This window comes from Aphelocoma coerulescens, chromosome 2, assembly GCF_041296385.1.
Source record: "Aphelocoma coerulescens isolate FSJ_1873_10779 chromosome 2, UR_Acoe_1.0, whole genome shotgun sequence".
Classification (NCBI taxonomy): Eukaryota; Metazoa; Chordata; class Aves; order Passeriformes; family Corvidae; genus Aphelocoma; species Aphelocoma coerulescens.
In genome coordinates this window covers 14,393,753-14,465,841 of record NC_091015.1, presented here as the reverse complement: position 1 = coordinate 14,465,841, position 72,089 = coordinate 14,393,753, and the positions used below count along the sequence as shown (strand labels likewise).

General features: G+C 38.9%; 1 protein-coding gene across 6 annotated transcripts; it reads right to left on the bottom strand.

Annotated features, from left to right (window-relative positions):
* Positions 1 to 28,663: 28,663 nt before the first annotated feature.
* ITGB1 (integrin subunit beta 1) lies at positions 28,664 to 71,869 on the bottom strand. 6 transcript variants are annotated; one of them, XM_069006500.1, is made up of 19 exons: positions 67,017 to 67,061; positions 66,039 to 66,115; positions 65,037 to 65,595; positions 52,186 to 52,255; positions 51,841 to 51,926; positions 50,154 to 50,376; positions 47,988 to 48,158; positions 47,436 to 47,674; positions 46,073 to 46,228; positions 44,963 to 45,058; positions 44,047 to 44,136; positions 43,252 to 43,392; positions 42,934 to 43,136; positions 41,709 to 41,947; positions 40,028 to 40,250; positions 39,003 to 39,235; positions 36,685 to 36,851; positions 35,861 to 35,941; positions 28,664 to 29,925 (listed from the first exon to the last, which is right to left on the bottom strand). In XM_069006500.1, exons 3-18 carry the CDS (start codon positions 65,076 to 65,078, stop codon positions 35,867 to 35,869), a joined length of 2,454 nt encoding a protein of 817 aa, XP_068862601.1. In that variant the 5' UTR covers positions 65,079 to 65,595; positions 66,039 to 66,115; positions 67,017 to 67,061; the 3' UTR covers positions 28,664 to 29,925; positions 35,861 to 35,866. The 6 variants fall into 6 exon arrangements, with proteins under 6 accessions (XP_068862601.1, XP_068862602.1, XP_068862603.1 ...); XM_069006501.1 differs by lacking the exons at positions 66,039 to 66,115; positions 67,017 to 67,061 and having other exon boundaries at positions 65,037 to 65,152; positions 65,347 to 65,893; XM_069006502.1 differs by lacking the exons at positions 65,037 to 65,595; positions 66,039 to 66,115; positions 67,017 to 67,061 and adding an exon at positions 71,677 to 71,869.
* Between the last annotated feature and the right edge of the window lie 220 nt (positions 71,870 to 72,089).

Here is a 72,089-nt window from a genome sequence, read left to right as displayed (position 1 = left end):
TACAGTGTCCAGTTCTGGTCACCACAGTTGAAGAAACACATGGACAGACTGGAGAAGGTTCAAAGGAGGGTCACAAATGTGATCAAAGAGCTGGAGGGACTGTCCTTTGAGGAAAGAGGACTTTGATTTTTTCTCCCTGGAGAAGAGAAGGCTCAGGGGCACCTCATCACAGTATTCCAGTATTTAAAGAGTGGCTACAAAGAGGATGGATGTTCTCACTTCACAAGAAACCACATGGAGAAGACAAGGGGCTACAGGAAGAAGTTGAACCAGGAGAGGTTTCATTGTGATAGAAAAAAGAAATTTTTACTGTGAGATCAGACATTCACTGGAACAACATCTCCAGGTGGTAGAGTCCCCATCACTTTTCAAGATGTAGAGTCCCTGTCACTGGAGGTTTTCAAGATGTGATTGGACAGGATGCTAGATAATCTGACCGAGGTTCCCTTTCCCATGGAAGGTTGGACCAGATGATCTTCTGATGACTCTTCCGACCTGGGTTAGTCTGTGATTTTATGGCATGCCCCACTGCTGTACTTTATACTAGGGACTCCTTTCCTTCCTGGCTTTGGTTATTGCCATAAACCACACTTATCTTGCTCTTCAAACTAGTTCATCCACTGGTTTTTAATCCTGAATTACTTTTACTGTGATCCTGTTCCTGACTCGACCCTAGCAAAGTTTCTCTAAGCTTGCGTGCTTAAAGAGCACTGATTACATCTCTCCAGTCCTCACTCAGACAAGTTTCATATTTATTTATCTCAGAAATCTCCCAAACCTTTTCCCATACCGGAGGTACCCAGGGTCTATGGTACCTTTTCCTCCAGATGACAGACATGTCCCTTATCTCTCCAAGAGTGCCTCACATCCTTCTGTTGCCAGCCAGACTCTCTTTGTGTTCTTAGTACCTCTCAGGGCTACTGTGTGCCCTGCATACTCTTGTATGAAGCTTTGCTATTCTTTTCATCTTTTGCATGGCTCTTTATTTTACTTTTTCTGTCATGACCTTCACTGCTCTTTTTGTCCCTGCTCCGCAGGCATTGCATGTCTTCTGTTCTTTCCCCATAAGAGTTTTCTGTTTCTTACCTTTTGCCTGTACTATTTTGTCTTTCTCTTCTCTTGAACAGATAAGACTTACAGCCTTCTCGAATTTTAAAACTGTATTTGGCAGATCAGCAGACTTAAAGTGTGGGATAATGTTATGTTCAGAGCTTCAAGTTACAGAGAGGGAAATAAATACTAGTGTCCTATTTCAGTTGAACTCTGAAGGATTCTCATTTGTTCTTGACTACAGAGATTACCACTCCTGAATGGTAACTAATGATGTTCCCTAAACTGGCAACATATTTTTGGGTCAGTCTTGATCCCAACTCCTTCTTTGTATACTGCAAGAGTAGGAGGAAGAATAGCAGATGTGACTGCTGTCTAAGAAATCCTTGAAATTAATATATACAAAATACGACCATGTTTTTCCAGGCCCTGAATATGTCGGAGCATGCCCATAGGTATTGCACTCTCGTGATCCCTAGGTGGCAACATGGCATAATAGCAACCTCTAGGGAACAGCTCAAGCAGCCCTGAAGCTGCTTTCACCACTCCTTTGGCTGACCTGGGCCTTAGTAGTCATTTCCCCCCTTCAGCTTGACTCTTGCTCTGAGAGCAGCTTAGAAAGAAATTAATTTTAATATCTTTCATTTGAAACTTGTATTATTTTACATGCTGTAGGTTTTGTATGAGCCTGTTATTTAAAAGGCCAAGTCTTATAACTCTTTAAGTGCCAATTTTTCATAGCTGCATGAAAACCTGAAGAAAAATTGATTTACCTAAGGGACAAATTTTTCCTTGTGTCTACAAGGTTTTATGACAAGGAAAAACAAACTCTAGTATAAGTCTTATGAAGCTTTTTGTGCAACTCAAATCAAAAGGTGAGAAATAATGTTGGCAATCAAAGGAAGGGACCAAGAGCTGCAGCTTATAAAATATGAAGACAAAAAATCAAAATTCAAAAAATGAGATTGAAAAATATCCCTGAACATTCATACCATACTGTATTGCTGTTCATTCTGCTTCAGAATCTTTGAATCAACATCCCTGGGAAAAATAAGCTAAAATTCCTTCCATGTCTCTAGACATGTACAAATGTACAAAACAATCTCAAGTATCTATTGGAGAATCTTTGCCAAAACATATCTCAGTAACCTTTGCACTCAACCCAATGATACTTTTAAAACGACAAGTATGGCATTATGTAGAGTTTAGACTGTTTTGTTCCCTAATAACATTAAAGTCATTATTTTGTTCTATGTGTGGTTTCACATTGCCAATGACTGGCTCTAGATAATAGAGTGATATCTGGTACAAAGTCGTTTTAGTATCTGGTAAAAAATTTTGAAAATAATATCTACTTTGCTGTGAATATATTGTGCCACCTTAACCCAAAAACCCAAAGAAACCTGCCATTGCTGAGTATGTTTTCTAACCTGTAACACTGTATTTTCTGGCCCTAATGTATGCTGGTGTAATTAATAGGTTTCATGTGATAAAACTCCTTCGATAAAACTGTAAAAAATATCCTAATTTTCTAGTCTTTATTGGCAGCCAAATGTATCAAAATGACCTTGTGGCTCAAGAATAAGAACTCCGGCTTTAGGTTATGTCCCATGTTTTGTTGCATTTCTTTTTTCCTGTTCTAGGTTCATGCCCATCCATTCAGTACTGGCTTGGCATCAATACCAACTACAGCTGCTGAAGTACAGTTTGATGCCTGAGATGGGTAGTGAGATAAAATGGCTGGAGCATTAGACCATGGTCTTATTTTATAAGGAGCTGGGATACCTTCAATCCCCAAAAAAATTATTTCTGACTCAGCTTGTAATGAAATCATATGCCAGAGCTTTTCATTCCGTGATTGACTGGTGAAACACTCTCTTCCAAGTTAATTTATGTATTCTTTTGAAATACATCATCATAACTGTTGATTTACTGAAGGACTGCTGCAGCCCATGTCCTGTGCCAATATTGCCTGGTGCAATGTGTGTGAAGCACATGTAGTGATCATGGGTAACAGCTTTGAAACTTCCTTTCTTATCCCTCTTTCCACTGGTTGCTTTAATCAATCCCTGCACCAAAATATTGGCCACTGAGTTGTAACTGGACGGGAGCTTTCTCAACCTCTCAAATTGTAATGTGAGACCTGATGTCCACCCTCCTGTACCTAGCAGCATATAATAGCATTATTTCAAATGTGAATGACAGAAAACTTTCATACTTAGAGCTGTGCAGTTATATGGAAGCAGATGGTGGCATCAGGTGCATACTACAGTTACTTGACTTGAAAACAAAATGTTAAAAACAGTGAAGTACCTTCTGTGTGTTTGCCACATGGGGTATCTGGGCTAATGCCAGAACACCCACATGCAGACTGGTGACTTCTGTGTGGTAGAGGGAAGTACTGTGAGAATCAGCAGTAAGGCTTTAGCATCTACTGTTGGCCAACAAGTTACATGAGTTGATGCAAATAGAGATACAGCAATTTTTGTTCAGTCATGAAGAAATAATGATGATGAAACTGGGCTCAAAAATATCAGGTAGTTTCACCAACATTTATATCTCTACATTCTTGTTGTAAAGAATTAAAGTGAATGAAAAACTAAGCTCAGATTGCTCGGAAGTACTTTATAAGAGTGGTAATACTTTCATGCAAAGTACTTCACAAGCACTATGAACTCACCACTGAGCTGAAGTCAATTATTTTACACAAGAGAGAGCTGAACTCCCACATGGTCTTCTTAGTTGCTTTTTATAAAGCTTTAGCACAGACCTTTATTTCAGGTAGACTTAAGACATTTGTCAGAGGTGATAGTTATAAATGTTTCTGTCACTATGAAAAAAAAAGCAGGTTAGATGGGTTTACTTGGTTTTAGTCTCATTTTCTTTTCTGAGCCAAAAGTCCTTCTCCCCACTGTTAACACATTTTTCTTTTTACTGGATATCTTCTGATCAATCACCAGTTAACCCACTCACACTTCATTGAGTTTCCTCATTTATCAAACAACACACCAAATGGAGTTGGGAGACTATTGAGGCAGCATAAAACCAAATGGACTTTATTACTACAGTATTAATCACCGTAACATCTTGGAAAGGAAGGAAGAAAAGACTGAATATATGTAAGTTTCATAGCAAGAATTCTCCTGGAGGAAAATATAAAATGAAAGGAGAATCTGATGCTTTAAAAAGCATGTGACTAAAGAGTTTGCTTCTGTAGTGAAGTATTACTAGTCAAAGGGCTGGAAATGTTAGGAGTATTCTTTTATCTGAGCCTTAAAACTGATATTAAAAATGCTAATCCTTTTGGGTAGTTTCAGATAAGATTAAATATTATCAAAAAACATGAATGTTTTAGTTTAGTTTTATTATAATATTTTTATTATTATTTTAATAATATAATAATAATTCTTTTTATTTGGTTTTATTATTAGTTTTTATTATTATTTTAGTATTTATTATTTTTGATTTGTGACTTTGCTTATAAGCTATTTTGCTCCACCTTTCTAACACTTCAGATTAATAATGCTGGATGGTTGATTAACACTTTTATTTTGTATAGCTACATTACAAGACTTTAGGTAGAGTTCTTTGCATAAGTATAGTATTAAATCCTAGAAATACATAAGTTACATATTTATGTAATTCATGAAAGATTAATTATATTTAAACTAAAAGTACTTCATTAATTTTACATAGCATGATAATTATTTACAATTTCCATATATTAAGTCAATACATTTTTCAGCTCAAGCTCTTTGCACAAGTTCAATTAATAAGGAGGAAAATTGAGGTCCTCCAGATCCAATTGGCATAATCCTACATTAAAATACACCATTTATGCCTATTTTCTCATTGATACATGAATTTTATTGGTACACTTGGATGTAAAATTGCTAAGAATATACTTTTTTATCGAATGATACAATTTAAGAGGAAGATTCTTTAATAAAATTCAGAAGTAAAGAGCAATTTGTCAGCTCCTTTGCAGTCCCCCAGACCAGTACCAACATGAAAGGTCTCATTAATTTCAGATAAACTTGTCAAGAAGATCAAAGTCATATTAGTAGTTTTAATGCAGTGTACAAGGGTACACTTCAGTAATGAAGTATCATTACTAGATGGCTACAGGTAAATGCAAGATTATTATTTTCTTAAGTTTTCTTTTATGTCTGTGCATACAGAGGCCTTCTTGAAGCTGACATATTTAGGCAGCATCTGACAAATACTTCAAATCATCAATTCATCATTGTGCATGTGGTTTGCTAAATGAGCAATGGCATTTGATACTTCTGAATTTCAGAAATGTCTTATTTTAGCAAAACTTCCTTTCCATTCAGAGCAAGGCAATGATGTTTTCTTCTGAATTTTAGTTTTCTTTGCTAACTATTCTCTGCTGATTTTTATTTCAATAATCCAATAGATTTTAACATTATTTACTTAATATTAAGAGTTATTTCTCTTTGAAGAACTAACTACAACAACATCAATTTTTTTTCAGGAGAGGGAAGAGGAATTATAGTAACTTAGAACCTATTTTTATATATATGCAATTGCACTTTATTGTCCCAGTGTGCACTTACAGAAATGATGGTGACTTCTCTCCAGGTATACTACATTTATCCATCTTGAACATTACATCTGTAATAGTTTCTGCCAATAGTTTTCCCAAGATGGAGGTCAGACTTAGGAGCTTGGAGTTCCCAGCACCATATTGGGACACCTTGTGAAGGGATTCAGTTTCCCTGGTACTGAGATTTTTGAACGATCAGGTCTAGTATTGTCACATTTTGGAGCAGGGACTTGGAATTTGGCAGCAGAACCTCTCTGATATCAGTGTTGCAAATTTGCCGTTTTTAGGACTGCCATCAAATTTTGGCCAAGTCTGGGAAAAACAATTCCTATATGTTCTGTAAATACTAATAGATTTTCCATAACTATAAGCCATCCAATGTTATTGTTTTGACTTCTATATGGCAATTGTGTATGGCATATAATTTTTAGAAACATTGTATCTATATGTAGCATTCTCCATTACATGCTCCTGTGTGTTAATTAGACTCTTACTCTGCTGTGCCTTGTAGGAAGTGGGGTCATTGGATCCATAGAGCTGTTTCTCTATCCCTGCCTCCCTGCTGCCTTAGCAAAGAGGTGGCTTAGTCTGAGGACTCCAGAGCTCAGCAGAATGCCCAGCATTTATTTCATGGTACTGAAAGTTACTGTGGTGCTAGAACTGAGACTGTGTGTAATGTCTGAGGCTTTCCTTGTTAAAACAATATCAAGTGGAGAACTTGCAGGTGCAGACTGACTGGGGTACAGGTCTGCTGGGCAGCTGCATATTAAAGAAGACAAAGAGAATGTGGTTAGCAGGAAAAACCAAAAGCTGAATGTCAAAGGAAGAAGGAGGAAACCCCTCTGGGAGCTTGAAATTAATCCATAATTCTTGGAGTCAATGTGTGTATCTGCCATCATCAAATAGCTTTGAAATCAATGGAATGGTATGTGACCTCACTTCTGATTTCTCTGTGTAGAAGACAGCAACAAGCTGCTGGGCAGTTTCCTCGAGCTGTCAATCTGAATGGTCCAGTATTGTTCAGATCCTATGTGGGTATAGCTGTATTTACACTTGATGAAATTTCTGGAGAGGCAGGACAGAGAAAGTAGTACTTGTTTATCTTTCTCTTTTTTTTTTTCTTTAAATGTTTGAGAAATTATATTAATATTAAAGCAAAATAAAATCTGACACACAAAGCCCAGTTTTAGAGACGTATTAAAGTTGCAAGTTTCTTGTTTGAGAAAGTGTTGTGTGTGCAACCTTCATTTGGAGAACTGCAAATAGGAGGACACTTTGCACTTTTTCTACATGATCCCTGCTTCCTTCAGTGCATGAAACTTGGTCCTTGTGGAATGAATTTGTCTCTGATATTCCCAGATAATTTCTTTTCAGAATATGTAAACTGAATGTGCAGTAAATGAAGCAGAAATGTGCCTCAGAAAAAGAAAGGGTTCAGGCAGCCCCCAGTAGGACTGATCTTCCTAAATGATCCTGGCCCAGTTATTATAGTAAAAGCTGGAAAAGTGGTGGAAGGTCACAAGTGAATTTGGAAATGTCACAAGTGAAGTCAGTGGGAACCCAGAACACACAAACTGCTAACACTGGAAAAAAATCAAAGCTCACCTTGGGTTTTCAAAATAGGTTGACATTACTGACTTTGCTCTCTTTACACTTGTGTATAAAATTACACCATCACCTCATCCATCATACAAAGTGTCTCTGAAAATGCATGAATTAATGTTTTTAAAGTACTCACAGAGTTGACCTGCATTGTAAAGAAAGAGGAAAAAGCCATCAGTGATAATCCATTTCCAAAGCATTGTTTGCAAGTTGTGTAATGTATATCAACAATTTGAATGAAGTTATCAATAGCAATTGGTTTAGGGATTCCCACTGTGTAAAGAAAAGATGTTTCAGGTATGTGATGACTTACAAATTTTTCCATGAGACCTTATGACATGTGAAGTACAAAGAAGCAGGAATTAAAGTTGTAAGTGCAAATTTAGTTATGGCTATTTCCTAACCTGCAAGTACTTGACCACACAACAATAAGTATTTAAATACAGCATGTCCAAGTTCAATGCTTATAATCCAGCCTAGTAATCTTTCCAGCGTTATGCTCCTTGTTGTATTAAATATGAAATTTGAATACCTAATCCACGTGTTTTTACAAGCTGCTCAGCAACCACCTTTGTAAAGTGAGTCATCACATTCATCTCTTTGCCTGGCTGCATGATTTATATCTTAGTAAGGATACAGTATAATGAAGAGTGAATGGATTGTAATAAACATGCAGTTGCAAAGATTACATATTTTTGCATCTTAAAATCATTAGTTATGATTATTTGCTCTTTTACCCAATTTATTGTGCAAATGTTACTCTGTTTATTGTGGACATTACGACAGGGACAGGGTTTCTGTTTATTCAGGGATGATTTCTCTCTCACTGGAGCTGAACACTCAGAATAGAAAAGGCATGCATGTCAAGGAGTGTTACTTAAATTTTCAGTTAATGAGTTTATTGCACTATAGTGTTGTACCTTAAGCTTGTCCTGTTGCTAGTTGCTAATCATTAGATATTATGCAGATAATACAATAATTAGACTCCTCCACACTCATCATGGAGAGCTTTGTGGCTCTTGGTGCTGCACAGACACTGGAACAATGTGGTCTCTTCAAGCAAATTACACAAACAGACCTTGGGGTCTCTGGCCAGGAGATTGGGGAAGGAAATTGCTGAAAGGCTGGGAGCTGCTCCTGTGACCATCATGTCCTCCATGCCCACAACCTGCCCCATCAATGTTTCAAAACAGGTTATATATATAGATCTGGCACACAGAAAGAGGGAAAAGTGGATATAATCTGAATCCTGCTATGGTTAGACTGTGTATATTTTTTTTTACTTAGATATTCACTATTTCATTGTAGAAATAAGCAGCACAATTTAAGGATGCTCCACTTACTGTTCTTTCCAGGATCACTTCCCTTTCTTGAGAAAAATGTTTTCACACAGATAGTGGATCATGTCTCATTCTGTTAATGTTCTCTATATCTTAAATATGCTTTTGATTTGTATTATTTATGTTTATAGTCATGCTTTATTTATGATTTATGTGCATAGCAGTGTGCTCGTGTTATTTTTGCATAATAGCACAGATGATTTTGCACAGTGAGCTTGTAAAAATATCATTCACTGTTACTGGGTCTTTTTTCTGTGAATGCATTTTTCATTACCAGCATCACTGTATGAACATCACAACATTCAACTAGAATAGAGTGTATTTTATTTATGGCTTATATAGTATTTGAGTACCTTACAAATATTAATTAATGTTGCCATGTCTCAGTGAAGTAGCAGACATATTCATTTGACAGATGGGGAAACTGAGGCACGGAGAGCTTATGTGAATGACTTAAAGTCTCTTAGCAGATCTGAGACAGTGCAGGCCTTTAATACAGGATCACCTTTAATCTCTGCAGCAGCAGGGCTGTTATTTTTACATGAGGACAGTTATGGATTAGTGTTAATGTATGTTCAGATATTAATCTTTACTGATGCATTTACCTACAAAACTATTTCAAGACAAATTAAAACACGTTTCTCCTTCAGGCAAAGCTGTCTGTTGCTTGTTATGTAGTAAAACTTAATCTAGATGTTTCAAAATGAATTGGTTTGTCAAGGCGTTGCTGTAATTGGTGTATCTGCAGCACGGTTTTCACTTACCAAAGGATGATTGAATCAGAGGAAAAAAACATCCTTGAGGAAAAGTTGAAGAAGTGTTATAAGTACTGATTTTGGAAAATTATTTCTATCAATAATATCAATATATGTATTGTTTTTACTTTCCTATTATGTTTTTTTGGTTTTGTTTTTTTTTGTTTTTTTTTTTTAAGTTGCTGTTTTGATACTTTTCTTAAAAGGAACAGCACTTTTAAAATTTGGAAAATTAAAAGGATAAATTCCTGGAGGGTGGTAAAATCACCTTAGTGGACTCTTTTATTCCTCTTTTGAAGAAATGGGAAATATAACATGATATTAATTTCTCATAACACTGGAGGTCTGTCTCACAGATATTTGTGTTTGAGCTGGTCTACTAAACTCTTTTCATAGTTAACAGAGATAATCAGGCATTTCTAATGAACAATTTATGTGAACTGTTTTAAAGACCTATTTTGGGGCAAGATTAATTGCATTCTAGAAACCTCCATTTCTTTCCACTTGCTAGAAAGTCAAACAAGTTTAATTAGAGACTAATTAAAATGTAGACATGTAAACTGGATGAGATGAATTACTGATTCTCTGTAATCTTATACAAGGTTACAGCTTGCCCATATTTTAAGCTGGAAAACTGAAAAATATCCCCTACATACCAAAAACATTGATGGAATATTAAAATACATCCGCTTAGAAAAAAGGGCAAGAAATGGAAATTTGATCTGTCATGTCCTCTGTACTAACTTCTGTAAAGTTAATAATACACAAATTTTAAAAGTATGGCAAATTTTTATATATACTGGAATATTAGTTTGTCTTTCTTAGCTTTCATTTTAAACTTTCATTTTGTAACTTGTATAATTCTTTTTATGGAAGGTGTTCTATTTCAAACTATTAAACAGGTTTTAATTTAAAAATTGAGGAACTTTAAACTCTAAAATTAGGGAAAATTTTAAGTAATTTCTCATAAAAGCTTAATTCAACTTTTATATTTTCAGTTCATGCTACTTGAAAAGCTTTAAATAATGTTTTAACCACTTTTATATTTTTACTTTTATATTTAAAGGTGCTTTGCTGTAGCTGTGTTACAGATTTTAAGTGTATATTTGACTTGAAGCTTAAACAATATTAAAATTTAAAGAATCTGAGGACATTCTTCAGCTGAAAAGGGATTTAGGAAGTGTTTATATGCATTGAAATGAACCTGAGCAGCAACAGAATTTCAATGCAAATATGTTTATAATATATACTTTAATAGGAAGCTTCAAAGGCTAACAAGCAACTTAGCAAAAGCTATTGGTATTCAAGACATAAGTTTTTCAAGAAAAATTAGTTCAAAAAATGCAGAAGAGGATCACATTGCTGTTTCTGACACTACTATGAAAAGAATGCTGAACGTTTGTCTAAGAAAGGATAAAAAACGACTTAAAAGTGAAGGCAACATTAAGTGTTACCTTCCAAGTTCATTACTGAAACGGATGAATTAGTACAGAAATTGGCAGTAGTGATTTAAGGAAAACAAATTATTAAAAAAATGAAAAGTCCTGCATGAATGGAAGAAACTGGATAAGTTGCAGCACCACCTTAAAAAAGGAAATTATGAAAATATGGATTAGCAGAGAGAAGTGTAGCAATCGTGTGTTCAGCAGGCGAGTTTAAAAAAAGATCATATTTGGAAGTAAGGTGAGTTTGATAAACCTAAGGAATTAGATCCACCTCAATTAATCTCAGAAAGACAAGAGAAAACTGCTGCATCTGCATTCCAGGTCTTTGGCATTCACAGGGCTGATTCATACAATAATTTTAACCTGAAGTTATTAAAAATATTTATAAAAATAGATAAGGATCCTTATCCACTTGCTGCAGGTGAAATCCATGATAGAGAGAGGTAAGAATTCAGCCAGGCTCTCAGAGGTAATACTTTAGGTTTTGCCATGAAAGTCCCTTATGTCACTATGATTTACAGCACCTGTAATGATCGTGCTGAGTTATGTCTGTGTTCAGTGGCTGCTTTATTTCTTTCCTCTCCAGCTGAATAGAAAGCCTTGTATTTCACTCATGTAAACCCTAAATTCATCCAGCCTTCAGGCAGGTTTCCTTCATATTCTTGGAAGAAAGGGTGCTTTAGAAGGAGGATGGGATAGGATATGATTCTTATGCTTGTCATTTTCTAAAGAAATCATACCTTTTTTTTTTTTTTTTCCCTTCTGGCTAATACCGTATCAAGAATCAGCCATGATAACTACCTCCCTTTGTTTTACAGTATATAGGTGGAAACCCAATACAGGAAAAACTAATCAAATTACTGAGTTCAGCCCAGCTACAGCAAGATGATTTTCCTGGTGATTTTAGTCTAAAGCATCTAGATGGAAGAGTCTTTTGGCATAATAAGTATTTCTTTTCCAAGATGTTGTTCATCACATTGCCTGCAAATTTACATTGCATTTTGCCTGTTCCAGTCTTGAAGTGAGTTTTGTAAACTTAATACAGTAGTAAAATATTTCAGAAGAAACAGAGGCAAATGAGGACAGAGGTTATTAAATTTTCTCATACACTGGAAAGGTGAATTTAATAATTTTTTATTACTACAGTATTGCTGTGTTGGTGCTCTCTGTCTGTTAGCAATTGACACTTAGCTTAATTCAGTGAGAAAACTGTCTTGTTCATAACCTGAACTACAGCTGCTTAAACTTGGAGAAATTAATTCCAGGAGAAGGGGTTCTTTTGCTTTCCTACCCGTCCTATTCTTTTTTCAGTTTTGTGAAACTGTCAGGATTGAAAATGTTTAACTTTTCTCATTGTTTTTTGAGAGGCAAATACAAACATTAAAGGACTGCATCTAGATTAAAAGGTGAAACAAATTATTTCCTCTGCTTCCAAAACAATCTGATGGCTCTTGGGTTTGAATGTATTAATGAGTTTTGCTTCCTTAAACTGTAGTGAACCATATAACCCTTCCATAAATTAATGTTCAGCAGTTGAGCACAATGTGTTTGGCTTCTGGGGACTGTTGCATGAAAGTATTTTCTGTCTTGGACTTCATCAGTTCTTCTACAGGACAGTAACACAGAGATTGTAGTGGAGTGTATTAGACTGTTACATGACACTTATACTCAGGTATTTGATTTGAGAGCTATCTACAAGAATCTCATGATAGACAGAGGTACAAATATAACACAGAAATTGAAATTTATAAGATGATCTTAAAAGAGTTAAAATATAATCAATAACATATTTTTGAGCAAAATACTTCCATGGTTGCTAGCCATGTGGAAGCAATGTATATGATTCCAAAGGGGTTTACAGCAGCAGTGGTAACCTACAGCAACCCTTTATTTTCTCTGTTTTCCTTTGTGCGTTGAAGACGACACAGCCCATCCAGCACTACTGTGTGAGAGCTCTCTTCTTTGTTGTACTTGTTCCCATATTCAGCAGCTCAAAATATACACCAACACCTCCCCCATTAATATATATTCTGTAGTTTCCAAATATTGAAAATTTTCTTTGAAGTTATCAACTGCCAGCATTTCATTGGTTTCATATCAGACTTTCCAATCTTGAAAAAATTGATGGAAAAAAGAACTCCATTTCTGAATAAGGTTCTGTGAGTTTGTACTTAAAAATTTGAGAAAATAAAGGGAAACATTATTTGGTTTAGCAGTTTTGAAATTAGTTTTATTAAATTAATTAATTACTTCTGAGTTCTTAAAGGTAGCTCATTAATTTGTAGTTTGAATGAGTATGCTCAGGACTTGGATATGTTAAAATAGAAACATTTATCAGCTGACTAATGTTGTAATAAGAGGAAACAATATCATAAGCTATAAATTTTCATTATAGAATGTAACTTTGGAAACCATTTTACCTGATGAATTGTGCCTCAACCGGGCCAGGAGACACTTCAGAGACAGAGTCAGAGAAGCGGGTATTTGCTTTATTCGGCGCGCCGGGTGTGTGGGGATCGCTCCTCCAAACACACACACCTGGTGCTCTCTATAACACAGTATTAAGGGTTAAATTATGAATATTCATCACATTCCTTGGGACAGGTGTGGTTACACAAATTATTTCTCAGAAGTCATTAGCATATGGGCCATGCATGCGCTGTGTGTCCTGGTGGTCGCGCTGAGGAAGGCCTCTCCTCTTCCTCGGGGGTCTTTCTGATGAAGGCCAGTATTCATCCTCGCAGTGAACTTGTCACCTTTCTCCCTGGGCATGCGTAGTCCTTTGAGGAATGATTCAGCAGTCTCTGAGATGATCCTTGTCCCCTCTATCTTGACAAGATTAGGGTGAATTCGGCTTCTCAGGCTTTGTAATTAACATCTTCTGTCTGAACTAACATTTGCTGTCTCCCAATAGTTAACTTGTGCTTACATGAGTTAGTTATTGACTGCCCCTTCTTCACTGAAGAAGAAAATACTTCATGGACTTTTAAAAGGAAGTAGTAGATGTTAAAGACAAACTTTATCTTGTCTTTAGAAAGAAGATTATCTGATTGTAACTATTGCTACCATGCCAAAAATTGCCAGAGACCTTGGAATATTTTAACAGTATTTTAACAATATTGAGGACCATTTCTCTCTGGGAATTTGTTATACCAGTGAACATGTTTCTGACTGAGCTGATTACATATAAAAGATATTCAGCCATGCTGAATACAGAACAGACAGAATACAGATATACAGAAAGTATGAATGCTAAATAATTGTAAAACATAATATGTGATGAAAATGGTATGAAAATTTATGTGCATTAATTTGTTTTGCCATTATAAATATTTTTGATCCATGGGGAATATTTATACAAGTAAAGCTTATACTTTTGTAATAGCTGTCAAATGAGGAGTCTAAACCAGAAGCAGAAAATACCCATGATTAAATTAGGTCCAGACAAACAACAATGTAGGATCCCTACAATGACAATAATTACTTTCAAAGTGACTCCATAAATTATTAGGATTATTTTCTGTGGCAGTCAGTCTTCTTAATGGCTAAATGCTTTGAACTTGCAGGATTATCAGGAGAAATCAGACACACCTGGCCATTCAAAGTTCCTGATGCAATTCCTGAGATGACTGTCTCCCTTACATGCTTGTTGTTTATGTGCTAAAAATATGGCAACGTAAGCATATTCTTAAAATTCTAAAAATGAGTGAAATTATTTTGTTAAATAGTTAGCCAAGAAAACTGGCATTTATCCGTGTTCTCAGTCTTTTCAGACGGTAAAAAAAGGTACTCTTTGGATGTTGCACTGATATTTCTACATTGGAAATTAATTGATTTCTTAACCTATTGCAACCCTGTGCCCTGAACCTTCAGTTTTTGCTTCTGTAAAAAGAGATAATGATTTTTATTGATGCCTCTTAAGGCATCATTATGTCTTCAGGTAGCTTTTCCTGCTTGGGAACATATTCTCATCGTGCAAATAAGTTTGTAACAACATAACAAAACTTTAAGTCTTGGTTTTAGGTAAATATGTAACAACAGAAACATGATATATATTAATCCTTTTTTGATCTTGTTTTGTATTAAGTGGTGCTTCAGCTATTTTAAAGCTTCATTGTATTAACAGGAAAGTATGCAGTAGCTTTAATATAAATTATAGTCAAGGCTGTAATGTATTATGTATTTATAGATAAGATCCTATAGTCCAAAAAGATCATAGTATTAAATATTGAACATAGTTTTAAAATAAAATATGTTACTCTATGTCCTAGATTAAAGCCCATGTGTTTTTCTAAAGTAATCTTTGCTTTTTTCACCATTCCCAATGAACTAGAACTTCTACTAAATGGCAAAAGACTGCCATTAATAAATCAAGTGAGTAAAATCCAACAAGCAGCAGCAGCAGAAGCTGGCCTGGGAACTGGTAAATGGAAAGCTGCTCATGTAGGGTCCTGATTAGAGAACATTAAATATGTCATAAGGATGTTGACAGTTTACCCTCAGAGAAGTCCTGTTAATCTTCCTGGGGTTTTTTTCCCCAGCTGTTACTGACTGAAACTTGATCAACTCCACAAAATCTTAAGTTTGTGCCAGTTCCTCATCTCTCTGTATGAAATGGCTAATAAAGGATGAGGTAAGGATAAAGTAAAGGATGATGTAAAGATATGCTACAATGAAATGGAAAATTCTCATCAGGGGATGAAATTGCCAACCTCTGTGCTTTGCACATGCTTTTCAAAATGAGCCCAAATTCCTGTGTCTGGACTGGTTCTTACATTGCCTTCATCACTGCGTGAAACTACAGGGACTGCATGTGCCTGCAGCAAGAAATGCCAAAAAAGGCCAATTCTTAGGAGTTACAGAAAGTTTACTTCACTCTTTTTAGAAGACACCGTGTGCCAGTTTCTAGAAGAAGAACAGTCACTGTTTAGATGTTTTCTCTATTGAACATCTTTCTGAGTAGCTTTTATCTTTGCGAAGGAAACAGTGGAGCTTTGGCACAGTAAAACTTGCTAAGCTGTCACCAGGTACAGAAGATCTGAAAGACAAAGAAGCTTTTGAAGACAGTGAAATAGACAGAAGCACTGCTAAATGCAGCAGAGATACACCGATCTGTATTCTATTATTTAGGTCCCTGTTTAATTTACTCTACCACCTCACATGCACTTATTCAAGAAATGTTACTGCTCTGGCAACTCCTAGTATCAGGGTGAAGAAACAGACGCTAGTGAAAGTTACTGGAGATGCCACGAAAAGTAGAATTATTTTAAGAGAAACTTAAACAGGGTAGAACACTTTATTTGATATATAGATGACAGACTGTCAAAAAATTACACAAGACTGGGAACACTGGCAGAATGTACAAAATATAAATAGGCATCAAGCTTAATGAGAAATTATGTTATAAGGGAACTGTAGAGCTATACAGATGAAGAGGTAGAATATCCACAGATGTTTAGAGCTGTGTATGAACAAATACATCCTGCCAAGAAGCTCAGTACCACTGTTGCTGGGGGTATTTCACTGGTTCTAATTTAAAACTAGCTCAGGTATTTCTTCTACTTGGCAATTAGGTAATAATTTGCCTTGTACAGCATTTAATTTATTATTATTATTTTAAGAAGCAGACCTATGCCACATGGACACTTAAAAGCAATACTGAAAAATATAAGTTTGATATCTAAGGGAACTGGGCCCTGGTGGAAGAACTCAGCATGGTACAGTCTTGAGGCAAGTGTGTTGCATGAACAAATTGAAAGGGTTTTTATAAGGTTTTTTTATAACATTTTATTAGGACTGAAAGGGCGCCCCTTCTATTTGGACAAAGAGGGAAAAAGGATGTTGAGTAGATGAGGAGCCCTGTGGTAGTTTAAAACTTGCTTTGATGGGCAGGTCACTAAACCAATGAGAAAAGCTGGTAAGGCCTCTGCACTGTACATATTTAAAGAACGAGGAAGCGCGGGAAGACTTTCTTCCCGCTTCCCCGTCGAGGGGTGGCGAAGGGGTGGGCTCTGGGCCTCGTCCCGGAGCGGGCCCGGCTGCCCGGAAAGCCGCCCGGAAAGCCGCCGGGAAAGCCGCCCGGAAAGCCGCCCGGAAAGCCGCCCAGAGCCGCAAGCGGCCGCGAGTCCATCTGAGGCCTGCGCGGCCTCCCCGCAGCCCACACGGCTCCGCTGAGTCGGAGAAACAACACCACGCAGCTGGCAGTGAGAAACATGGCAAGTATTTTCCCCGATGCAGAGGACAGACAAGATCAACTTAACAGATACCAAGTTTCTTCTAAGTCAGAGAGAAAGGAAAAGTGAGTTCACGTGAGAAGAAGCCAACATGGCAGCGCCAAGGTTATTGGGGGAAGGGAAAGAGAGTGGAGGCGCTTCCAGCGCCGGAGCTGAAATTCTCCTTGCAAGCCGTGGTGGGGACTATAATACAGCAATTTGTTTTCCCTATAATTCATGAAATGAAGTACGTGGCGGGGTGCAGAAATCCACGTGCAGCCTGTGGAGAAGAAGTACTCAAGCCAGAGCATACGGATGCTGTGAAAGGCTTTTAGAGATTGAGAAGAGAGCCTTTGCTTTCAGGCTGGAATAGCTCATCCTTAAAAGACTCAGCCTCATGGCTGTTACGACACATAATGACAGTGTGGGAAGACTGCAAGATTCATGGGAAGGATATTTTTTTTTCACTGCAGTAGATTTCAGGCGGACTGTTGTTTGTGAAAGTTTGAAACCATGCTAAAGGAGTTCGCAGGGAACTATCTTCTGTGGGAGGAATCCCACGGCACAGCACAAGAAACTCTTTTCCTATAGCATACTGAAGAAAGATTCTTAAGAAATGAAACACTGACCAAAACCCCATGTTTGTTTCCCTTGTACAGGTTGGTGGAAAGAGGGAAGTACTGGAAGAGAAAGGTGTTCTGGAAGTTTGCTTTGGTTTCTCATTATTTGTTTTAATTCTGTTAGTAATAAATTTTCTTTATACTGTAAGTTTGGACCTGTTTTGCCTTGAAGTTTTTCTGTTTTTCCTCAATAATCCTATTTCATCTTATAAAAATGAAGTTCCAATTTCCCCTTCTCTGCTTACCTGTAGCAGAGGCAAGTAAGTGAATGGTTTTTGTGGTGCTAGGTGCTTAGCCAGCATCAAACCACCTCAATCCCAAAATGGCATGTGGATTTTCTTTTATAAGAGCAATGTGAGGAAAAAAACCTGGAAAGTATCCTGAGAACATGTACCTGAGTATGCAGAAAGTAAAGGTATAGCAAGTTTTTGAGGAGAAAGATAGTAGCTCTTTTCCTCAAGTTCTGTTAAAGCTGATAAAACCTTGAAATGATGTCATTTGAGAGAAGGACAGATGGAGAATACTGCTAAAGAACAATTAATGATGCTGAGCTTGATTTGTTAGTCATCAGCATGGAGGTGATAACTGAGGATGTTTCAGCTGATGAAATTGCTTGGAGAACATAATGTAAGATGAGTAAAAGGCTATAGACACTGCCCTGGAGAATAATGAGAGTGGGGAAAGAGCAGAAAGACTCATCAAAAGATCAGCTACAAGAACAGTCTTGAAAAGAGCTGGAGCAAAGAAAACCAATCTTCAAGTCTAGTGAGTGCAAAATGCCAGGAAGGCAAGAATGATCCATGGCATCAAAAATTGGAAGAAGGTAAAGAAAATACGGGGATGAAGGACAGGGAGATGATGCATGTCAAGGAGCAGCAGGAGCAGGCTTTTCCACAAGGGGAGGCCATCTGGGAGATGACAAGGACAGCAAGATGGTTGGGAACACTGACAGGGGCACAGTCCCACAGTAGCTGGGCAAGGCAACCAGAGCTGGTCAGTTCATGGTAGTTGGGGTCAGCAAACAGTCCAGATGACAAGGCAGGTCCAAAATGATGAGACATAACCTGAGGTCAAGTCAGAATCAGGGTCAGAATCAGGGCTGGCTGATGTTCAGTTTTGCTCGTCAGGCAGAAGTGTCATGATGAGGCAAGCCCAGAGCCATGGCAGGGAGACAACTCAGCACGCCGAGGTCACTGAGGCCATGGGCAGGCAAAGGGAAGCCCACAGCAGAGCCCAGGCAAGGCTGGGGACTCACAGAGCTCCCTCACTGGGGAGAAGGGACCCTCCTCTCACCACCGACTCTGGCACAGCTCTTTCCTCAGATTTCTCCGCCGCTGCATCATTCCAGAGCCGGCCTTGACCCTGGGCAGCTCAGCCCCTGGCAGGGGGAACAGGCTGCACTCAGGTAATTAATTGTATTTAATGACTTATGGTGGACTCTGGCACAGTTAATGAGAATTTTGTGATTGGTTTAATTAGAGTCAGGAACTCATCCCCAGGCCTGTGTCTGACTGTAATTGTTTCTTGCTATTGCAATGTGTAAGGTGGGAAAATAAGTATTATGATCTAGAGGCTGGAATGAGAATCACAGTTACACTATTGTGCTGGTTTGGCCAAATTTGGAAATACATCCTCTGAGAGAAGGCAGGTCACCACCCCTCCCCCACCAGGTTCGGGAAAAATAAATTTTCCTCAAAGGAAAGTGAAGGAGATAAAAACTATTTATTTAACAAACACGGGGAAAGGAAAATAATGCTAAATTATAAAATCTCTCGCTATGGAGAACAAAACCTGGGAAAAAGTGTTCAAGTCCTCCCTTTGGTCTCCTCAGAGCTGGGGCTTGGGCCAGGGCCAGGCCCTCTGTGCTCGGTGGAAAGTCCTCCTGATGTGCTCTGATATTGAAGCAATCCAGTGGAAAAGGGAGAAAATCTGAAATTCCAGAGAAGGAAAAAAAGTTCAACTCTCAGTCTCTTCTGGAGAAAAAGAAGCTGAAACTGGCCAAAAACTGATCAGGCAGCCACAAGCTGGGTGCTTCCTCGCTCCCCTGCCACAGCTGGAAAAAAAGTCTCTATCTCTGTGTGACCTTGAACAAGCTGCAAACTGCTTTGAAAAAGTTTTGCTCCGTTTTTTTCCTTCCCCCTCTCAGGCTCAGTTTAGAGGCATAGAAAGGCACAAAGTTAATTTCTGGGCATAGGGCAGCGATATGGGATACATCATAAAGTCACCCCAAGACAACTATGATACAAATAAGATAATGTGTGTTTTGAAGGGCTTAAATATAAAATACAACATATTCAGGAGGGAAGAGTTAACAAGATAATAGAAATGCTATTATTTTCCATTCCCTGTGCACTTTTAAATTTAGGTATTGTTTAAATGCAAGCTTTCTTTTCAAGGCTTAGAAATTTCTTTTTAAACATTACTCACTGTATATGCTAATAATTCATCATGGATGCTATTCCCAACATAAAATAAATTTCAAGATCAAGATCCATTTGTTAAGACTCAATTTTTAAAGAAAAATATGAATGTAGTTTTCCAACTAGAGGAGCTATCAAACCAGGGAAGGCTTCTTGCAGTTTTGGAATAAAATCTGAAAGACCTGCAGGAAACCCTGGGTCTGGCAGGCAGCCAAGCTCAAATAGTAACACACAGCTGCAGTCTGATGCTGTATTATTTATTCATGTGTGTCCATGGAGTAGAATCATGGAGACATTCATATCTCTCAGGAGTAAGAGTGCAGGACTGGCTTTTTATAAACATAGAAATTATTTTTAGCAATTTTTAATGTTTAGAATTCCTTCATTTGAGATGTGAAGAAAAGAAGTTGAAGAGAATATCTATTTTCACATAGGTGAAAATGGTCATTGACTGAACTTCTGACATGGGGAAATGATATTTCAGGTTGTCTGAGAGCTACTTAAGCATTTTTAAAGAAAAAACATTTTAAAAGACTGATAATTTAGGAGCATATTAGTTGAAGATACATAAAAATATACTTCTGATCTATGTCTGCAATACTAGATTGTCACTATAAGTGGAAAATGTTATCAAAGGCATAAATTTCAGCAGGTAGGCATTACTTGCTTTTATTCTCTACCCTGTACAGAGACCATGTTACACACTTGCATTATATCTTTGTCCTAGTACATTTCAGTTTATAAAATTGTTTTAACCTTCACTTTAAATATTTTTAATATTAATATTTACTGTGTCCAATATATAGTATACTGTATTTACTGTGAGAATGCAAAGGCAATTTTTCAACAGTAAGCACTCTAGCTTAAAATCTTACATTACAAAAGCTTGCAAAACTTTAAATTGAGTAATATATCTGTCATTTCCTATAGTGAAGAATGGATATGAGCTGAAAAGAATTTTAGCTGCAAGTCTGAAAGCAAAATTGAAAGAGACCTGTGGCAAGTGGAGAATTCTGTAGCAGGTCAGCCAAGTGTACATGGGTCAGAGGGTGAGATGCTCTATGGGCATTCATCTGCATGTACAGTCAGTAAAAATTATGGCTTTGGTAGACAGTCCTAGCATGGATGGTTAAAGTAGCTTTTATTTTTTAAATTTTATTTTAACTGAAAATACATATTATGAAAATTTGTGTCTGATTTGGAGTATGTTAGATGAAATGTGAATATTCTAAACTGATCTATGCAGATAATTATCTATAAAAGATAATTAGCCTTAAGAGTCTTTTGCCCTATCAAGATGGGAAAACAAGTCAGGGGATTATAAATTCTTTTTTTGATAGATGCCTCAATATTTTTCAAGTTTGGTGCCTGCTTTGCATTTCTCTTAATTCTTATCTCACAGAAGATAAACAGTAATGAGTATTTTAGCCCAAACCACTACACTTTCTAATTCAGTACTTAACTAATAGAACAGAAAAATATAGTTAATAATACAAATATGTACTGAAATATTTTTAACATTAATCAAATTTACCCAGAAGTTCTCAATGAGTTTTGAAATATGATTTTGTGATGTTGCAACCAAGTTTCTTGAAGACCTGTGTTCTAAAGCACAGGAGGCAGAGCTAATTTATGTAGACTTTTACTTTGTGTTCTTTTTACTGCAGTCATTGCTGTCTGTGTCCCTGTACTTCTCCTGAAGCTGCAGAACCCTTATGGGCTGTATTCATCTTCTCTGCTCAGCTGCAGCTGCCTTGCTTCTGCAAGCCTTTGAAAAACTGTGCTATGATTTAGGTGTTGGCTAGGACATGTTTTATATCTGTAACTCTTAATTACTCTCTGCCATTGTTATGTGGCTAGTGACATTTTAATATATGAACTTAATATGAAAATTTGATGATAAAATATTGTAGTTATAAGAAACCGTTTTGGTATAAAACTGTTGATAGACTATAAATTCTGAGAATCTATTTGGGAATTAGTGAAATAAATAATAAATCTGTGAAATATTTTCCAAGAGCAGAAAAAGCTTGGTTCAGAAAACTTTGGTATTAATTTCTGTCCAGTTTTCTAGTTTTATTAAACTCTAATGAAACTGATGGCATGTTTCAGGTAACAGGAAAGAAATATTAAACTTGTTACACTGAAAATGTTGTACTACAAGGGCACGGGTAGTGTTCAAGCCTGCATGTGCATGATCATGCACATCATTATTTGTGAGCTGAAGATTGTCTCAGAAAAGTACTGAACAAATGAGCTGATCGAGGAGCTGCTTGGACAGATAATTTATTGTCATTCTTGAAACAGTGGAAAGTTTCCAGGAAGCTGTAATGGAGCTACTGTCGTGTTAGTGTTTTAAAACCAATGGTTGTGCTAGTGTTTTAAAAGAACATAGGGGACAATATCAGTTTGATATTGGATAGACTCATTTATCAGGGCAATATTAATAGAAAACTAAGGGCAGGAAACATAGCTGATGTCACTCATTCTTGTTTTATGGAAGATAAGATGCAAACCAACTTAATTTTTTTCTTTTTTTGAGCAGTGTTGAAGTTATTAATAGCAGTTATTATGCTGGCATAGCTGAGATCTGCAAGTTAGTAGAGTTTTGCAGAAAGATATTTTTATTACAAAATTAGGTAAATATGGAATTAACTGTTCTGCCAAGTGTATTCCAGCTGAATACTTGTCAGCTTTGTGGTGCATTCCTTGCCAATGTAAAATAGGTTGTTATTTTCATTTTAATTTTCTACCTCAAAAGGAATTAATTGAGGAAAACCTGCTGACCAGTGTTATGCAGGAGCCTGAATTCAGTGCAAAGGTCAGTCCTTACCTGCTCAGGCACTTAAGGCAGGATGATTCACAGAAAACTGAGTTGCCCAAGTCAGGGACAGCAGTCCAGCAAAAGCTGAGCATGTTAAATAATTACCTTTTTATAGAGTAACATGCCTTCCTGGTTTTCAGCTTTCCAAAAGATTTCCGTGTTTCTGACTGCACAGTGATGCAGTTTCAACAAGGAATGGAATCCAATAAAACTCTTACTCTGTGGTGTTCTCCAACCACTGAACTGTATTATATTTGCCCACACCCGGGGAGGGTTCAGTGCTCTGGATCCTGTATGGATGAAGGTACCAGTGAAAGGAAGTAATTGACATAAAATTTCATTTAAAATATTTTGTTTGCTGACTGTAGATAGTATTTTAAACAGCAGCAGAGAATGATCGTATTTCAGTCTGGGGATTAAATTAATTGGCACTTGGATCATTACACTAAAACACCAGTTCTTACAGAAATGTAGATGTATTTGGACACTTCCAAGTTAGAGGTGGCTTTGAAAACTCCAGAGTGTGTAACCTACATGGAAATGGCTGCATTTTCTTTTCTGGTAGTAGAATTCATGCACCATGTGAAAGAATTGAACGTGAGGGACTGGGCTGGTGGTGTCTCCCTAGTCAGGTACTGGTGTAACAGCCAGGGTATTTTTTTCTGATGTATCAGAATAAAGTGTTTCTTACTGCCAGGAATCTCTTCCACAACAGCTCCCAGTTCTCTTAATATACACGGCATCCTACTGGTGTTTGAGAGAGTTATGGGAAAGTGCTCTAGTTGTACATCAGTGGAGAGTCTAGAAATTAAAAGAATTTGTTGTTTTCTGTTCTGGGAGGGATGTTTTGATGAGCCCATTAGTGTGACACAAAGGAGCAGGGCAGACAGCCTTACTGAAATAAGTATTATTTCTTTTGATTCATATTTTAAAATAGTAAATGTAATTTACTTCTAATTGTTGCTGCAAAGTATTTCTCTTGTGATAGAAAGGAACATGCAGGACGTAACAGAAAGCTTTTGCTTACAACTTTGGCATCAAACTGGAAAGGTCTGCAAGAAGCTGGGGCTCTTAGAGCTGGCCAATGTTGTGACATGAATGGTAAATATCAAAGAACATAAAGGTTTCTGATCTTCCTGGGTCAGTTTAAGGGTTCCAGTGCCCTCTCTCCATCTGTGTTCAAAAGCAAATGTGTAGAGACAGACTATGATTCTTCCCAGCATAATCTCCAATTTCAAACTAAGTCATGTTTGCTAGGTTCTGTAACTAATATCCCACTATGAATTCCTCTTTTGTGAATTCATCTGCTCATTTTAAATACCTACTACCCACAGTATGTCAGAGTATTTTATAACTTACGGGTTATGGGAAGAAGTACCTGACATTTATTTCTTGCGGCTATCTTTGTCTGATAACTCTTTGGTCTTCCTTTACTCATTTTCTCCACTGCCTCTCACGATAGGTCACTATGGTATCCTTGTCTTTTTCAGGCTGAAAATCCCTTTGTATTTAGTAATTCCCTGTATAGAAACGTTTATGCAACTTTTGTTATGTCATCCTCCTCTCTATCTTTTCTTGTTTTACTTTATCTTTGCCGAGCAGGCTGAGGCCAAAGTGATACTCAAGATTTAGTCACACCAGTCCTTTAAAAATTTAAAAATACTGTTTTGTCTTTTGCTTTTTACTATTTTTCTACTCTTTTTCTAGTAATCCCTAGTTATTCTCTGTGTTTTATTGACTGCTACTGAGCATTACACTGATGGTCTGTATCTTATTTCCTGAGTAGGCAACAGGTAGTTCAGAGACTGTCACTGGATACATACAGATAATGATTGACTTTAGCACAGTTTAAATGCAGGGATATGGTTTTCTAAGGGGACAGCAGTGGATGTTATCTCCACTTCAGTAAAGCTTTTGACGCTGTTTGCTGTAACATCATTGCAGACAAGGTGATGGGGTTCACGTCAGGTAAGTGGACAGTGAGGTGGGTTGAAAAGTGGCTGAAATGCCTGGGCTGAGGGGGCCATGATAGGTGGCAGAGTCAGAGGCCCCTCCCAGTTTAACATCCCCTAGAATAACCTGAACAATGGGGCACCCCCCCAGCACCTTCACAGATGAACAAAACTGGGAGGAGAGGCTGGTTCACTTCGAGTTTGGTGCTGCAGGGGGACCTGGGCAGACTGGGAATGGAAAGAAACTGGGAATGGAAGAAGCCTCGTGATACTCAGTAAAGGGAAGTGCCAAGACCGGTCCCTGGGGAGGAATAACCCCAAGCACCAGCACACACTGGGTCCAGTGTGTGGAAAGCAGCCCTGCAGGAGGACCCTGCTGGTCCTAGTGACAACACAGCGACAAGACAGTGACTCAGTGCCCTCGTGCAGAGGTGGCCAATGGTGTCCTGGACTGCACTGAGAACGGTGTTGCCAGCAGGTGAAAGACTCAATGGTGCCTCTCAGATTAGAGAACTAGTAATTGATTTCCTATGCTGTGTTTATTTAAATCTTCTGTCTTTCATAGCTATTTATTCTTTTGAAGACTCTTCACATCCCCTGAAAGTTTCTGCAACGCTCCTTAATGCAAAGCAGTTAGGTGGCTTTGGAGGTCCAGTTGTATGAAATGATCTCTTTGCATGCTGCTGATTCCCTGAAAAAAGTTCACATTTGTGAGATATGGCATCCCTCTGCCCATGCTGATTCTTCCACAGTATGTCACACTTACTCGTGTGTCCACTTGTAATTTCCACCACATAGTGGTAGAAACATCTGGGTAACTCTTCTATAGAAAGCCTCTTAAAAACAGAGACTATGTATCTTAGTCATTTTCCATTCATATGGCAATATGGCACTGGCACTCATCCTTGAGTTCCTTAAGCCTTCTCAAATGATTAGCATTGGCTTTTGGCAGTGTGCTGCTATTCCTCCTGTAGATTCCTCTCTAGAAGATCTTGACACTCCATTTTGAATTTCTCTAGTATTTGCCCTCTGCTGGGGAATGTTAGGTTGGCTATCTCATGAAACTCTTCCATAATAAATACATAAGCAAAGAATGAGTTTACATATTTTGTCATTTCTTTATTCCAACTGGTCTTCTTAATCTCGGTGTCAGACTTCTTTTTCCAGTGTATTTATTATTTCTTGTGCCTTTCATGAGGCACTAAATCCTCTTTAGCATACTTCTAAATGTTTAAATTTCTATTTTTTATTTTCACCTTTTTCAAGGACATCTTACTTTGATCAGCTGCTTTTACTGCCTGTTTAGTCCATCCTTCTGTTTGTGTGATCTTTCTAAAGTCTTCCTTGAACAGGTTCTCTGGTGCACAAGAAAAATTTGGTGGTTCCATTCAAACATACTTATAGATACCTCCTTGAATTAATTTTTATTTTCCCATTTTGCAATTAGGCATCACTGTAGTAGATGGTTTGACTTTTATCAGTCTTGCAATAATATCCTAATAACTGTCTATTTTTAGAGTTTCTGGTATTATTCTGATTTTATTATTACTATTTGATATTATGCTATGTCAGCACCCTCATTAAAAACATTCTCAAGTACTTGAAAATTATGTCCTAGAGTGGTTTTTTTTTCTATCTGAAATTTATCCATTTTATTGAGATGGGGTTAATGTATTTATTATCATTAATGAACATTCACTGGAATGATATTGCAGCAATCTGTGCTCTGGTAGTTGTATTCATAGCTGCTAATAAATATTTTCTTTCTGCTAGATAAACGCTTTGGAAGCAACTAATTTTTCAAAAAGAAAACCAGAAGAGCTTGCAAAACACCCTCTGAATAGTAGAATTGTTCAGCTAGAACATATTCAACCATTTCTACTTCATCAGTATTTTACTTAACTAAAAGCTTCTCCTTTTTTTCCTACTTGCATTCTATGCTCCTCTGAGAATGAATTTTTATTTGTTATGGAAAAGAAAACATATTGTAGATTTTGCAGAAAAGGAAAAAAACCCATCAGCAGCCCAAGGGCATCATATATTTATCAGTCCAGATTTCCTCATGTGTAGGTGCTCAAGACTGTGCTAAGACTACTTTCCAAGCAACCTAGAGGTAGTTTAAGGCAGGAGGCTCAACATACTATGGCAAAATTAGTTCATGGATGTTACTTAATTCCCTGTAATCATGTAGTTTATTATTTTCTTTAGCTGACTTGTATTTTGTCATTAGTTTCAATCCAGGATAAGAAACCCTGATTAGTACAACTGCCATAAAACAACTCTAGTTTAGGTCTTTAGTTACTAGACAGGAACTGGGGGAATGAATGGATTAAGGATAGTGAGACTATGGGTATGTTAACTGTAATTATTTTAAAACAGATAAACTGTTGGGATCTTGTATTTGTCTTGTGTAGGATCACAGTCTCCTGAGTCAATGCACTGCTACTGACTGTAAGAGTTCACTGCTTTGCCAACTGGCAGAATTCAGGTAAGGACCTGAGGACAGTATTTACAAACCAAGAAGGACTGAACAACTACTTCTGGTTCCCAGCACGTAAATTTTATCGTATTTGAACTACAGTACCTTCTCTCTTAGCTGGATCATCCAATCCTGCTTTAAAGCAAATCCCACACTCTTATCTTGAATCTGATCCTGTAGGATGGCAGCTGTTCTCTCTCATTTAAGCAGCTGTTCACTTGGAGATGCAGCTTCCATCTGCCTGCAAGCAGCTACTGGAAACCCAGTTCAAACAAGGGTTTAAAAAAGCTCTCTTAATGGGCCACTTAAATTCAAAGCCTTAAGCATCTCTGTGAAAAAGCAGCCTACCAATCCACAAAAGCATTTTGAAACCAGACTTGTTAAGGAAACTGCAGAACGTGTAACATAATGAGTGAACACAACCAGGTTAATGTACATGTAATTAAATATATGCCTAATTTGGGAGCACTGGTAGTGCTGTATAGGGGTCAGTGTTCCTAAAGGTCAGTTTCCTGTGTGACATTAATTCTGCATAGTTCAGAATAGCTCTGTAGTCTGGGAAAGATGGAGAGGTAAAAAGACAGATCTCTGAAGGGGACTTTGATACAGTCCAAACCAGAAATTTCGGATTAATCTTCCTACAATGATGACAAACCAACAACCATGAAGGTCAGAAACGATCCTTTCAACTCAAACTGCTTTGTCTCAGTTTCCATGGACAAGTAATACAGAATGTGTTTCGAAGAAATTTCTGCATCTTATGGGGAAAATCCTCAGTATTGTTGGGGAAGTGACCAAAGCATTAGGAAGGGAGGCAAGTTCTCAAATGTCCCAAATAAAATCTCATCCATTGTGGAGACATTTCTGTAAAGTCAGTATCAAGAGGAACAGACAATGTGAGCTGCAGGTCCAGGTGCAGCTGCCACTTGTATCTAATCTCATGGCCAGGTTAGATGGTTCTCAGGCTGTTTGGTTCCCTGAGGTGGGACTCTGTCATGAAGCACTGCAGCCTAAATGATTGCCCAGCTTTTTCTCATCTGGGAGTTTGCTCTCATTGGCACCAACCACCAAAAAATGCTCCTGTTGCCAGCCAGGAGCCCACAAGCAGCCAGACTGCAGCAGCTCTGTGTCCCCAGGTCCATCACAAGGTGAGCTGGAGTGTGCATGCACAGCAAGGCTCTGCAGGCAGTGCACACACAGAGGACATCTGTGCACACACAGGACACGGCACTGGGAAACACAAACAGGTTTAGAACAGCTCATGTTTGTTACCAAAGATCAACTTAACTACTTTCACGGCACATTTGGTATTTTTACAACAATTATTACCTTGCAGAGGTGCAATTCTCAGGTTTTCTGAATAGTATCAACTTCTACAAGATAAAGAGACGAGATCAAGTATTTTAAGGTACTTTTATTTAATAAATAACTTCAGTAATAGCACTGTAAAAAGTGAACATCTGTTAAAATAAAAAGGCACTTAAAACAAGAATATGACTATGATGCAGTTTGAATGGTCAGAGGCAAATATACATGGCACATGTCAAGAATGATGTGAGACTCATCACATGACAAAACGATGCAATCTTAGCTACAGGGCAAAGGCAAATTTACAGCTAAGACTGCTCAAAAAAAAAAAAAAGAGGAAAAAAAAGCTTGTGTTGATACAAAAACATTACAAAAAGAATCGCAACCAAATACGTTAAAAAGATTAGAAGGTGACAAAGCACCAGGCTTTAAACCAAAGAAACATTACACAATAAAGACACAGCATCACGTAAGGCCCTTAGGTGATCTGAGGATGTCTTGGTAAGGTACTTCATGATACTGCCACCCAGGGCTTGAATTTACAAAGAAAATCTAAGCAAGTTACCAGTCAGCAACTTCTTCAGTAATGGCACATGTTTTAAAGCTATTTTTTCCTTCCAAACATTCTTCTCAAACCCTTTCATTTTAACCATAACCTGGCAATATGCAATTTGAAAATCAAAGATAAGTATGCACACACTTTTCAGTCTTTTACACTGCTCCCTTCCAGCTTACTCAACTTACCAAATACTTAATCATACATCCAGCAAGTCAAAGACCAATTAACCTCCACCTCCATGCTACATGAGTTTAATTATATCTGCAAACTCAAGCCCTGATTTCCCTGTAAAGCTAAGAAGTTTAATACTAAATGGCTAGGCAGAGCCCTCATGCTGATTGCTTTAACCCCTTCCCTCCCAGTCACGCCATGCAGCATCACGCCCTGCAGAAGACCTGGATTCACAGCACGGGAATGGGAAAGGTCAGAAAGGCACCATGTGACCTGGGCTGACTAGGCTACACAGTCTCAAGTTTTGTTTTTTTTTTTTGTTGTCCAACCTCTGGCACCAATTACTCTTATTTGCAAAAAAAAAAAAAAAAAAAAAAAAAAAAAAAAAAAAAATTAAAAAAAAAAAATTACATATGGTACATTTTCACATAGGAAAACAAACCTATATGTAATGAATTAGTAAAATCACTGCAGTTTGCCCTAAATCTATCTTATTGTGACTACAAAAATTGCTATGCTGCATACAGTGTTGTGAAGTTATACAAGCAGTGTTCATTTTCCCTCATATTTAGGATTGACCACAGTCGTCACTGCACTCTTGTAAATAGGATTTTCACCCTAGAAAAAGAAAAAAACATTACATTAACATTTAAAGATACGAAATAAGAAATGTGTTTGCAAAAAGCATAAAAATTAGCATAAGAAATTACCCATTAATGCTTTGTTTGTACACACAAACAACTTAAGTCAAACTAGTTTTCCTTCTAGCAACTTGAACAAAGGCATGCACAGCTAATAAATAAAGCAAAGGGTTAGCAGGATCCTGTTCCATTTGCACCACAGAATTCCTTGGAGGCAGTTGAACCTCACAGGCTCATCTTGGGCTGAGCCATCACCCAGGGCTCTGCAGCCCAGGGCATTTTATAAACAATAGAATTGCAAACAACACTGTTTGACACCAGGACTGACCACAGACCAAATTTGGCTATAATAGACATTTAAATAGCTTATCTTACACTGTAATTTAATTCTAGAGACAAAGTGGAAAGACTTCTAGTATTTTGCTAATACACAGTCAAGATTTATAGTGAACATTCAGGATTCATCATTCTCATTTTATTCCTGCAGGCCTCCCCATCCCCCATAAGGGCAAAATGTACAGATAAAACAAAGAACCTTCTGTACTGGTGCAGATGCTGTAATAAAAATATTATTTCTACTGATATGAGACAAGCCTATAGAACAATTGCTTACATTTCACTTGCTGAGATTTAAAAACCCCTAAATTAAACTTATTTTAAGCTTCCTTTTTTCCCAGGTTTCCTTCTATCTCAGTGAATCTTACTCCATTTATGACATCCTTGCACACCTCAGATGAACAGCTTGAACTCAAAATTAACAGATAAATCTTCACAGGAGAAAAGACCACTGCTGGAATGGCCTGGAGCTGCAGCTCTGAGCTCTTATCACAGCCTGAACCTCAATCTAAATGAATGTTGCCTGCCAGCACGAAGCTCTTCTGTGCATACACAACTGATTCCTGAGAAAATCCAGCTCAGTGCAGGTGTCAGCCCGAGTGCTGTTCTGGCCAGGGCTGACCCTGGCCTTCAGTGGCAGTAAAGCAGTCTCTGTCCCTTCAAAGCTCCCCCCAGTCTGAGATGATCTGTATCAACGTATTAATTCAACTCTATTAATATTCAACTCTATTTACAATATTTCAGGTTAAATCTGTTTTTCCTACACTCAATAAACGATGCACAAACATCAGGTGTCTATTTTTCAGGGTCATAAACCTGGAAAATCAGCTAGGAATACCACAGAACGTGCCAAAAGTGACAAGGCAAGCAAGAACCTCACTTGGTGTGAAATTTTTGTATCACGGTCCCTGGGAAGTTTGTTGCCTTCTGTTTGCAAAGCCCAGTATAGGAAGAGTAACTGGCCTACCCCAACAACAGTGGCTGCTGCTGAGGGAGACCATGCAGCTGCTGTTGTGGTTCCTTTCACAGGGAAAGGGTATTTCTCCTCAAAGCCAGCTTCTCTAACATGCAAAGAGCAAGGCAGCGCATCCAATCTTGCCTAGATCCAAGAGACCTGTCCAGCCAGAACTTGGATTGCCAGACAATGGAAGTCAAAGTTCTCTGTTCAGTCTTCTCAAGATCGAAGTCACTGTCACCTGGACAGAGTTGAAGGAGGAGCTGGGTGTTCGGTGCTGGCTGTACTTCACAAATACAGAGTAACAGCAAAAGACCCTTCCCCCTTCTATCAGTTCCCAGGCAAACGCTGTCTTGATAAAAGTGTATCACCTACTGGTCTGGGAAGGGATGAGGAGTAACATTTGGCTGGCATTTTTTAAATGTTAAATCATGGAACTTGTGTGATGTGGCTAGTTCTCAGACAGACTAATTAACCAAGGCAAATTATGACCTTCCCCAGTATTTTTAGCAAAGGGTTTGCAATAGTAATATGCGAATGAAATGGGAAAAACATCTAGGGATGAGGGATTTAATCTGGTACTGAAGTATCTCTTAATGCCTCAAAGTTCTTGGGTATCTAATTTCCTTGAAAAGTTTTAATGGAGAATTCTTAAAAATGTAAATATAAACCAATAAAGTTTACGATGCAGAGGAAGTCCGTAAGCTTCAGAGGCTGCATCATAGACAGAGCAGAAGTTACTGCCCAGCCCTCCCATGGCAAGGCACTATGCAATAGTTGTTACACTGTGCTGTTAGCCTCCAACATTTTACACAACAGACGCCCCCCAGTACATACAGGGGGTATACACTTACATCTTCTAGTTTGTAAAAGAGAGGTAACTTCTACCAGATAGTCTAGAAATGGGTCTAAAGGTTAGGACTAAAACTTGGAAATTTGCTAGGTGCTACTCATACAACTAATTTGGACCTGAAATCAGGCTTAAAATACAATTTGCATAATAAGATTGCAAATTTTTTACTACACCGCTTTTTGAAGAGAAGTCAGAATTCAAATTTTCATATTCTTGGTTTAGCATAAGCCCTACAAGGATACTGAAACCCTGTCCTGCCTTCCCTTGTACTTGCACTTTTCAGAAGCACACAGGGGGATTTAGGTCACTGGATAAAGCACTTGCCTAGCTGTCTCCCCATGTCAGGTGAGTGTCTCAGTTCCCACTGCAAATAATGGAGATTTAGTCAATATTCACACCTATTCAGCTTAACCCAACTTGACATTTGATCAGCTAAATGGCTCCTGAGGCTCTGCTGCCTGTAATTGCTACACAGGCACCTGATGGATCTGCAGTTCCTTCCCTTCTCTCTTCCAGTAACAGCCCTGGCTGTTCAGCCATACCCCACCGCCCCCTTTGGCCCTGGCTCTGCGGGGTCTCCTGCAGACAGCTCTTCATTAAAATAAATATCCACTAATCAAACATGGTGCTCACCTCGCTCAGGGCCCCTCACAGCTGGCAGAGGGTATACATTTTCAGACATAAGAAGAATTCCAGTTTTTTATTTGGCCACTAAAACATGGGATTCCAAACTTGCTGTCTTAGACAAATACTATGGTTTTTAATACCCCTGTTTCTTTATGCCACTGCAGAGAATACACTGGTTTAAGCATGCAGAATTAGGGAAAACACATTTGCCACATGCCCCTACAACTGAAAACTCCATGCACATGTACACCAAAATTAAAATTAACAAACAATAACTACATACAAGACTGAGTGAAATACTGAGTAAAATAAAGATGGCGGTACTTTTTAAAAGTACCTTCAGTCGAGAATAAAGAGCTGTGTTCTTGCAACAATATTCACTTTCAACTAGAGTGGGCTGTTCAGAGGACAACAGTTCAGTCCAGTGTTGCATGAAGATGAAACTATTACACAGGATGTTCAATTAACCTCCTTATTCCTTTTGCTCCAGGGACTCACTGTTTCAACACTCACTTAAGATACTTCCATAGCGGGTTTAAGACCCACTGTAAGAAACAGAATTAAAACTCATGCACGTACATTGTTCAAGAGCTGGTTGTGACTATTCCAGCCCCTGCTGATGTCCAGCGCCATTTCTCAGGAACACAGGGCCGTGTCCATCCTGGGCCCGCGGTGGCCGCTCCAGGGATGGACAAAGCAAGGCCACGGTCCGGCCTGGGCGGCCACCAGAAAGCACCACTAATCCCATTTCCATCCATCCTCAGAGCCACAAACCAGTGTTCACTGAACACAGTCATTTATATGAAAGGGAGTGGAAACACGGCATCTCCGCTCCCAGAGCACATTCATCACTCAGCAGCAAGGTAAGTTACAGGCATAAAATCCAAGCCAGGAGAAAAACAAGTCCCTGCGATTTTGAGCGCTTTGAACTGTTTGTGGTTTTTTTCCATTTTAATGAGTAGCTGCTAATAGGGCTAACCAAATTTCTACAGCTTTAGTGTCTAATATAAATGTATTTATCACCTGTGAAATTCAAGATGACTGAATTTGGAGTCTGTTTGAAGATGCTTAGCAATGCAGAAGCTATCCCCATGCAGGAGTGGTAATGGCATTCACTACAAAGAGCAGCTTTGTGTTCTAAATTTGCGATGCAGCTTTTCAGTCCATAAGAAATTCATCCTTAGACTTGTTACAAGCATGATTGCAACAAAGTTTTTATGGCTGATTGGGGTAGAACACGGGCAAACAGAACTTGGTTTGACCCAGCTGCCTTGAGCACTGACCACCAGGATGCCGTGGCATCATCTGCACCATCATGGGCCAGCACCAGGGAACTATTTGGGAACCTGGTCCATGACAAACTCCATGGTGCTGCAGTTCCCTCACCACAGAGCCCCAGCCCGCGTGTGGACGATAGCTGTGGGAGAGGGGAAGGGTCACACAAACTGCACAGAGTTAATTTAATTGTGTATGCACACACTTGGAGGGACTCCACTATGGTGTAATTTTCTTGTAACGGGATTTCAGGTGCCTTGACATTACAAGGCAAGTCTTCATCTAAATGAGAGACTATGGTAATAATCTAAAACCACCAGAAAATCTGATCTATAGGGAAAAGGAGGACCTTGTTTATGTCTCATGGCTCACCTATTCTGACAGTGCTGACCTCCTCCTTCCCAGTTGTCCATAAGGATAAACCCACCTCCCCCTCTCCCCAGAGTTCTAATACTTCTATGAATACCAAAAATTATAAAGTCATGTTTAAAAAAAACCCAAAACACACTTGTAACCTTCACATCTGAGTGAACCAAAAAGGCAGAAGTCAATCCCTTCATTTACACCAGAGGAAAGTGTTTTGTAGGAACTACATTTTGAGGAGAAATGGCAGCACCAAGGACATTACAACCTGAAGAGTCACACGGTAGGGAACAAGAGCACAGAATGGAAGTTACACACCGTATGTTTGTTAGGTGCTTGTCCTGCATGCAACAGAAAGTACACAATTAAGTGAACAGCAGAAGAAGAGGTAACAAGAAACTTAACCAGATGGAGTATGTGAAGTGTTAGAAAGGACCAAAAGCTCAGTTTCCTCCCCAGAATAATTGACTCTGGGAAGAAGAATGAAAAGGAGGTGAATGTGGTCGATGTAGCAGGCAAAAAGAACATTTTTTTACATTCCATTTTAGACACACTGGAAAGTGAAATGATTGCAAAGAGAAAAGGAAAGTATATTTCATCAGGAAGGGCTCAGAATGCTATGCAAAATATTTGGAACTGTTGTCCCAGTGAGAGCACATAAGAGCTTAAGTACTCTCAGTTTCTGCTTTCTCCCCTTACTTTTCCTTTACAAAATCTTTTGAGTGCAACACTGAAAAAGGGAGACAGCAGACATTGTAAAATTAGAGATACAGATCCTTCCCTTCCACTGGCTTTTGAAAAAAACTCCATGGATGTTTAATGGATGTGCTGCATCCCCAACTTCTTCACTCCCCTCCGTCTAGTCTGATCTCTGCACTTCTTTTTTGCTACTGCCAGTTTCAATAGAAATAAGGATAAAAAAAGTAAGATGCATATTTAATTATAAAATTAGTAGAGTATATGCATTTCATTCTTTAATTACAGGCATGTTCTATACTAGGTTAATAGGCCAAAGCAGTTTACAAAAAAGCAAGTAATGCTACTCTGCATGTTCACAGAGCTATTCTAATAAAAACAGTGATATTTATAGGCTGGGATATTTTAGGAGTATCTAATCTAGCTTAGCAAATAAATTGATTTTAAGCAAACTGACTGCTGATTTGAGGAAACAGAAGACAAAGTCTCCCCTGTGTCTTTCTCTGCAATCCAAAGATATTCTTCAGTCCTAAGAGCTGTTCTATTATGTATCCGCACATTAACAAAAAAATTTTAAAAATCACTTGTTGAATAGCTTAAGCCAGTACTGGTAGTATTAGTAAGTAAGCAATCTCACTGTCAAAACCAGTTAAAAATTTTCAAGCTGCATTCTTGAAACCCCACAATCAAAGCAGCAGTAGATACACTGAGCAAGACTCAAACTGTGATTAACTGACTGACACACAGTGAGTTTGATGTAACATGCAATGGAGAAAAAAAGGAAAGAAAATGAAAGGAGATACAAACTGAGACTTAGAGACCAGCTTTACGTCCATAGTTTGGATTCTTGAAATTGTTAATAGGGCTCTTGTATATTGGATTTTCTTGCTGAAGTGAAAGAAATGGTCAATGTCGAATAATTCAACAGGAAAAGAAAAGCAACATTCTCAACTATCACTGAGAAGAAATCATGCTATATATAAAGAAAAGTGTTAGTAATTTTTTTCCCCGGTACAAGATTAATTAATTTTCTTAAATAAAACCAAAAGGCTTCCTAGGACAATTAAAAAAAAATTATATATTCTTATCAAGCAGATGCGAGCATTGACTTCTACAGAAGTAGTGAAGGGGTTTCTTCATTAGCAGACTCCTGACACTGCCCAGAGGCAGTGACTCCGTAGCCTATGAAAGCCTATAGACCTTAGGCTTGTTTTTCTTGCACACGTCTCTGTTGGCAAAGAGCTGGGAAGATTTCAACAAACCAGCACCAGCCATGATTTTGTGACTTTATGGAAGTCTCCCAAGTAACCCCGTGTGAGTATTTATAAGATCTCCTCAATGAGCACAAAGTTTTCTTCTTTGCCTTCTACAGAAATGACTCATCTTTGTAATAAACGTTTTAATCATATGTTGTAAAGCGTGGTAGAACTGCAAAGCTGAGCTGTTCTGTCACCATTACATTTTCTCTCTGACATGTTATTTAAATCCGAGTTACTACTCTCTTTTCTGCCTCGAGAAGTACGTCTCTAAGAGGACTGGTTACAATCTGAAACACTTAGAAGCACATCAACAAAAATCTTCTGTTTTCCCTCCGCTACTGCAGCTTTTATACATAGGAAAGCTTGACTCACCGTATCCCACTTGGCATTCATCTTCTCCTTTTCAAATTTAGCAAATTCTCTTCTGTCGTGAATGATCATTAGTAGTTTCCAAATCAATAACAATGCAAGTCCAATAAGAACAATTCCAGCAACCACACCGGCTACAATGGGAATGATGTCGGGACCGCTGGGGCACTCTAGGGAACAAAACAAGGGAAACAGAATTTTACAAACTGGTAAAGGTAATGCATATCCAGAAGCTTTTAACGTTTGATTTTGTACTGAAGCCAGTATTTTGAATATCAGACATGCCAATACTACTTTTCTTTCAAATAAGAAAATTTTTGGAGTATGTACATCCTGTAACATTCCAGCTTATTTTTATCCTTCTAATTTGTGTTTGATCTTAGCAACGGAACAACTTCTGTTCTGATGATAAAGTCTATACACTGCTAACCCTTTAAGGTATTTATCTACATATTAAGAGTAAAATAACTGGCAATTGTATTTTAAACATTTAAGAGCTCCAAGTCAAAGGCAGTGGCATCTGGAGCACAAATGCTGACCAGCAGAACAGGCCCCACATACAGAAACACAGAATATTCTTAGTTGAAAGCGACCCACAAGGATCATCGAGTCCAACTCCTGTCCCTGCATGGGACAGCCCCAAGAGTCACACCATGTGCCTGAGAGCATTGTCCAAATGCTTCCTGAACTCTGTCAGGCTTGGTACTGCAACCACTGCCCTGGGGAGCCTGTTCCAGTGCCCAACCACCCTCTGGGTGAAGAATCTTTTCCTAATATCCAACCTAAACCTCCCCTGACACAACTTCAGGCCATTCCCTTGTGTCCTGTCACTTGTCATCAGAGAGAAGAGATCAGTGCCTGCCCTTCCTCTTCCCCTCATGAGGAAGCTGTAGACTGTGATGAGATGCAAAGTGATTTAAAGTGGCTGATACAGAAATAATAATCCTTCAAATTAAAATCCAACTCCACTATTAATATAAAATTCCCAATAATCAGAAACTGAAGAAAGGCTTTTGCGGAGCTCAGTGCACAGACTTATGGAGTCAGAAGCAAATTAATGCAACTCCTGTGCAATAGAACAACTGTCAATAGAGCACAGCTTCCCCCACACTGCAGACTCCTTATCTTCATAGCTGCCTCTGCCAGAGTGAGGGAAGTGGGAAGGGACACGACAAGGAATTCCTTGGGAGCCAAGGAACAAGTGTCTGCTCCACAGAATACAGCTCTACTGGCCAGAGCTTGTTCCTTCAGCACTTGTATGGCACAAAATTAAGGTGCCTCCTCGTACATGATGGGCTTGATTCACCTCTGAGCTAAGGCAACAGAAGTTTATACATGAAGAAAAGATCAGGCCTCAAAAGCGTAGGGCATGTATGGCTTGTCCTAGGAGACAGCGCTCAAGTTTCTCCTCTATACTGTGGACTACATTTGTAAAGAATTTAAAACATTCTAAATTGAAGCAGTATTTATTTCTAAAAGCCCCTGGCCACTGGCCTGTGTTAAGTGATGATCATCCAAATTATCAACTCTGAAAATTCCTCAAGCATATAATACAGCACTAAATCTCTGAGGTGTGTATTTTCTAAAAAAATCAGGAGACCACAAACTGCTAATGTACCAAAACATAAATTTTGTACTGTTAGATGCAACATCCAGTGATTCAAACTAACAATACTCTTGGTAAATAAATGGTAAATTACTGATGGAGCTATAGAATTGTTCTCACTTTTTTTTCTATCAGAAGATAGCTCTATTAAGGATTAACTAAGCAAAATGCCTTTGGGATCTATTATTGAAGGTACCTCAGCTAAGTAAAAGCAAAGGTTGCCAGCATAAAATAATTCAAGCTGTTTGCAACATGGTACACAATTTTATGTAGACTGATCCCAAATTATTCAGAAAAGGGAAAGAAAAAAAAGCAACAAAACCCCACAGACACCATTGTTTATAACCTGTAGCACGAGCCTAGCAAAAAAAATTATCAACATTTATCTAAATAGGACTTGCTACTGGAGAGATAAAATAAGCCTGAAGGTACATCAAGTGCAAACAGGAAATGTTTCAACAAATATACATATCTGATTGACTTTCTGCTTTTAAAAAATAGAATCTGTTTCTGTCAGCCCAAGAGTTTGAAAAATCTAGATCTAGCAGGCTTACGTTTTTCTAAAGCCACTCAGACATGCACAACTGTCACTCAGGGAACAGGTACCTGTTTCTGAATGCATTCAACTCACCCAAATCAACCAGAGGTACTTCGTAGCACCCAACAACTGCACAAATAAACAAAGAAGGAGGAACAGGCAACATCATGCTCCTACCTGGGGTCTCTACCACGTGGACATTGGCTTCACCATTTGAGTTGACAGAGTAAGTGAAGTAGAACCAGCAGTCATCAACATCCTTCTCCTTGCAGTGGGACAGGGGATCGGGCTGGCCGGGCTGCGGCAGCTTGTCCCGGCTCTCCACGCGCGTCATGTTGAAATGCATGCATTCCTGCGAACACGTTTCCTTCTTCTCCCCCTTATCGAAAGCTCTGCACTGAACGCAGTCCCTGGGGAAGGACAAAACAGAAGCAGAGCTTTTGAATGTGTTCATGGAGCATTTCTTGCATTTAATCTAAAGAAATGTTAAGGAGAAAACGTAAGGAAAAAAGCCCAAGAAAAACCAACCCTTTTGCCATAAAGGTTACGAAAAAATAAATCAAGAGATGGCTTTATATCAGTCAGAACATTTATGTACCTTGAGATTAACAAAAGCCCTTTTCACAAATTCCTCTTTCCCTGAATGACCTACAAGCCTCAAGGACAGAAAAAACCCCAAACTTTTTCAACACCTCTACCTGGAAAATGAATACTGTCGTAAAAGGCACTGTAAGAACAGGGTATTTACAGTGGAACAGTGTCTGAGACACAGGTAAAAAAGAACAAACTGAGTGACAAGCTTTACAGTGGGCTATCACTGAATAATTAATTGAAAAAAGCAGATTGATCAGAACTTTTGAACTAGAAAGACCAAGGTTTTTTCTCAGCACTAAGTCGTTGCACAGGAATCAGCTCAGCCACTAATCCTAAACTTATTTCAAAGTTTTCATACAGAAAATGCTAGGCTTCTAAAAACCTGGATTTCCAAAGGGAGGGATGCAAATTTTGCTGGCTCACACAGGACTAGGTTTAGTTTTTGACAGTCAGGTTAGTCTTTTTTAATAGTATTTCAGAATAAAAGTTTTAATCAAAAAGCTTAACTGAAATTTTAACTATCAAAAGCTTTGTTTTGAAAATCCTCACATATAAACATCACTAACTCCAATGCACAGATGCTGGGACTTGGTTTTTTAGGTACGTACTTGTGCTCTGCACAGACACCGAGGCAAGTCTGACACATTTCACATGTGGGGCCTTGGAATTTGGGATCTGTACAGTTACAGGTGCCACATTCACAGGTTCCTCTTCCATTGCAAATCTGCCCATTAGATGCCATACATGGTGTAGTATCCAAGGAACAATCGCAGGCACTGCCAGTGAAGTTGGGGAAACACTCGCACACTCTGCACTTGCAGATCCCGTTTCCTGTGCAGCCAAAGGTATTGCAATGAAATCAGGTCTAGTACAAAACATAAAATCTGTGACAGTGAGAAATAAATGTTCACCACCTCAGGGTAGATAAATGAAAAAGAAACCATGGTGGAGAGATAATGAAGACTCTAATGAATTAAGAGGTACAAAATAAATTTTAGCTCCTTGAAAACCTACTTGCAGGCATTTCTCCCCTTTTCCCATTCTCCTACATTTGGATTTCCTTTCATAAACAAAATAATAAGACTTGGGAAATCAGATCAAGAACAGTATAATGTGATGACCATATCCCCTGGGTGGAGAACATTACAGCACTGCTTCAATTCACAATTTTGCACGCATACAGATAAACTGACCACTCCTGTCGTTGTTATCTATCACTATACAAACGTATAAAGCAAGACTTAAAAAGATGAGGAATGCACTGAGTATTCAAAACACAGAAAAATGAAACAGCTTTACCTCCAGAAGACACCAATGTTCAGCTGCTGTACTTCTGACCTCACATACCCAACCCAACTTCAAGCTCCTTACACTCCCAATACAGGAAACAAGAACTTGGTCTGGATGACAAGGAAAGATCTTTGGCTACACCCCTGCTTCTCCACTGAGAATGAAGTGTTTCAGTCAACACTTTCCTGTCACCTGTGTATTTTATTGGTTTATTTCCTGTGTATTCTGGAACACCAGAACCTTTGCTCCCATCCTTTGTGGAACTGGTGAGCAATAGTGGATTCTGAGCAAATCAAATGAGGTATTCTCATCACTCAGATCTTAGCGGCTTCTCTGTTTTATTTTTGTATCACAGACAACACTGAGGTAGTAGTTATGCTCCTACTGGATACTTCCACATGCAAAACAGCAAAATGATTTAGACATTGGCTGCTGAATGGTTATTTAAATTGCTTTTGATTTCAGGAATTAATTATCATCAAAGTCTTGCTTCAAGAGCTTAAGGGGTTTTTCTGGATTTTGCACATTCTAGTCTTCACTTACCTTTCAGAACAGTGTCAAGCAGTTCACTGGTATCCTGTCAAGCACCAAAGTCAAGCACTCACTATTAAAAGCAAGCTGAGGGCATTCTCTCTTTCTATTGACACAGTGGTTACACTGAGCCAGTATAACATTACAATCTCAGGACAGCTGTCTCAGCCTTCTTTACTGTAATACCTGAGGGTAACTCTGCAATAAACAGCAGAAGTCAAGTTCACTTCACACCCTTCTTGGATCTGTGATTCAAGGAAGGTGAAATGTGCATTAACAGAGTACATGTTCATAGGGCTGTTTAATTAATAGACAAGTGTTTGCAATCACTAAACCTGTGAATATTCTCATCTCTGGTATCAAGTGGCTATGATCTTTTAGCTAAGTATCCCTACTCTGCTGGGTAGAGAAGATAGACCTATAAACTGCTGACCAGCTTTGCCTGCAGAAAGCTGAAGCATCTCTCACCTCCACAGATTAAACCATTTGATCGATCACAGTTGAAGTTGTCACATTCACAGTATTTGCCAGAATACACCTCATTGGTGTTTTCCCTTTTCTTGCACACACATTGTCCACAAATGCATTCTCCATTGTTACTGCAGATTTCTGTACTGTTCTCTCTCCTGCAGTAAGCATCCATGTCCTCACTATTTACTTCATCTGTGCTACATTCACATAGTCTTCCAATACGTCCTTCATTACATCTGCAAGGTAAAAATATGACTGAAAATGTAACCTTAACTGAAAGTCACACAAAAAAAGGCCACAAGAATAGCACAAAGAACAGGAGTAAAAGTGGCTACACTCTCAAGGGATGTTCCAACTTAAACTTCAAATGAGGTTTCCAGCTGACACCTACATATCAATTCTTGAAGGCACTGAAACAAACTGGACTAAGTTGCTCTTATGCTGATTATCTTACCTGATATTCCAGGTGAAAAACTATGTGTCACTCCCTCTAACTAAATTGTCATATAATCATTATTAATCCCTCTCTCATGTGACAGAACAATAATTATTTCTCAAGTGACAGCAACTGTTCACTGTAGCTGCTGTCATACTTCAATGAAAAGATTTCCTATGAATTAAGCAGGAGAGTAGATGATCTTCAGAGCTGCTGAGCTGAGATCTTCAGGGACCAGCACTTCTCATTATCAAGGGTAAGATATTGATGAGCAAATGGGGGTTGCTCTTGTTCCCATCAGTGATCGACAAAATGTTATGTGGTGTCCATCAGAGACAACAGATCACTGGGAAACTGCTGCATTTACAAAAACAGAAGGCTGTGCTTACCCACAGGCCAGTTCTTGCCCACAGGAAACCAAGTGGACACCAGTGACAGTGACACCAAGTATGAGAAGTCCTTCTACACATAGATGGGAAAATCTGGTATCCTTATTTAAAAAGGAACATCAAAAACTGACCTATACCCTTTAAAGTGCTGACTCAAGGCCAAATTTGAATTCTGACTCATACAATAATGCTGATCGAATGATCAATATTTAAGCATAGGGATTATTTGCAGAGATACAGCAGTATTTCAAAATATCCTAAAAGAAACAGGCCTGTAACAGCAATTATTGTCCTTTCACTAAAAAACAAGTAAACCCAAGTAAACCCTAATTAAGGAAACAAAGATCTTGCTCATATTTCTCTTTCACAAAAATAAAGAAAGTATCTTTTTATTTACCTGCATGCACCACATTCAAATGTTCCATTTCCTGCGTGGCAGGCTGGACTATTAGGTTCTCCTTCACTTTGACACTGACACTCACAGATGAACTGGAGATTAATTTCCACTTCTTCAGTGAATCCCAGTGGTTTAATTTTAATAGTTTCATTTTGTTCTTTCTTTGGACATTCATTAGCTGTTATATTAATCTCAAATCTAACCTGCAAAAAAAAAAGTGGAGTACCATGTTACTAAAAGGAGTTTTGTCTATACAAATGCTGTGCTGAACACTTTAAATGCATTTTGTATTTGAGTAGCAGCACATATATGAGTTACCTCATCTCCAATTGAAATGTTAGAGCACTTCCTTCCATCTTCTTGTGTGTCATTCACTCCATTCTTGCAGAAAGACTTGTAACTGATTGTCACTCCTTTTGGTAGCTTAGTATTTTCCAGGATAACCTCTGAAGAAAGGGACTGAAACAACAGTTATTACCTAACTTCAAACTGACTCGCAGAAGCGTTTTGCTGAAGAACAGATGTTATACAGCTATGTCCAGTCTAAGCACCAACCCCACAGGCACACTGGAATTATTTAAGTTCCAATGTGCTGAGAAACACCAGCCCAGGGCTGCCCAAAGTCACACCGTGGTGACCCCTTCTCATGTGTGAACCTGTTACAGGGTCAGGGCAGCTTTCCACAGATGTTGGAGGCACTTGTTTACCCCATCTACCCCAAAGGAGAAGTGAGGCTCATTTATACACAATGAAGCAATGAAGAAAATATTTTGGGGTCAACCCAGCAAAATGGCCTTTTTTGCTAACACTTGGAAAGAAGGTAAAAGTGAAGATGCTAAAGAAACAGTGTGGGTTTTGGTTGTGAATTTTATTTTTTGAAATGGAAAACGTGGATGATAACTCTACTTTGTAATGCCATTTTAAATGGCTTTAAGAGCATATCTTTTTACTCATCTAACCTCTTATTGCCATAGACTCTGAATGTTTAGTGTGGTTTTACAGCAATGGAGTATATTTATAGTGTACTAAACTAACTAATCCACCTTGGGATCTCTGCTTGAAAAACTTAGGAGCAAGACAAATTAATACAACCTGAATAAAATCTGAACTTACATTGTATGCATCAATGATCAGCTGAATCACGTTGCTGGAATTTGAAGACAATGTTCCCACTGCTGATTTTGGTATCAGATTTTTCAGTTCCTTTCAATATTTACAAAAACAGAAGGAAAATTACCATCTTATGAGCAAACAAAGTATAATTTGTAATATAATAGGTGATATAATTCATTAGTGGATTAACTAGTCAAGATCAAGTACTTCAGAAAATAAAGCTGTGTTGCCAGTGATGATCACAATTTTTGAGGTTATACACAGCCCTACTAGCACAAACATGCAGCCTTTTCTTCTCCTTTGCATTTTCACTCTGCATTTGGCAACAGAATACTAAGCCCTTCTCTGGTACAAGTTAACCACACACAATCTCTGTTCAACCACACTTAGAATACATTAAAAATAGGCAGGCATCTTTTTCCAACAAAAAAGAAAAAACAATTTGAATACAGTTTAAAAAAGAACCCCAAAACCAAAAAAACAGGTTAAAAGAAGGAAAAATATGCATGTCCTTTACACAGTCATTTCCTATTGCACAATCACATCCAGCAGTTTAGTTAATTTTAAACATGGGGTATATAAATAAATAGAGCACATGAGACAAAATATGTTCTTTCATAAGTATGTCCCCTGATTCACTGTCCACACCCCCCTCAGCAATTTTGCTGCAAAAATGTTCACAAAAATTAGAACTGCAAATGTGTTCTCCACTCCCTCATACCTATGAAGAGTAGTAAGGAGAAGGGCCACTTTCTCATTGGAAATTACACACACAGTCAGTTCTGATTTGAACAAGTAAAAAAGCTTAATAATAATGTATGTGGGTAGCAAAATATTACTTCCATGATCACTTACTTCCACAATTATTTTAATTTCAAGTAAGGCAATTTTAATGACTTTAGAGTAATTTCTTTACCTTATAGACTGCCTGAAACTCTTCAGTAACAGCAAAGATTGTCTGAATATTGTTCTCACTAAGTTTCTGTACCAGATGAGCAATAGAGGGATAATCCTAAAAAATCAAGCATAAAATTAAATTCAAATTTGAGACACGCTGCGAGAAAATAAGCAGAAAGACTCTGACATCATAAATACAAATAATCTTAAGAAACATACATACAACTCCTAACTACCCAGCTCACATCACAATTCTAAAGCAAAACAACCTCTGAAAACAAACAGGCATTGGTAAGATTTCATGAATGCCCCATGAAGATAGGTGTTTCTTCATAGACATTATCACATTCCATGTCATATATAAAGTTAAATCCTTGATCTTAATGTTCTCAGAAAATTCTCTTCAGTCCCTCAAAACCACTACTTCTTGCACTGTTTCATAAAGAAATGATGAAATAAAACTGAATTAATTTTAGGTTTTTATTGAACAATTTTCACTCAAAGTTAGGAATATTATGAACACAGAAACTTGGTAAAGCTTATTGTGGTTACCCCATCTGGTAAATGTTTCTCTTTCCACTTTTTGCCTAATCTCTCTTTCAATAAACCATGAAGGCAATGTTCACCATATGTGTACCATGAACTTTGCATCATAAGATTTCAGTCTTAAAAAACTATTCAAGGAGATGTTTGATAGTATTTTTCACACTAGTGAACTATTATGAACATGAAGACTGGTGAAATGATAAAATAATGGGACAGCCACCACAGTTTTCCAGTGGACATACAGGCCATTCACTTAAGAGTTCGACTCTATGACCCTCATGCATCCCTTCCAACTCAGAATATTCTGTAATTCTGTGTGATATACAGGATTATTAGTTATCAAAAAGGTTAAAATCCAACAACACATAATCATAGTACAAAAGTTGCCATTTCTTGAAATTTTCCAATTAAGAATGGATTAATTCTTGCACATTTGCTTTAGTTAAGCTAAAGTCACTTGATGGAAACAGATACATTTTCTGAAACATAATGGTCTGAAATTATATCTGATGACCCAATGAGATCTTTTGAGCTTAAGCATCATAAAATGTTCATTTCCCTAGAAGATGATATAAAGACTTACGTAATAGTGGCTCATTGTGTACACATTATTTTCCAGATGACATTTCCCATCATTTGGTAGAACAATTCCACCAAGTTTACCATCTCCTGCAAAGTGGAATCCAGCATCCGTGGAAAACACTAATAGCCTTGTAACATTTCTCCAGCCAATTTGTTCCTTGGGAAAAACAAAAACAGATTTTAGTATTTTGTACCAATTTATTTTAAAGCATTGGGGACCAACACTTGAGAGAGAAATGCATGGAAAAGAAGACAGATTTAGGAGAAGCCACACTGCAGCGTCACCATGGAAAACACTGATTCATGCAAACCTTGGAAGCACCTGCGTTTTGTTAAACGTCTTCTCCAAAACATCTGCTGCAGGTTTTTCATCAAAGGCAAGAAAGATTCTTTTTGGGATAGACCCTGCTCAGTTCTCATTAGAGTATCTGAAGAGGTTTTAGAAATCAGGCCCATCAGCCCAGCTCTTCAGTGCCAAGTCCACTGCCATGCCATGACCAGGCAGCCCCAGGACACTGGTGTGCAGCGTCGCCACAGTACGGAACCGCCCAGCACTGGGCTCTGAAGAATCATCAGGCTTTGCCAACCTAGTGCAGATCTGCACCCAGCACAGTGCTTGCCAGAGGACTGGCCCATGAGCATCCTGGCTCACAACTGCAGGGCCTAATTATGTAAGCTTTCCTATTTTTAAAATTTTTTCCATGGAGCTAATTTAAGGAGAGAAGACCATGTAAAAGTGTCATATAATACCAGTTGCCACCAAAAAAACCCTAGAAGGCTTATGATTAACATGGCACTTTTAAATTAAGAATCCAGATCATTTCAGAAAGTCTTGAATCCATTGATCAACAGCAAAAATAATGTGGTAACACAGAGATAAACTTGGATATCACTTTTCTGGGAATCCATTTTGTACAGGTGCATAGAATAGTCTCTCAAAATGACAGAAACAAAGAATCCTTAGGCCTCCAAAAATAAATAAAAAACAGTTTTCCATCTACTTCTGTCTGAGAAACTAGTAGAAGTCACAATACACCAGATTTCTGCAACCACAATTACAAGGAGCTTACAGACCTTTAAAGTAATCTGAGAACAACTGCTTACTCAGGATTTCATACACTTTTAAGCAGAACCTGACTCTTATTCTACAGCAAACTTAAAAATCTTTGTGTGCTGTGATCACGACCTCTGTTTGGCACTTTCACATTTCCCAGTTTCATTCACTCACTAGAGCTCTTCCTCACCTACCCAGTCTTGCTCACAGGAGGTGACATAATCAAATGCCAGCCACCATAAAACACTCAGGCTGCATTCAAACAATTTCATCTACTAGAGCAGTAAAAAAATGAGTAATACACACTTACCCCACAAACTGCAACCTGCATTATTGCATCAAATCCACCTTCAGGAGAATCTAAGTTCCCAGAAATGTGCTGTTTACCTACAAGTTCATTGAATTTGTTTCCTTCACTGGTAAGGCTAAGTACATTTTTATAGCTAAATGGACTTGTACAGTTCTGGTCCCCTGTACAAGGATTTCTGAGTTTGGCTGGTGTTGTACTTATATAAGGCATCACAGTTTTCTCCACAAAAGAGCCAAAACCTAAGACAGAACAATAAAATCCCTGTAAGTTGAAGAATGGAAGTCTCATTTGTATTATGACACAACAGAATTCAAATGCAATATAGCTGAACTGACATCAGAAATAGCTCTTATACTTGTTTATGTCTCACCTTCTCCATCAACACCAAATACTTTTAAGCTGTTCAACAGGTTCTGTGTATTAGAACATCTGCCATAATACTGCTAAACTGAGAAAAAAAATACTCTTCATATACAGTCATGTGAAAAACATCAGGAAGGAAACTTTGGGGGTTTACTTATTGTTTTTCTAGAATAGGCAAATCTTTCTTACCAATCCGAAAGTCTGAAGTTATTTTTTCCATCTCTAACATCAGAGCTGTTCCGAGACTTTTCACATTCTCTAAATCATCTTTCATAGAATAGGAGAGGTCCATAAGATAATAAAGGTCAATAGGATAGTCTTCAGCTCTCTTGAACTTTAATGAAAATGTTTGGGGTTCCCCTGTTCCAGAGATTAAACAACAAATAGAAACCATTAAAAATTCCACAACTTCACTGGCAACAAAAATGCCTTTCTAAGGAAAGGTTTGTAAATCTTTATGAAGGTTTTGAATTAGAGGCAAGTGATTTTTTTCTCCCGTTAATTGAAATACTTAACATCAAATTAGGATGAAAAAAACGTCAACGAGTGTTTCTTTCAAATGTTCAACTTCGTATTTCTGAGGTACTTTATCTCCCCACAGAAAATATTAGCCTGCCAAAAAACAAGCTTCTTGTAGTTGCTGCAATTTCAAATCTTAATACTTGCAGTCATTCTAACAAGGTTCCTGTAAGACCTAATAGCACAAATTTTCAACATCTATTTTCATCCAAGATGACTTCAGTAATTCTCAGAAGTTAACAAACCACATTGTTTTAACAGGTTTATAAAAGAAAAATTAGTTCTGGATGAAATATTGCAAGTTGATTTGCACCTACCAAGCTCAGAGCACAGAAATGGCAGCAAGAGAATGGCAAGTTACTATTTGCTGTGATTGTGAGCCCAGACCCTGCATTTTGCCTATAGAAGAATGTAGTCTCACTCTGATGCTGAGAAACAGTGCAGAAGAATTACACACACATACCACACACCCCCTTTCCCAGAAAATGGAACAGTATTCTTTTGCCTATTATATATATGAAATAAGAAATAGAATCAGTAGGATTTCCTGCTCCCCTCAGTCATTGAACTTAAATAGTAGTATTGCTGCTGCTTACGTTTGCTTAATAATTAGGAAACATTTGCTAAACATCAGCAAAATCAGTAAAGTGAGAAAACCATTAAATGGGCAAGTGAACAGCATATGGATCATACAGCTATATAATATGGTTTTCACAAAAAAAACAAAGGGGGAAAAAAAGCCATAACACAAAAAACAACCACAAAAATCTGTTTAGATTTTCCTTAGCTAATATTTCAAAAACCCTGCACAGAAAGCAAGTGTCTCCCTCTGCAAGCACATGGTCCCACAGAGAACTTAAACCAAGAAAAGTGCTTATAATCAGAGTAACAATCGTTTGGGTAATTAGATTCTGGTTGCCCAGGTCTCTGCTATGTTCTGATGAAGAAACCTCTGTGTCAACAGAGGAACAATAATTTGGTTTGAAGCAAAAAAGGTCACATTAGAAATAAATAGGAGCCATATCAAAATTGCAAAATAATTTTCATTACTTTCCTCTCTGCATCACGCTGAGCCTGCTTAACATCACCTTCCAATTTTTACTGCAACCACCACTGAGCAGCTGATCCTAAGTACAAGTTCTGCTTCCAGGAAAATACAAGGCAGCTGTTCAACAAGTCTACAGTACCCAAGAACTGTCCTTAAGGACAATCTCCATTGTGCTCAAGTGAGCCACTAGCCTTGTTCCTCCCTGTCCCCCTCACCTGAACGAGATACAGTTCCCTTTAGAGGCTAGAAATGGTACATAACTACTTTGTTTTTTTCATTACTGTGGTCCTGTGCCCACATCTTTAGCCTCTGGAAGGTATTTTATGTAGCAATCCAAAAATTGTGCTGCATAACTACAAAACCACTTTGTTCAGACACGCAGACTTCAGGTAACAGCAGCACTTCAAGCAAAAGGAAATGCTCTCATAACTTAAGTTTTTGCTGACTCCTCTACTTTCATCCTATGAAGCACACTGTAGAAAATCAACTACAAAATACTGAAAACAAAACAATTTTACATTTCTGATATATCTATCATTCCATGTATCAATTTTCTCCTAAGTTCTATTGTAAAAATAGAACAAGTGATAATATCTAATCTTTCTTAAAAATCAAACAGTATTTGGAGTATCTAAACACCTGGAGCTGAACTCAATGGCTCTGCTATCATTCACACTATCTGAACAACAGTCATTTCTGTAACAAAATAGTTACACATTCAAATCAAAACATGCAGATGCGGTGGTGACAGAAAAACCATCCCAGAAGTGGGACGAAGCTGTCCTTACCGACTCTTAGATGCAGTGCTAATTTCTGTGGCTGGATCTGTGTAATGGCTTCTGGTTTCAGTTTCTCTGCAGCACCTTTCTTACGATTCGTTACTTCTCTATTTTCGAGCACCTGTTTGCTGCCTCTGGGATTTTCTATATCTTCCATAGGGCAGCCTTTACTCTTCAGTGCTGCCAAGTCATCACACCGGGCAGATGTTGGCTCTCCTTCTTGCAAAAAGTCCTAGAAAACACAAGCAAAAGAGTACTAAGTTTACAGCTATGTGCAAATTGTTATATTCTTCCCACAACTGCTCTTCCTACAATGATTCCATCTTTTTTTTTTTCAAAGTTTAGTAATAAAACACATGGTCTTGAAATATATTAAATTATACTAAATACATTCAGTGACTACTATTTACTCCAGGAGTTTGCATCTACTTATCTGTGTATAAGATATAAGTAAGATGAAAAAAAAAAATAAAGCCCAATGTCACCTCCATCAGAAGTGGGACATCTGTTTAAATTGGCTACTCTAAAAGTGACTGGAAGTGGAAAAACATTTTCACATAGTTGCCAATAATATGAACCTACTTATATAGCCTGCTTTTAACATTCTTCCCTTTTTAATTAAGCTTATGTAAATGTACCTTGGTACTCCACAACAAAGTAATAGCTATATGCTGACATAGCAGGGCAAAGACAGACAACTCTTATTTTGGGGAAATTCCATCTGAAACCAACACCCATAAGCAAAACCAATCCTTAACTTTGTTCAGAACAAATTATCCTTACCTCAAACCTTAAGAAAGCTTTAACCTCAAATATAAATAAATAAGGCTTCTACTTGAGAAACTTGGCAATTCTGTTTCTGCCCCATCCCCAAAATATGCATATAAATAAATGTATACTAAAGCTTGTTGGTTTTTGATGACACAGACCTACAAGAAATCTGACAGCTCAAGGCCAAATTATAAAATTCGTCAGTTTAATTAAATGTTGCAAATTTATAAGCTGGTTTGGGCAATAGTAAGTAGGCAGTATATAGAAATAAAGATACATTATCATCTTCTAGCAAGAAACACGAAAATTTCTCAGTTTCCAATAACAAACCAAAGAAGAGCTATAGAAAACATTTTCTTCTCTTTCTAACCCGAAGAAGATACATCAGCATATACTGCTTGTACCTTATATTTTGTAGCTTCCTGAACTTAATTCTTCTTAAGAAAATACTTTTTGTTTCATAATGAAACAAACCACCCACTCACACAAACCTATCTCCTACTCCTCAAATCTATCAACAATAGAAAACTAAAATTTGAAAATCTTTCTTTTAGAAGAAAAACCCCCTTCAATCTCTTTCCCTACTCCACCTACATCTGTCTAAAATTAGCTCTTACTCTAATGTCACTAGAAGAATATAATTAAGCATACCCAGACAGATTCCACTTTGGAGCCATTTTAAGTAACTATGAGAGAGTCTATAGGTTCTGTATACACTTAGGATTCAGAAAAGGAGAAGTAAACACATTGTGAAAAACATCTATACTCAAACCAGAAAATCACAGTATTTGATTTTTTAAGTACAAGTAAGTATTGAATTGAAGAACTAGAGGAAACTACTATTAATGAAAACAGACATTTCTATACAGAAGTTTGAAACCAAGGGGAAAAAACCAAGCCATAAAAAGAATTTTGCAACACTTACTGTTTTTTTACACCAGCCACAGTTTGGTCCTGCTTGTATACATTCTCCACATGACTTTGCATTAGCTTTTATGCAGTCACTTCCACCTTGCCAGGAACATAAAGAGGAACACAAATCCATCACTTCATTTATAAAAAGGTGTTTACAGCAACAGCATTTCACTTTGTTTCATTATGGCTTTGTAAATTAAGTTCTAACTACAAACAGGTCATTAACATGAGATATGACTGACTTACTGCCATTAGCACTTGTCTAGTGAGGATGCATTTATCCACCTAAGTAACTGCTAAACAGACACAATTTTAAAGCAGCATTGAAGCACCGAAGTGCAATCAAGTGCCTTACCTTGCTGAGCAAATCCATGCCATATCAAGCAACAGAGAATGCCAGCACATGTGAGCCATTTGAAATTAGCCTGGAAGACAAAAACAAAAAACCAAAGTGGATGATTTGCTGTAATGAGTAAGCGGGAAAAAAAAATTCATGAAGCTGTGGACATATAACAGTGTTTCAGAGGAGACAAGGAACACAGAACAAATGCAAATCAAATTATCTTAGTTGTACCAGCTGGACAGTTTTGCCCCGATACAAACCATGTTTGTGGGCTACACTGTATTTAGAAGACATCAAACAGGGTAGTTTCTCAAATTATTTTGAAATGCTCTTCTGCTAGGTAAACCGGCAAGCTATGAGAAATCTGAGAACGCTGCTCACTTGGGGGGAAGAACCCAAACCAAGCTTTTTAACACCTTATAAAAAATATTTATGCTCTGAATGTTATTGGAGAGAGACTTCTAAATAAAGATACCGCAGCAGTACAGGACGGAAACAGAGCTTCTATACTCACACCTCTGTTTCAAGATAAACACCAAGGCCGTTCACAAAACATTTTCTTCGGAATCTTCAAAGGGCATTTTACAGACTTACTTTGCACTTTATACACCAAACTAGAAATTTCCTCTCAAAAGATGCACCATAAACCATCCTTGATATAAACTCTGCCCCTATTTTTTCTTCTTTAGACCACAAAAAATTAATGGATATCACTAATATCAAAGAAAAAAACTTTTAAAATATTAATAAAAGGCTACATTTTTCTAATTTTTTTCTACCTTAATAGCAGGTAGTGAGCCAGCGTCAGTTGTCACATCTTTTAAATTTTGATACTATTTTAAATGATATTTTTTATTCATTATAAGAATTCTGAGAACTAAGATGATAATGGCCAGTTTTCCTGGACATCCTAAAATGTTGTTGCTAATTAAAGCCTTTCAAGTCATCCTGGAAACAAAAGTATTCTTTATAACTTTTTGTTCTAACAAGTATCTTGCAGTATAGCCAAGGACAAGTGAATTTGGCAGAATTTCCTAAAATGAACATGTTATTTTTCTAGAAGATGTACTATTTTTCGCATAAATTATCAACAAAGTATGCAATGCTCAAATTAGTACAGCAGCTGAGCTTTGGTTTTTGCACACTGATCTGGGGCTGAAACACAGTTGTTAGTTTGCACATCCAGCCAGAACTATAAGAGAAAGGATGGCTACTCCAAAATCTGATGGGGAAAGTTTCAAACAGAAGCCAACCCTTTGCTAACAAATTGTATCCAAAACAGTATTATATGGCTCATATTTTCCGATAAATCATTTTGGCTCACTCTTCAGTGGATGCTCTGGTGAGAGGACAGGCAGTGGAGTTTAGACACAGGAGAATTAAGAGAATATGCTGTTGAATTACTTTGAGAGATGTAATGCATAAGCATATAAGAAATTACTGGTTAAAAAAGAGGAAAAAATTCAACTGTGAATTATATCTTACGTAATTTTTGAACACTACTTATTGCATATATGCAACTCCAATTTCTCTCTGCACATTGCTGCAAGTGACCAGTCCTTCATTCACAAAAACTCCCTTCCAGAAACACTCTTTTATTAAACCCCTCTATAAGTAATCACTTAAGTTCATTCTGTGCAACCACAAACCATGATCAGAGGGGAACGGTGACCCAAGGAACGCGAGCAAGTGGAAGACAGATGAAGGGACTGAACCAAGGCTTGGAAAGGCAGTGGTTACATGGTTAGGAGCTCACCTACCAAAGTAGGAGTCTGGACAGCAAGGTCTTACCAGGTTGCTCAACTTCTAGGTTCCTTCTCTCCTGGTTTTATGGTATGTAGTGTTCAGTAAACCTTGCTTCCCTCAACTGAAAGGATATTTTGTTACTTGAGAAGCAGTTTTGCTTTTAGTACAGCCCAGAACAGGGTGGGTTTTTCAGTAAGAAAAAAGCCAAGCTACTGGCACCAGTTGAATACCATCTTTTCTGCCAGCCTAGATGAGAAAATTATAAACAGTTCACCTTTTTAGGGCAGACTGAGAGTGGATGCACAGCAAGTCCTCACGTACTTTATAAATAAGTCAGCAAAGATGTGACACAGTGCTAAAGCTATGATTAAGACCACTTGGAAGAGAAACGTTCCAGTGGAAATGCACCCGCATGATGAAGGCAGCTCTGGGCACAGCCTCCCGGTAAAGTTAACAAGGAAAATGTCCTTTTCCATATATGGCTGCGCCAATGCCTCTCCCGGAGCGAGGCCTGCTCTCCGACGCACACAGCTCAGCTCAGCTCAGCTCGCTTCCTTTACCTCCACAGCTTAACAGCTTTCCCAGCTGCCGAGGGCTGGGAAAACACGAGCAGAGAGCTGCTAGTTTGGATTCAGTTCTGACTGCTGTCCAATGCAAGCAAAGCCATGCACACCCTCAGCCTCCAACCCTCCTGCCGGCCGCTGCAGCGTCAAACGCACTCCCCTGCAAGTCCCCAGGCATCACCGGGAACTGCCCTCTCGCAGGTTTTCCACTGAGGGAATAAACCCAAACAAGTAATTCCCGAGTACACTAGATGGCCAAAGCAAGCCTTTGGAAACCCTTGGTGGAGCTACAACTACATGTCGTGTCAGTGTTCAACCACAGATGACTGCAACAGAAAAAAACCTCAATTGTTACAAGAAATAAATTAATATTTTTATGCAACATTTAACTATTTTCTATTATACTTGTTCTCCCCTTTCTAAATCCTTGAAAAATATTCCAGAATCCTTGAAAAGGTGTTTTTTTTTCTCCTGCAAAAAAGCAGCTCAAAGCCAAGAGACCAAAATCTCTTTAATCCACCACTTGGATCCTTTTAAAAAGGCTACAAATGGAGCGCTGTTGAAAAACTCATTTTAAAATTATTTCTGCATATTTGTGAACCATACTCTAGTTTTGTTAAATATTTTAGGAAAACAAACATGGACATAACCTTGAATGTTTGGATTCAATGCTTTCCAAGTTGTTTTTTTTTGCTAACTGTCTCAACAAACAGTAATGCTTGAAGAAAATTTTTTATTTATCAAATCAGCTTTGATGGAAATTTCTGGAGCTTTTACTTTGAAATGAGAGACTCATTAACTGACAATTGAAAAAAGGATTATTTTTCCATAGAATTTTGAATTTGCAAATTAAGTATTTAGAACCTTCACATTCTGGTAATCATCAAGATATTTAGAAATTAACCACTCCACAGTACTCAAGTCTTTATAGATTTATTTATTAGAATGGCAATAGCATCTCTGCAGAAAATTAACAGGGCAAATGGGATCAAGGAAAAAAGATATTAAAGCAATATTAACAACAACATGTTAGCTTGCTGCAGTATTATGCCCCTCAGCTGAGCTGCTTCTCATCTGACCCAGTAATCCAGTATCCACCAAGCTGATGGCAAGCAAAGGAAAACACTACATGGCATCTGCCCCTACTGCATTCTGAACTGTGCCTTACTGCAAAGCTTTCCACTGAAACACACAATGACCACAGGGGAAATATTTCAGTGTACAGTAAGAGCTGACCTGCCGTGCACACGCCACCTTTTTGAGGCAGTATCCAGACAGCCAACTTACTCATATCCCCACACACCACTCTAATTGCACTTATAAACCTGGAAATGAATACACAACTCACACTTTCGGGCTCGTGTTCATGCTTCCTGCAGCCTGACACCTCTGCATGAGCTGTGCTTTCATGGGTTTAAATCTTGGTTCAGAAATGCTGGATGGAATTGATTCCTCCTAGAGCCACTCCAGCCACTTTCATGCAGTGCAAAGATGGACAGTCACTTAAGAGAGCTGCCCCATGCTCCTTGTTGATTATTTGCCCTTGTTAATCAACCTCCTGGCTGATTATTCTTACTCATTTCCTTTTTGATCAATGCCAGCATTACTGTGGTCACCAGGAGAGCTGGAGCAAGAAAAAGTCTGTCTGAAACTAATCCAACACAGAAAGGGTCTTGTTTCTTCCACCTGGGTACAAAACAGCTTATCCTGGTGTGGCAGAAGTGGTGAGATGAGGATGGAGAAAAAGAGAACTTGGAGGGGGCAAGGAAGCAAAAGCTCCTGCTGCTCAGCCACAGAGCCTGTTGTTGTGTGCTGGACTACACTGGTCACACAGCCAAGCCCCCACCCTCAGGCATGAAGGCTCTGGTTAAAAAAGGAGCAGGAAGAGACACGTTTCTAAAATAAGCAGAATGAAATAGTCTCTGGAGACGCCTGTTTCAGGACTTGATGGCTACCCTGCTAAAACAGTTCCTTCTTCCCTCCCTCCAGAAGGTTTCCTGGCATTAGCTGAGGGCCATACTTTTCAGCGTGAATTTTATGGACTGGCAAAATGAATCCCATTGACATTTCTGAAAAAAAGTGGGGGGAAAAGAAGGGACTGAAGGAACCAAACAACCTTTGTGACATGGGACAGCAATTACACAGACATTACAAACCTCTAGCAATGACCTGCAAATACTCTTGACAAAACTCCCACAACAGATGTCATTAATTACAATCCCCAATTTAGCTGGATATGCAACAACTCTAAACATATCTGCTTATACAACTATTCACTGTAAAGAAGCAATTCACTATAAATGAAAGTGGTAAAGTGGTATCTTACTGTTCTATGTTGAGAGAAGCATATTGCTGAGTAAGACACCAGTACAAAAAAAGTTTTACACGAAGGAGTTACTTTTGATTAAAACTTCCATGTCTGTGGTATAGATTTTCCCACAAGTCTTAAATTGGTAGTTCTTCATTTATGACCTTCACAGCTATCTTATTTACTTAATCAGTGTTAATGTGATACTGAAGTATAGTTGGAATACACTGCACAGTAAATTCCAGGACCACCATTAAGAAACTACATGATGCATTCCTCATTAAACAAGCAGAGATTTGGGGTAAACAGCAGTGGTTGAATTGCCAGAAAAATTTTAATCAAAGAACCCAATCCTTAACTCAGCCTACAAAACTATTTGTTCCCTGGATGCAGACCAGCCCTGTGATGGCTGCCCATCACAGAGGCCCAGCTCCTGACCTTGCATCATCAGGGATGAGCTAGCAAAGCATCCCCATGTAGTGAAAGTGAATTTGATGGGAAAAGTCAAGATGGACAACAGAAGTGCAGTCCCAAGAGCAGGACTTTGCAGCACACCAGTCCAAATGGGAATGCCAGAAGTAAGCCTTCCTTCAACAGCATGTCTACCTACACATCTACCAACAGCATGGCTCAAGACCATGATGTTCCTTCTGCCCCTGGCAGCTTCACAGACATTAACGCAGCAGGTTTTGAACTGCGTGCAGTAATAAGGAAAGAATGGGATGTTATCCCAGACTGAAGTGCAAAATAAAAAATTCTTTAGCACTGAAATAACTTTTACACAAGAAGTTCAGCACATCAAGACTGCTTACTCAAAATGTTTCCTGAGAAAACTTTAAGGCATAGCTATTTCAGCTACCCTGATGCTTCAGCATAGAAGAATCAACAGTATTTCTCATTGGATTTAACTTGTCACTTATTTCTAAGTTAAGTAAAAACAAGCTTCCAAATACTCATGAGAATTGCTTCCATGTCCTGTTTTAATTTTAGCAGGACATCACAGATTAAAATAATATATAATAAACCAGTTAAGACTTAAGTTTCAATTAAAGGAGAGTTAAAATCAACAGGAAACTGATTTTCTGCTTAGGTTAGGGAGACCAGCTCCTCCATTCCAGTATGTTTCTGTAAGGTTACCTGCCACAATTAGTGTATGTCACTGTTAGTTCAGAAGATTTCCCTGCAGGGTTGGGAGTCCACAAAGACATGAGAATACACATTTCTGCATGTCTGAAACATGAGAAAAGATATCACAATTCTACAAGTCTGGCATGGAAATTACTGCACCCCGCTCCCATGCCCAGTAAGGTAGACAAACATGAAGAGTAACACAACTGCTAAGACTCTGAGTTACACTACATTACTACCCACAGTTTATTCATACAGTTCTAAGAAATTTCCCAAGAAATCAAGTCGCTTAAAATTCACCAAAAAGGACTGAATGCAGAAGGAAAAATCAGTAGGTCTTAGGTTCTAAATTAACGTTGTGTCTTTTGCTGAAATCCCAGCATGTGTACCTACATCACATGGCCTTGTCAGCTGAATACATGAAAATGTTCATGTACAAGTATGAGCAGGCTGAGGCCACAGCCCATGAGAACAGACCTGGAAGGCTGTTCATGGTATGATCTTGTGTCCCCAGAGTATGGGGTGTTTGTTAGTTTCTACAGGACACAGCTGCTTCAAGACTGAACCACGAACGTCACAAGCACTCACACGGTTTGACCATATTATTGCTTTTATATAGAATTTACTGATATTTGTTCCTGGGTTTCACAGGAGCTCTCAACTTACTGACAGTTCTAAACAATGGAATGAAAAGCAACTGTGTATTTTTTTAATGCAAAGTATTTTTGGTTTTGATTTGAATTATGGAATGGAAACAAATCTGCCCAAGTTAGGTGCCTGGCTGCAGAGCATTGGGATGGGGAAGATTTTTCTTGATGGAAGACATACTTTTCCTCTATAACCAGAAAAAATACAGGTAGCGATTTCAGAACGACTGCAGATGATAAGGTTTTCTGTTATCTGACATCTCTCCACACTGAGAAAAACAAAATGCAGTAGAACCAGTTGGGACATGTAAGAAGGTGGTAATGGATCCCAGATATTTTACAGTACTGTGGCATACACAGGAAGTAAGATAACTGGGCTCCAGTCCCTCCTCAGCCCCAAAGGATTTGCATTCCCATCTCCTAGGAATGCTCTATCATCCTATAGGATATACTAGTAAGAGCTTTAATTAAGCCAAAGCTGTGACACAGAACAAAAGGCACAGTTTTGTCTCTAGTTTACCCACTGAAGGACTCATATGGCAGGAGGTAGATAAAAAGGTATGTGGGATTCCAGATACTGTTGTCTGTAATATTTACAGATTTACAGCGTATTGTCCATGAGAAAAACCAGAGACCTGGGTTCATGATTTGGAGTAGGACCATTATTTCTTTCTCACCAAATGCTCTACTCTGAAGGGGAACATGTATATTCACGCTCAGACACATAAGACAGCCTTGACTGCAAACCTCCTGCATTGTGGATGATGACTCTGACCAGTGCCCACTGGGCTGAAATCCCTCTCTAATTGCAGACCTGACCAATCTGAACTATACAGACTTCTTGAGGGACTTAAGTTAAAAGTGAATACAAGGACCTAAATACAAGGAACTAAAGGCAGCCAGGGAGCTTCTGGAAAGCCAGGAAAAGCCTAAGGAATGTAGACTTTTATGGAACATAGCAAACTCATTAAGGCAGGGTAAATTACAACCATGCCTTACTTCATTGTATTTATGTATGTGTTTCACTGTATTTCTCTAAGTGTTTTCACTAGAAAAATTTATTTATAATTTCTCTTAATGACAATCTCCTGCAATCTCCTGCACACTGAAATAATACTCATCACAAGCAAAAACAAGTGCCATAGCAAACTGTAAAGAAGGCTAGTGCTGCTAAAGCCCACTCAATTTATTCACAGAATATTCTGAGATGGAACGGACACGCATGGACATACTGAAGTCCAGCTCCTGGCCCTGCACAGGACAGTCCAAGAAACACACCAGGATTTGTCTTTTCATAAAATATTTCTATTTCAGAACCCACACACGTCCAAATTTCATGCTGACAACGGTGACAGAAGGTGAAAAAATGGGAAAAAGATGCACGGGGCAACTTGACAATACAGCTATTGACAAAGAGCCTTCTCCACCTTTCTAGTCAGGAAACCCCAAGGGCAACCTTGATCAATCTTCCCTTTGTTCTCATGCTTCTGGAGAGCACTGTGGTGCAGGCAGGACTAACATTGGTTAGTCAGCACCATTTTGAAGTAAGGACCTTTTTTCACCCAGTGTGTGTACACGCTGCTGTGCACAGACAGTTTGTAATTCATGACTAGATCTTCACAGTACTACCATACCACAGGTCATTATTCATTTGAGAACACTACTTTGCTGTATTACTGATCCTTGTCCCTGGCTCGGTTATAACGCACACAAAGAGACTATTTGTATAACATCTTCTTGACCTGTTGAATCATAATTTGAAGCCAAGATTCCACAGTTTAGGAGTTGCTTTGGAAAGCGTCTGAATGCTTGAAAGGCAGGTAGTACTGAGACACAGATCATGAGAACAAGCAACCTGTGCATGATGACCACATTTAGGAAACTTGTTTAAGAGACAAGTCAGCTGCCCTTTCTCATGAAAATGTTCCTTTTAATTTCAGTATTTTTCCCAGGCAGTTATCCACAAACTGCAATTTATAGTGTCAACATTGATAACTGTTTTGGAAAACTGTTTTGGAAAACTAGGCTAACAAACAGGTGTATTGTGCTTAATGTTCAACACTAAATTAGGAGAGAAATACAACTCTGCCTTGTTCTCCAGCAGAAAGAACACTGAGAGGCTTGCAGCTATATCTCATTAAAACACCAGCAATGTGCTTTAAGTATTGATTAGCACCTAGTTTAAACTAGAACATTTACACCTTTCTCTGAAAATCCAGTTTATAACTACTTCCTGCTCTAAATTCTACACTTCTCAAACTGTTGTGCTTATAAAGTCCCATGTTGGTGCATCCTGCCCACAGAAACCTGGGATTCCTACAAGGACATTATGAAGCTCTTTGAACTTTAGAAAAGGACAAAACAATAAAACCTGTTCCTCTGCAGCTTATGTTGGTGTGCAAGCACCCTGCACAGGCAGCACCTCTCCAAGCCTAAACCACTAACCCACCAAGGCCATTGCTACCGATACTGTGGCTGAAAGTGTTTGCTGCATCTACAGCACCTCTGTACATGCACACCTAGAAAGCTTCCTCTTAAAGGATAAATGTACAATGTGGACATGTGTCAATAAAAAAGTCATTTTTTTCCCCTTAAAACTGTCACTTGTCAAAAATATCCCTTTTCTATACTCCTTCAGACATAAGTTTCCAATAGTTCAAGTACACCACAACCTTACTGACTCAAAGCATGCTGTCTCCAGAAATCTGTAAGAATTATCACTGTACCCAATCTCACTGTTATCAGTAGGCATTTTTCTGTAACATTTCGGTATTTTCATTATTACAAGCATCTCTTCACACAAATGTGAGTTAAACAGAATTTTAAAAATCTGTTCTTTCAGTACTTTTCAAATGCTTTTAGAACCATCAGTTGTTTTTGCCATAATAACTTAATTTCCTCTCTAGTCTAAATGTAACACCATTTTTTTTTTTTTTTGGTGGGAGAAAGTGTGAACTGAATATTTAACTTGCTTACATAGTTCTTTCCAGTCTACAAGACTTCTTGGCTAAGTTTAGCATTTCCATCACAGACAGATGACAATTAGGAATGCCACATAACGATTTAAGCCATTCTAGAAAACCTGGGGGTCTGTTCCATGGGGTAGTATTAAACTCCTGCACACTCTGCACCACTTACTACTCCTGTAAAGAGACTATTTAATTTTGTGCAACTTAAACCTCACATTTATCCACAAGGGGAAATAGAAAGTTTAGTTAAGCATATAAATATAGCTCTTACACAGCTGACTGTAAATGATGCTTCCGAGGCTGTATTGCCTCCATGACTGTCATAACATCTGGATAAACTTACTTTAATCCAAGCTTTTCTATTAAAAGAAAAGCAGAACAGAGGCAAGTATGTTCTTAAGTAAAAAGCTAGAGAATGTCAGTTAATACAATGTCTCACTCATCTATTTCTTTAAGAAAAAACAATTGCAAATGTGTTGCTGGCTATTGCCGCAGGTACTGCAGGAAGCCAGCAGCTGGCACACCGCAAAGAGCAAACTCAGCGGAAACCCGTCAGTCATTACATGGCAGAGTTCACCCACCAGGAGCTATCATTAACACTCAGGGTACAGCTTCAGCAGCCAAAACCCAGATGAAAGCTGAAAGGATCAGCAGTGCTGCAGCATCTCAAAAAAGCAACCTCTGACCCTGCACTACCACTCAGGGACCTCCCCCACCTCTATCCCAAGTCAGCTTCGCTTGGACCCTGAGATATCTCTTTCCCCTCCATGTCAAAAGCCACTTTCTGTAAGCCTCAGTGAAAACCAGACCTCCACATGGACAGACGAGTGCTGAGGAAACAGCTTCTAAGAAGAGGCAGGTGGCTGATGAACTGACTGCCCTTCAAAACTACACTGGGCTCTCTGCTGCTAAGCCAGCCTGAATTCAGGCTGTCATGGGCCAATCATCCTAAGCTGATCTCCGATGAATTGTTTATAAATGCTCTATAACACAGCCAGCCAGTTTGAAGAACTATTCTGACTTTATTTTTACAGGTTATCAGAATAAATTAGTTGGCCAAAAAAATTAACACAAGCAAAGAACAAAATACCGAAGAATTTTAGGTCTGTTGTTGTTTGTTCATATTTTAATTCAGAATTTGAATGGCAAGCACATAAAATAATGTTTACAGATAGTATTCAAATATTTAACATCGAGTTTGAAAAAATATTCACTATATATTCACTATTCAAACACAATTTAGAATGAGACTTTTACTGAAACAACTCTTGTCCTCAACATTCTTTTAATGCCAGAAAAATGATCATGCAGAAACAATAAAAACCTGGTCATCCCACAGAACGACATACAGCCTTATAAATCTGTATTGATGAGATCTTGAATATAATTTAATTCTATATATATTTAATCTTTCATACATTTGTTATACATTTTTGTGTACATAACTAATGATGATTATTAATTCAATGGCAGTGTAACTGGCTAGGCAGAAGCACAAACTGAAACAAACAGTGGACTTCATCCAGATTTTGATGCAAGTTCAAGCACTTGCAAAAAGCTCACCAATCTCAGGAAAAAAATAACTTCAGCGTTAAAAGACTTTTTAAAAAAACAAAAATCAAAACCACCCAGACTCATCACAAAGTATTTCCTAAAAAGCAGTCCTGGCCTGAACAATCTACCTATTCATACACTTCTGCTGCTTTCCAGAGCAGGATTTTAAGCATGGAGTCCACAGGCTGCTTCTAAGAGCACTGCAAAAGATAATAAAAGATGAGGTTTCTCATAGTAGCCAAGTACATCTACCAGTTTGCTACTAGTGAGCCCAGGAGACGGCTCAACTTCTCCAGACCCTTAAATTCCCCACTTTGCACCCTTCATTTTTCTGGTGCCAACTGTGGATGATACTTTCACCTCTTAGCTGAGCCAGTGGAACAAGCTGAGCAGTAACACCTTCCTGAGTGATTTCTCACCTGATATAGCAAGTGGAGATGGATTACTCAAGTCAGAAGAGCACTGAAGCAGGCACGAGCAGATGCTGTGAGGCTCCACAGCAGTTTATGCCAACTTATCTCTGGCCTACCACAGTGCCACACGCTCTTGGTATGAGTTGCACATTTTCCCGTTCCTCCTCTGGCTCTAAAGCATGTCCCTTGCAATGCATGTGGTCTCCCAGCTGCAACAGCTGATCTAGCTGAAAATTAATTTTTTGCTAAGCTATTTCTCAACCAGAACAGTTATTTCAATAACTCAATGTACAGCCCTATAACTTCCATTGCTGATACAAGGAGAATGGCAAGACAGCACAGCTACAAGCAGGAGAGACAGTTGAGACCTACAGCTGGTATAAATTGCTGCAGAGCCACATTCCTATGAAAATTAAACACAATTTTAGTTGAATTCATGGTTCAAAAGCCACTGGAACATTTTACAAAATATGAAATTCAGGTAAATTTGAAAATCAATTGTCTGCTGCAGAGTTTTGAGTTATCACTAATGAGTGAGCTTTTTTTTAAAAAAAAAAGCTGCAGAGACATAGCATTAAAATTGCTTGCAGCTACAAGCAAAGGTTAATCATATTAAATACAGATATTATTAATTTAGAAAGTGAAACTGCATTGTGAATTATGCACCAAGAAGAGGCAGTATCTGTGCAAACTCTTTTATTACTATCCAAACACTCTCCAAACTGGTCAGCTGGCAGTGGTAAAAATGTTGGCAGCAATCTTACACAGTATAGTTACTCCTTAAAGCTGAAGCTGAGTTTTTCACTGAAATGAGATATTTGTAACATGGCTGTATAACATTTTAGTCTAGCCTTTGAAAAGTTATGTAAACAACATGTGTAGTGGAGGGAGATAACACATACGTAGGAAAAAATGTTTATTGCTGTTTACTGATTTTATTATACATTTTTAACAACCTATAGCTGATATGCACAGCATGTTCTTCCAAAAAAGGAAATTTGCTGTTTCCTTTTTTATGCTGAAGTCCACACCCAGGAAAAATTACACTGAAGTTCTTGTACACTTATTTCTCACATTGATTTGTATTTGCATAGAAGTGACAAAAACAACACAAAAAATCACTCCCCATTTTTGAACTGCGCAGTAAAATCAAAGAACAAATGTTATCTTCTAAAATGTTACACTTTCAGATGTTTTGGAAATGCATGTAAGTTATGATGAAAGACAGATTTCTAATCTATTCTGACACAAAACAAGCAAACTGATAATTCAAAAACTGTCAAGCCTTGTATTTTATGCAGATGGGCTATAGCATGCCTTTCAGCTTTGGGACAATCACCACCTAGCATCACAAACTGAGCACAATAGCATACACAAAATACAATCTTGCAAAAGCACAAAAGGAACTTCCGAGAAGGTAATTCCTGACTTTATCCTAAGCCCACTAATTCCCTAATACACAAGAAAATAAAACATCAATGTAAGAAGAAAAAAGCCTGGCCAGAACACACTGGCAGCACATCAACCTCGCTTACCCTGGCCAACCTTGTAGATGATGATAGCAAAGATTTCCTCATTTCTCCTTTTCATTAACAGAAGAGGGAGCATTTCACTTGCTGACTGGACAAGCTCAAAGCATTCAGCCACTCCACTGTCAAAGATGTGGTAGAAATATGAGAAGTCATCCCCATACAAAATTTATTCCAAAGTTATCGATAACCAACTACTAAAATATGTCATCTTTTGACAGCTGGGAGAGTGCTTTTATTTAATACCAAAAAGATTATGTTCTTTGTATTTATCTACACTTTTTGTTGTACTCATCTTTATACAAAACCTCTTTACCCGAGATCTGGAAAACCGGACAGCTGAAGGTCTAAGCAGAGCTTGGATGTTGCCAATTTAATTCTTAAGCAGCTGAATTTGCACAGGATGCTGGCCAAGCTACTAGAATGCCAGGTCCTTCAAATGACCTCCTGTGGTCCCCAATATGCTCCTGGACACTCTGGTTACCCCGCTGCTCACTGGGAGAGCATCTTCTGCTTTGTGGAAGATCATTCCCAGCAGGTCTTGTCAGCCTACAAGGACCCAGCCCTACAAGAGCAGATGAGGACAGATGAGATGGCCTCGTAGAGCAGCTTCCTGGTGCCACTGCCCAAGGTTAGCACCATGTTAAGACACATTAAACTACAATTCCACCAAAGAAAATTAAGAAACACCAGAATGACAGCTTATCTCCCTTTCCCCCTTGCAGAATGGACATGTCCTTATCTCAGTATTTATTTAAAGGGCAAGATTATGCCAAACTACACATCCCAGTCTCAGGTTTCTTTTTCAGAGACCAAGTACGCATTAATATCCAAGATACTACCTTTGACTCATCACAAATTCGTAAGTGAAATACTGACTCCTTCTAAATTAATCTAATACAATTATTTTTCTTCTCTTTTAAATAACCACAAATCAGTCATCTCTGAATGAAGATAAATTCAGTGTTTCAGTTCAGCCCAATATATAATTACTGTTTTTCATACTACCACAAAGGATGAGAAAAGAAGAAAGATTTCTCTTTTTCCATTCAGCTTCCACATCAAAAGTGCTTTCACTTGTACATCTATAAAGTTAAAAAAATTTTTATGAATAGCTATAACACAAAATTAACTACATGCAAGTACTTCTTTGTAGTGTAAATACTGCAGAGAAATTAATAGTTTAAAACAACAAGAATTCATACAAACAACAGCCCTTCTTCATGCTTTTGCACTAGAATGTACCAAGAGCAGAAGTTAAAACGAAGTGAGTAAAAATCAGGACTAAATTAAGCATAAGTAAGTGAGCTCATACAAAACACGAAGGAGAAATAAGAGAATTACCAATATGATGCCAATCATTTGGGGGAGAAAATAACAGCATTAGATATTGTATATGTTGTAGTTTATGAGTGTTATAAAGATGAATCTGCACTTAAACATGGTATTACCGATTAAAATTTTAGAGGAAGCGACTTTTATAGTCTAATGATTTGCTGACAAAATGTGAGAAATGCATTAATTTAACAAAGATTTGCAAAACGTTCTTCTGCGGTAGAAAGAAAGGAATGAAAAAGATGGTGAGAAAAGACCAGTATTTTCTTAGTTCTTACTAGCAATAACAAAAGTTAAGATTCCAGTCTCAGCTTTGTTACTCAAAACTTTCCCCTCTAATAAAACCACAAGAATACTAATGGTATTTGTTTTTGCTGTTGGAAAAGAAAAAAGGCACATGAAACTGCTTTTAAGACAGAAAGTATGTTTCATAACCCATTTTGCAGCTGACTGTAAAGAGAAATGAGAAAGATACAGCCAAAAAAAATCACTAATATATTTAAGAGTCTCTGCTCAGTGACACCCCAAAGATAACTACACGTAGGAATTCTAGCACCTTTTGCAAAAGAAAACATTAATATTATAGTCTCATCAAGCTAATTCCCCTTCCACGTGCTTGGTTACGCGCAAATTTTGGTATAGAGACTTTACCATCTCTCTGAACATATCCAATCCATTAATGGGGGAATTCAAGAGCCCAGGAATCCCACTAACCATTCTGATTAGTCTGTGAATAGAAAAGTAAGATAAGGTGGTTATTACAAAAATACAGGATGTTTAATAACAACAATCTGCTAAAGAGAGCACCCTTAGTTCTGAAAAAAGCAATCATATTATTTAGTGATGAATAAGGTGCCTAGTGTCTCATTTTTCATTCACAGAAGTCAGAATTTTCATTTTCTGTGTAACATTCCCAATAGAAGCTGTTAAGCAAGCTTACATGTGTCTTGAATTGGGCTACAAACTCACGCAGCTAAAGCATACAACAATTTCTTACAATGAAGCTGTATATACTTTTTACTGGTACTTACACTAATAATCCACATGGTGGGAGAGAAAAAAGTTCAGAGAAAAAGTCTTCTCATAAATTTATTCTGACTTACGGTTTTAGGAGTTTGGGTTACTGGACCACACCTACGCAGGACAAATTAGAAAAAAAAAGGAAAAAAAAGAAATAGAATTTGTCTTCCCATTTGTGGGTAAACACAAAAATGGCTTTGTAGGCTACCCCAGAAACTCCACAACCATAAAAACTGACAGATACTGGTCAATATTGTGGTCCCCTGTGGTTACCGAATGACAAGAAACATCATCCTTTTTAGAAAGTTGGCAACGCAATACACCACAGAGCAGAGCAAGGAGGAACTACACAGAAAAAAGGAGAACACATCTGCCACCATAAATAACAGTATTCATCAGCATTAGAACAATCCAACAAATTTTAGTTTTCTGATACAAAAGGAACATTAAATCAGACGCAGATATTGTCAGTATCTGTCCAGGAGACAGAGCCGCAGAATTTGTTCATCTAATCATTTGTTCACAGATCTGTGATACCACCTCCCTCTTGAAAAGCAAACAAACATCCTCTTCAGAAAAAACAGCTAACTCTCCCCTACAACAAAAACTTATTGTCATGTACAGCTTTGAGATGCGTTTGTCTAAAAAAAATCCCTGCACACCTACACCAGAGCAGAAGCCTGAGAAATCTTGAGTCTCTAACCAGCAACACTAGAACTGACAGCAAGAATGCGGCTATTAGAACATATTCAAAGCAACACGAGTGGGGCAAGTGAAACAATTTGTAGAATCAGCAATATAAAGACAGATGGGCGATGAGAGGCAGGAAAACACAAACTGAACTCTTGAGTTTTCTGCTGTTGGGAGACAGGAAATTTTCTACTGGGCACACAATATAGCAGCTGATTTAAAAATCTAGTCATAGGGGAATAGTACACATACTGGCAAGTACTTTTTAATGACACTTCTAAAATAAATCTAACTACATATTGCCTTAATCACATTTTTAAGATTGATTTAATTTATGTAATTACTTTATGAGCTCTATCAATAGAAGCAGCTTAAAAGGCAAAGCAAAAAATAAAAAGAAGAAAAAAAGGCACTCCCAACAAGGATTCTCTCTCAGAGGCCTGATGGCAGCTCCTAAGAATTAAAAGGATGCCGAGGGGATTGGCCATCCTAAAAAAAAAGTTAGAAAAAATAAATCACTTGAAGTTCCAGAAAAGCAAAGGAGACGGAATAGGCTCTGCTACTCTAAAGCACAGGTTCTATTTTTTCTGGATCTATCTAATCAATATATTTTCCAAGTGCCACGTAAGGTGGCATGAGCAATTTTAAAGCTAGTGATTAATATTGATTTAACTTCATCTGTGCAATGTCTCACTGATTACAATAGTCTGTCTTACAAAACACATTTGAAAAGGAATGAGGAGGAAGAGGAAGGTCAGCTGTACCAATGGCAAGTAAGCTGCATCCAGCCTTCCTCCACAAAACCCACTCCGCACACCATGTGGAGAGAGCTACCAGAGAAGGTAGCACAGCTCACACATCCACCTCCTGTGCAGCAGTGCAAGCAAAGGCTGCACGAGGCACCATGAGCAGGTCCTCACTGAAGAAACCCAGGCCGCTGGACCACGTGCGGGAGGGGAACAACAGGGAATCTGTATGTCTGTCCACTGGAAAAGGAGCCCGTTGCAGTACTACAGCCCTTGCTGATGGCTTACTAAAAGGGTCCCATCAAGAGAAGGTACTTAACAGCCTGTTGAGCAATCACAACCGCAGTACCTTGTTTCTGAAGGCAGCAGTACCAAGAGCCGTGGCCAATCACCAAGGCTGTAGCAGACTGATGAGAGGCTGGGAGAACACAAGCTAAGTGTGCATCACATCACTCAACTAAATCAAGACTGTGTGGAAAGGCAGGCAGGACAACAATTTACAAAAAACTGATGGGCACTCATACCAGAAGCAGCGAGGGAATAATATTCAGGGCAAGGGAGGGCACAGCACGTGTCCACCCCATGTGTGCACAGCTCTCCCCACGTTTGCCTTTCTGCTACTCAAGTTATCTACTTCCTGAGCTGCTGCTATAGCAAACAAGCTTTTTTTCAAATCTGAACTATAACAGAGCTACCCAACTAGAGCTATAAAGAAGATGGTTTAGAGAGAGGAATGAAATCATGAATCAGAAAAAAAGAACAGGAGGAAAAGTTCTCAGACAGTTTTTTTTCAGCTTTGGGAATCACTTCCCAAAGGAAGTGGTATAAGGCTAAGAACCTGAGTCATTTAAAACACTCAAGACAAAACACTAAAATTCTGCACTCCCATCAGAAATTCATGCATATTCTTAGAGAAACAAGCATCCCTCCAAATCAGTCCTTCACAAGGGTGGGCTTTACTGGGATCACGGCACAGATCAGACAACTGAACACAGAGAGCAGAATGAGCTCCCTGGTTGCACCCACAAAGAACACCAGAGCTTTACCTGCTGACATTTCATTTTGAAATAAATATGGTTCATTTATCATGTGGCTGGCAAACAGATACACCACTTACCAGCTCCAACTTTGATTAAGGTAAGATTATGCATGCCTGTCAGCTTTTCACCTTTCAGCTGAAACATCTTTGAAAAGGACAAAAGTTGAAGGTGTTCACATCTTAAACTTGTCTTGTCTTGCCAACGTATTGCCAATGGCTCACTGTTTTTGTAACCCTTATAAATACGGCCTTAGGCAAGCTTGCAAAATGCTACTTAATCATTTGCCAGAGGCAAGTAATATTTTTTGTGACAGGAGAATGAATCATTGGTTTCATTGCTGGGATGGATGTGGACAATGAATGTCTTTGCTACTCTTAGTCTTGTTTTAGTCTAATTTACATCTTTCTAGTAGTGTAATACTTCTTAAAAAAACCCCATACAAACAACCAAGAACAACAAAACCCCCTCACGACCAAGCTGTCTCATTTCTCAAAACTACTTTTTCTTATGCTACCACCATCACCTACCAAATGATCTGTGCGCCAGCAGTACAAGTTATTTAAATCTATTTCCACATAGATAAAGTCCTGCTTCATTTCAACACCTTAGCACACAAGTAGCATTAGCCATGAGTTGTTCCACTAATCTAAATGGAGACAATCCTTACTCCTAAAGGTTTGTGTATCTTGGCATGAACAGGACTGTAGCAGCAATGGCAAATCTACCAGAAAAATCAACATTTTCACCCAACAACTATGTGCACATGTGTTGGCACGAATGGACTGTTGTATTCTATCAAGGACAAATGAAGATGCAAACATAAATGCTTTTCAACTTTTTTTCACAAATAGTCACAAAGACTACCTGATGAGTCTAACAGGCAGTCAGATACTTATTCCCTAAGATAAAGACATCTGACATGGGCCTAAACAGTGAGTCAGAATGAATTCCCCATCGCTTCATGTTTCCTTCTAACCACCAGTATACGAAGGCAGTAACAGGAGACAAAGCACTGAGCTACTGCTGCAAGATTTTTCAGAAGTCCCCATGTGGGACATGGCATAGAGGCCTCACATTCTCACTTCCATCGCGACACAAGTTTATAGCAAGCTAGAGAGGCTCAGAGCCAGTTTGGACGGATCGAGCAGTCAAACGCTGCACTGCGACCATCCCGTCATTCAAACCGCACATACCCCCCCCTCTCAGTGCCCTCTTTCTCCAGACATGTGCCGGTCAAAACCCTGGGTACTCAAGTTCCTGCACTGCCTCACTCTTTTCGTTCCCATTCCTGTAACTCCAACGCCCGCTTCCCGCGGAAGGCACCTTCCCCTCCGGACGCCCACCCTCGCCCGCACTCCCAGGAAGCCGCCCGAAACTTTCCCAGCCGAGTGCTGCCCCTTCCCCGGGCAGGCGGCCGGCACACGGCACGGCACCGGCACGGGCTCCGTCCCTCTCGGAGAGGAGGGCTCGGGGCGCTGCCCGGCCCCGAGCGGACAAAGGCCCGGCCGGACCCGGCGGCACGGGAGGCCCGAGGCCGCCGTCCCGCCGCCACAGGAAGCCGCAGGCTGGGCCCGACACCTTCCCGCCCACAGCGCCGGGCGGGCACGGCGGCGCCCCCTCCTCCGCCCGGGACCGGCGCCGAGGGACCCGCACACGGGGCGGCGGCAGCGCCCGGCGCGGGCGGGCGCGGGAAGCGGCGCTCGCAGCCCCGCACCACCCGCCGGAGCCCGCCCGAAGCACTAAGCCCCGGGGCGGCCACAGGCACGGCTCATCTCGCTCCCAGCCAGCTGCGACCCCCGCCCGTCCTCCCGTTACCTCGGCCATGGCTGCGGGCAGCGGGCGCGCTCCGGCCCGCCCGGCTCGCTGCGGCTCCCTCTGCCCCGGCGTCCTGGGCTGGGCTGGGCTGGGCTGGGCGCGGCGGGACGCCCGGGCTCGCTCCTCGCTGGCTGCCCGCCGCCGCCTGCTCCAAGCTGCTGCGGGAGCCCGGCCCGCGGGGGAGGGGAGGGGAGGTCCGCACTCCGCCGCTTTACCCGCCCCGGAAACACATTCCTCCCCGCTGCCGTCAAGCGGGCCCGGGGAGGCGTCTGCGGCGCGGCGGCAGGGACGGGAGAGCTGTGCTCGAGGCGGGGCTCGGTGCCCGCTTTTCTCCCGCTTCCATCCGTGCCGCCCGCCAGCGCCTTATTTGGCGGGGCTTGCCAGCGCCCCGGCCGCCGGGCACCAGCGCCGCA

What these genes read in the sequence shown, in the direction of transcription:
- ITGB1 (XM_069006500.1), bottom strand. Translation starts at nt 65,078, where the DNA reads ATGAGGAAATCTTTGCTATCATCATCTACAAGGTTGGCCAGG. An exon ending in AGCACTGCATCTAAGAGTCG is followed by an intron (nt 48,159 to 50,153) that starts GTAAGGACAGCT and finishes TCTCTGGAACAG; the next exon opens with GGGAACCCCAAACATTTTCA. An exon ending in CCACGTGGTAGAGACCCCAG is followed by an intron (nt 36,852 to 39,002) that starts GTAGGAGCATGA and finishes TTTGTTCCCTAG; the next exon opens with AGTGCCCCAGCGGTCCCGAC.